The sequence below is a fragment of the Astatotilapia calliptera genome, chromosome 8 (assembly GCF_900246225.1).
Source record: "Astatotilapia calliptera chromosome 8, fAstCal1.2, whole genome shotgun sequence".
In the NCBI taxonomy this organism is placed as follows: Eukaryota; Metazoa; Chordata; class Actinopteri; order Cichliformes; family Cichlidae; genus Astatotilapia; species Astatotilapia calliptera.
The window spans coordinates 8494290-8559895 of record NC_039309.1 but is presented as its reverse complement, the minus strand read 5'-3'; the positions used below and the strand labels follow the sequence as shown (position 1 = coordinate 8559895).

The 65606-nt window shown below is 37.9% G+C and overlaps 4 protein-coding genes and 1 pseudogene across 5 annotated transcripts in view; all 5 read left to right on the top strand.

Annotated features, from left to right (window-relative positions):
• The window catches only part of LOC113028206 (5-hydroxytryptamine receptor 3A-like), a 14528-nt gene extending 11293 nt beyond the window's left edge, over nucleotides 1-3235 (top strand). For both annotated transcript variants that reach the window (XM_026178283.1, XM_026178282.1), the window contains exons 10-13: nucleotides 1939-2149; nucleotides 2229-2393; nucleotides 2480-2559; nucleotides 2779-3235. In XM_026178283.1, the coding sequence (XP_026034068.1) occupies nucleotides 1939-2149; nucleotides 2229-2393; nucleotides 2480-2559; nucleotides 2779-3006 (684 nt within the window). In that variant the 3' untranslated portion in view covers nucleotides 3007-3235. The remainder of the gene's footprint in view (nucleotides 1-1938; nucleotides 2150-2228; nucleotides 2394-2479; nucleotides 2560-2778) is intronic.
• Nucleotides 3236-13089: 9854 nt separating this feature from the next.
• LOC113028381 (5-hydroxytryptamine receptor 3A-like) lies at nucleotides 13090-24359 on the top strand (annotated as a pseudogene).
• An 11299-nt stretch (nucleotides 24360-35658) lies between these two features.
• LOC113028207 (5-hydroxytryptamine receptor 3A-like) lies at nucleotides 35659-41210 on the top strand. The gene is made up of 10 exons (XM_026178284.1): nucleotides 35659-35716; nucleotides 37055-37218; nucleotides 37652-37696; nucleotides 37833-37942; nucleotides 39459-39628; nucleotides 39741-39901; nucleotides 40054-40264; nucleotides 40360-40539; nucleotides 40632-40735; nucleotides 40971-41210. Exons 1-10 carry the CDS (start codon nucleotides 35692-35694, stop codon nucleotides 41196-41198), a joined length of 1398 nt encoding a protein of 465 aa, XP_026034069.1. The 5' UTR covers nucleotides 35659-35691; the 3' UTR covers nucleotides 41199-41210.
• A 3062-nt stretch (nucleotides 41211-44272) lies between these two features.
• Nucleotides 44273-54161, top strand: LOC113028423 (5-hydroxytryptamine receptor 3A-like). The gene is made up of 11 exons (XM_026178675.1): nucleotides 44273-44492; nucleotides 45997-46065; nucleotides 48044-48207; nucleotides 48489-48533; nucleotides 48669-48778; nucleotides 49440-49609; nucleotides 49738-49895; nucleotides 51421-51631; nucleotides 53022-53198; nucleotides 53330-53391; nucleotides 53606-54161. The coding sequence occupies exons 1-11, from the start codon at nucleotides 44453-44455 to the stop codon at nucleotides 53849-53851; spliced, it is 1452 nt and encodes a 483-aa protein (XP_026034460.1). The 5' UTR covers nucleotides 44273-44452; the 3' UTR covers nucleotides 53852-54161.
• A 4676-nt stretch (nucleotides 54162-58837) lies between these two features.
• LOC113028376 (5-hydroxytryptamine receptor 3A-like) lies at nucleotides 58838-65219 on the top strand. The gene is made up of 9 exons (XM_026178592.1): nucleotides 58838-58993; nucleotides 59494-59538; nucleotides 59684-59793; nucleotides 60654-60823; nucleotides 60948-61108; nucleotides 63495-63705; nucleotides 64396-64592; nucleotides 64759-64812; nucleotides 64983-65219. Exons 1-9 carry the CDS (start codon nucleotides 58838-58840, stop codon nucleotides 65217-65219), a joined length of 1341 nt encoding a protein of 446 aa, XP_026034377.1.
• Nucleotides 65220-65606: the final 387 nt, after the last annotated feature.

Here is a 65606-nt window from a genome sequence, read left to right as displayed (position 1 = left end):
CAGGTGATGGATGTGCTGAACCATGCTGCTGTGTTTGGCCCAGTTCAGTTGTAGGGCAATCTTTGAGTTGCCAAGTTTGCAGTGGACAATATGCTATGATGTACATCAATTAAAATAATTTTTATTCATCAGATTTATCAGCCGTATCATTTAGTTATCATAATTTGCAGTATATATTTAGGAGTGTGTAGGATCAGGTGGTCTCGTTGATTTTAACCATTGATATCAACGCGTTATCATTGTTAATGTGAGGTTTAAAGGACTTGTATTCAGCTTTAATGGAAGATAAGTCAGGTTTTACTTTTGATACTTTATACTTGGTTTTTAAATAACAGTTTTATTTGTAGTGATATTTTTCACAGTGTTGTTTATTTCCTAAAGGAGTGGTTTGAATTCCTACACCACTTGTCTCTGACAGCTAATAGCAAATATTTTTTGGTAATATATCAGATATTTATTTAACTATAGAAGTACTTTTTTGCAATTTTTCAGCCAGGAAGGAGTGCATGACGGTGAAGAAGTCCATGTAGAGTGCAGCAATAATTTGTCAAATGTCACTGCACGCCACTGCCTTATATATAGTTGTGTTCAAAATCATAGTAGTGTATGTTAAAATGTGAGTAAAGTTCGAAATCCATATATATTTTTTTAATTTCCCTTCATTTGTAACACTGCACATTATATTTTTCATCAAAACATGAAGGAAAAAAGTATCAATATTTCAATTACTTGTCTGCATTTTTTCATTACAAACTCAAATATTTACTCAAAGTGGAAAAAATGTTAAGATTTAGCCTTCCTGTGTATCACTAAACTAATATTTAGTTGTATAACCACTGTTTTTGAGAACTGGTTCACATCTGTGCTACATGGAGTCGATCAACTTCTGGCACCTGTAAACACGTACGCCAGCCCAGGATGATTTGACAACCTTCCACAATTCCTCTACATTTCTAGGTTTTGCCTCTAAAACTGCATTTTTAATGTCACTCCACAAGTTTTCTTTTGGATTAAGGTCCGGGGATTGGGCTGTGCACTACATAACCTTAATTTTGTTGGTCTGGAACCAAGATGCTGCTCACTTACTAGTGTGTTTGGGGTTGTTGTCTTGTTGAAACACCCGTTTCAAGGGCATTTTGTCTTCAGCATAAGGTAGCATGACCTCTTCAAGTATTTTGATATAAGCAAACTAATCAATGATCCCTGGTATGAGATAAATAGGCTCAACACCATAGTAAAAGAAAAAGCCCCTTAAGTTTTTTTCCACATCTCTCTGGTTTGGCTTTCTATTTTAAAGCATTGGAGATCATTTTAGCTGAGCAGCCTAGCATTTTCTGCACTTCTTTATATGTTTTCCGCTCTCCAATCAACATTTTGATTAAAGCATGCTGTTCTTCTGAACAATGTCTGGCACAACCCATCTTTCTAAGGTTTTCGGAGAATATTGCATGTGCAACATGTGCTGGCTTCATCCTTAAATAAGGGCCACATGAATGACACCTGTTTCTTCACATAATGAATGACCTCACTGGTTGGACTCCACACTGCTATTATTGTGAACACGGCCCTTTCACTTAATTATTCAATTGCACAGACTCAGGTGCATTCATATTGTGAATGTTGAGTCTGTTGGTTTCTCTGACTCTACTCACCTACTGGTAAATTATTTGCCATGTAATAAAATGATTCCTATCAAAAACACTGATCTGATTCGTCATGTTGGACTGCTATTATTTTGAACACAACTGTACATCCTGTGGTGGTGTTACAGACACCCAAAACAACATTAATAACGCTGCATGGTTTGGCACATTTACACCACCCAAAACTTCTCACTTAACTCCTTTCTCTTTACTATTTGAATACAAATTCACATAATACTTCTTTGAGTGTAAATCTGTCTATTGTGCCTAACCACCTGGGGAAACAAATTCACAGATTACCATGAAGAGGAGGTCTGTCCTCTACGTTGCCAATTTCATCCTGCCAGTGCTCTTCTTCTTGCTTCTGGACTTATCCTCCTTCCTCATCTCAGACACTGGGGGTGAGAAACTCGGCTTCAAGGTCACTGTCTTGCTTGCTGTCACAGTGATGCAGCTTCTTCTCAATGAGATTCTGCCGAGCTCTTCAGACAGTATTCCACTTATAGGTAAGGAAGCGTGTTTGACTGCACATATAGTCAATACTTATTTGTCCACAAATTTAATAATACTGTCTGCCCTCCTCAGCTGTCTACTGCATTGGAATTTTTGCTCTGATGCTGCTCAGCCTCCTGGAGGCAATTTTGGTCAAGCATCTGATTGAAAAGGAAGATGAGACGGATGGAGACCGAAGCCTGGGGGAGAACTCTGGGAACAACCAGGGCGGCCACAACTTCTACAGCTGTTTTAGAGGTGAGCTTAATCATAGCAAACATTCCACAAATCTGCATGCAGTTTTAGTTGTGTTGCATTAATCTTTATGCCTAATGTTTTTCCAGAGATTAGGAGACTCAGTCACCACGCCTCTGTTGATGAGGTATCTTCTCATGAAACACCATCTGTGTCTCTGTCCCGAAAGGTTGGGAAAAAATGCACATTTTTTTTCTCTTTTCAGAAACTCCAGGAAGGGATGTTTGCATTGCAGAGATTATCCTGTATCTTAAACTGTATATCGGAAGCAAACATTTTTTTATTAAATCAATGTAGAAACAAACCAGTGTGTCAAATGTTAAAGCTATCATGAACCTTATTGGCCTAACATCTTGTTGATTGCCTTTCTACAAAACCACTCTTTCAGGGCAGCAGCAGTATACTGACAGAGGTGTCCTTTGCTCTGGAAAAAGTCTCAGATGAGCTGCAGGAGACAAGGAAAACAATGACTTTGCTCAGCAGCAACAGGAAGTCTGGATACTGGACCAGAATGGCTAAAAAAGTCAACAAGATTTTCCTAATTTTTTATTTGACTGCAGTCACTGTGTTCTTAGCATATATGGTTTCATTGTGGAACAGTGCTGAGGGTAAGTAGGGCTAAAGTTAAAAAACCTAAAAGAACTAAAGCAAAAAAGAAAACACACAAACGTATTTCTTACTCTGTGTTATATATTTGCAGTTAATTTCTATTTGTCCGAAACAAAAACATTTTAGAAACCAGAAAAAATTTCTGAAATTGTACTCTGATCTCGAGTGTTAGGAGTGTTGTGATCAGTGTCAGGCCATAGTCAAAAAAGTAATGTATTACACATATTACCCAGAACACTTTTCTTAAAAGTAATGCAATAAATTACTCCAATTATTCTTAAAAGTAATGCAATAAATTACTCCAATTAGAAAATAATTAATTATACTGGCATTAACATTATTTTCACCTTATTCTGTAAAATAACCTGAAACAAACGTTCATAATAACCATTTAAAAGTATAAACTGAGTCTACAGTCCACCACAGCAACACAAATCCCTATCGCGACAAGGACGCACGTATGATCTTTCTCTTAGTATTTAGGTATGAACACAAAGCTGACAGTACAAGCAAAGATGAAAACCAGCACAAAAATTGTTAAAAAAAAAAAACAAAAAACCATCGCCACAGTGATTCTAGAATTCAGAGAAAAAAGTACGCATTGTTTCACGATTTATAAGATGGAGCATTAGTTGTATATTCATAGTTTATTATTTAAGTGTAGCTCCTGACCTGATGCTTCCTTGTACAGTTTGCCCTTGTTGAGTTTGAGTGTATTAGCTAGTTCCAGTTTTATTTTTCCTACTTTATTTATTCTTGTGGTATTGTGTTTAGTTCCCTTCCTGTTTCCACTCTCTGTATTTGCAGTGTATTTATAACCTTACCCTTTCTTTGATTTCTATTAGAGTATTTTGTATCAGTATACTACCCAAAGAGCTTTATTTGTCTAATTAACATAGAAAAAATCACATCATTTAGTGGTCATTAAAGTGTGTTCAGATTTATTTATTTATCACATTTAATATATTTAACTTATTGATGATGATTTATCTCATAAATTCTGGATGAAAAAGACGTCCCCACTTTTTGTTTTGTTTTTTCCAATGTCTCCAGTTCTCTTTTGTACATAAGCTGGTTTTAAAAGTTAAACAATTCTAAAAAGTTCTAAATCACTAGTTTCAGCCTATCTGAATAAAAGACTGAGTATAACATGTTCTAATATGCTAGTGCTTTCTCAATAGAGAACACAGGACATAATGTTCAAAGTGAAAATATAGCAGATTGTTATTGTTACATATTTATTACAATATTATTAGAAGAAAATTAGCCTTTTCTCTTACAATTGTAAAAGAAAAGGCTAATTTTCTTCTAACAATATTGTAATAAATATGTAACAATAACAAACAAAACATACGTATACGTAACAATTACACATCAGTCATATAAAAAGGTTCTGTTCAAAATGAATCATAGGTGTTTTCATACTGGCTTTGGCCAAACTTTCCTTGAGCAGTGTCTTTGCATGTTTTATGTACTTGTATACATGTATCCCATAGTCCTTAATTATGTGTCTGTTTCCAGTAGTATGTTTAATATACTCATCTTAAGGATATAATAAAAGGGTATGATAATATTCACTTGATAAGAAATATACACACTGTTGATGTTCTTTTACATACATAATGAATATGTTTAAAGTATACTGTACTGGAAGTTTAGGCTTTTAATAAACAATTAAACATAAATACGTGGCAATATGAAGTAATGTACTTGTGTGTGCTGTATATCCTTCATTTACATGTGCATCCTACTAGAACATTGCAGTAAACGTTAGAAACATCTTGCTGCTCCTTTCATTGTATATTTTTGTGTGTGTGTGGCACAACCAACAGATTTAGAGTAATTAGAGTGTAAATTTCCATGAAATGAGGTGCTGCAGGTAAAGGCAAGTTTTTAAACACACAAATTGCATAATTCCTCCAAACTTAACTACCTTTCGTAGCAGTACATCCTGGTTTGAATCGAGGTGATGAAGAAAACGTTCATGTTCTCCCGGCTGCTCTCCTTGGAAAGTGACAGTATCATGGAGTGAGTGAGTGTCCGCTGAGTCTATGGTAGCCTGATTGTTCTATCATGTACTAATAGAATGATGGACTCACTCATAGGACACTGGGAAAAGGTTAACACAAGTTTATTTACAGAATGTGATGCGGAAAAAACTAAACTAGAAATGCACCGTCTCTAATGCTGTGGGTTGGAGGGCAGAGGAGATGCAGGAGATGCATCTCAGACAGAAAAAAATACAGGACAGTTTTCCAAATCTTTAATGAATGTATGGTTTTATGATAAAAGGCAAACATTTTCAAATGTGACAGCTTTTACATACTGTGTTCATGGATGTATTGTAGTAGGACATGAAGAGGCTTGGTGTGACAAGAGGATGCTAAGGATAGAGGTCCACATTTAGAGGTGCAACCTGCCCACCAAGTCTATTGTTACGAAATAAAAACTGTGTGTGTGACGTATAGCAGAACTATAGATATGTAGTTTGCCTGGCAAGGCTTTCAGAACTGGGGAACGTCTTCGCAGAGACGAAGACGTACCCCTGTCGCCAAAAGAATTCAAAAGAACGGAATTTAATACTATCCAGCAGTGGTGAGCCCATAATATGTTCTGTTTGCATGTGTTTTTCATGGTTTCTTAATCACATCTTCATATATCATGACATTGTTTATCTTACAGATGGAATATGAGTTAGAATTAGAATTCATTCAGATTTACCTGCTTAGAGCCTCGTCACATGATGCTGACGTAGACACAGCACAAGTGGTTATTCATCACCATGACAAAGAAATTATACCTGAACCCCCAATTCTGCCATTAGCCACATTTGTTCACACCCTACCAAGTTGTGATCACACATATTTCCAATTTAACCTTCATAATGAAAACAAGTTGCTAACAAAAGTTGCTATAATTTAAGTTAATTTGTTTATCCGTTTTCTTCTTATTCAATTCAGGATTGTAGGCAGGCTAGTATTTAAATCCTTAAATACATCAAGGTGATGAATTCATGGATTGTAGGTGTGACGGCCAGTTGAAGGATGGGAAAGAGCCAGTCCATCTCTCCACCTAAGAAAGAGGCAAGAGAGATTAAACAAAAGGAAATAAAACCAGCCTGTCTAGAAAAGTCTATTCATTTTACAGACAAGCTGCGCTCATAAAATTTTCATACTAGCTCTCACAATGGAATTATCTTGTTATTATTAAACCACCAGCTTCTACCTGAGAAAAAAAAAAGTTATAGGCAATTAATTTAGGTAAAAATCTGATAACTGCAAAGGTAAACAGCTAAAGGTAATATGTCTATCTGCCAGGTCATTTTTATTACAACTGCTTCGTATTTTAATGTTGAAACAACACTGCACTGCTTGCCACAGGAGTCACTTTTGCTTCCAGCAGCATGCAAGGGGCTGAGTACTGTATGACAGCTGCTTATTCAGTTCTACTCCAGGCTTTTTTGGTTTTGTTTTTACTTCAGTATAATGTGCCATTAATTCATTGTAAAATGACATTCTGTAAAAATACAGTACAGTGTACTGTATAAATGTGAAGGAATTTTCTCTGTTAATTATCTACAGGTATTGTATTTCTTAAATATTGCATTGCGGTAGCAAACCCCGAAAGGAGGCAAAAGTAAGAGGGAGGCCAGCCATTGCACTGACAGGCTTCATTTTAGTGCTAAATATTAAAGCTTTTATTAAAATAACGTTTTTTTTTTTCAAAAGACTCAGTGTTTTTATTTAGAAATAATTGTTAATATCTTTGTTAACTGGATCTGCCAGATAAGTCTGGAATATTTTGCTGTCTCTTTTTGAAAATAATCATGATTTAAGTTTAATATGACTTAATCTTTCCATTCTAGCCAATAATACAGTTTTTTTATTTTATTGTTTATGATACCCCTAGTTTTAGCCGTGAGAGGCTGGTGTTCAGTCATTTTAGCATACAACTCAGAGTAGCATACATTGCATTAATTCGCATATGCATTGTACAATAATTTCACCATGTCAATAGGAGCTATCAGTTCGGCATACAGATGACAGAGAGTAAGTAAATTATGTTTATTTTAATATAGGCACATTCTTCTTTGACTTGACAGAACACTGGATAAAGCGCAGTATTCATAAATACTATATTTAGCTGCCTGCTTCTCTCTGGGCTTTAAACAGCTTTGACTGCTAGTTGGCTAATGAGCTAAAGTCAGTGTTGTAGATCAGTGTTTCCCAACCACTTGTTGTGCCGTGAGAAATGATCAGGTGTGCCGTGGAACATTACCTCATTAACTATTAATACTTATAGCAAAACCACTCACTGAGTTTGCAAAACTAAAAGCACAAACACTGCTTTGCACTCAGTTTGCCGTTTTGTAACACAGACTTTGTAAAACTGTAGGTAAAATCCACTGCAAAGCACTCTTTTTGCAGAACTGTAAACACAACTCACTGCTTTGCACTCAATTTCCAAATGATCAACACACTTCTAGCAAAACTATACACATTTATGGCTATTATTTACACTACTTTGCCAACTGTCTGGCACACTGTCACATGTGAAAACTATTTTAGATAATTAGTTCACTTTGCAATCAGCCTAAGCACTATAAATAAGCTACAGGTAAGCTGTGTGTGTGGAGTACAATGGAGGGAGAAGGAAGAGTGAGAAGTAGAGGAGGCTGAGGAAGAGGACGTGGAGGTGAAGAAGTAGGACGAAGAGGACGACAAGGACAAGGAGGAGCAAGAGGAGGACGAGTAGAAGAAGAAGAAGAAGAAATAGAATTACTGATGACATCAGAGCTACAATAGTGGACCATGTAATCAACCATGGAAAGACCCTGAGGGAAGCTGGCCAACAGGTTCAGCCTTACTTGAGCTGCTACACTGTAGCAAGATCATAAGGACATTTCAAAATGAGAATCGGTTAGTACAGTCACTTTGCACAAAGACTTGTAGCACTGCCATATGCTAATGAGAAACACAACAATACCATAGATGTAAAATTCCAGAAGATAATTTCCCCGGTGCCTTGGACTAGAGGACATTGCATGTGATGTAGATGAAATTTTGTAGCCGGATCCACAGAGACGACACAATGTAGACTGATTTGTTTTTTTTCCTCACTGAAATTACTATTTTGTTTTGACTTGGAAATAAACACTTGTGTTTGTTTTGATGTGTGTGACTAAACACCAGTACTTGAGGTTTGGATCCCTCTGTGTTTACGGACCTATGACAAAAGTATGACCTCAAACTGACATGGCCTACCTTTTGCACAGAAAAGCAAAAGCCAGATGTGGTTTTTATTCATACCATCAGTGTGTAGTTGGTGCATTGTGTGCTTATTAATGTAATGGCTTGTGTTAACTGTTTGATACAAAAATACCATTTTTATGAAGGTTTGGAGAGTTAAGCATGTTTATTAGCTTTTACAAGAAAACTACAACGTTTTGCTGATTTGGTGAAGGGTTTTGCAAAAATAGCCAATAGTTACAAAAAACGTGCTTAAGCCATCAGAAAAAACTGTAAATGGGTTGCCAACTGCTAGTAAAACTGAAGAAGACAAAGAAGAAATTACATAATAGTCATGCTGTGAGTAAGACAACGCAGCGCGTAATAACAATAGATACGTTTTTGAAAAGAAAAAGTAGCCAATCTGACCAGGGTCCTGGAGTAAATTCCGACCCTACCATGAGTAGCGGTAAGAAGAAAGCAAAAAAGGTATACCAGGGCAAACGCCAAGCCAATTCTGCTATACCTGGTCCGTGGGGGGAAATTATCAATACGTTTTTTGTGAAAAAATTTTTTTCGTGGTGTGCCGTGTGATTTTTTTTTTTTTTTTTTTTTTTTTCAAAACACTAATGTAGATAACTGGGAAAAGTTAAAAATTCATGGTTCCACTTAGGTATAGACAGGAAGGAATAGTTTTAGGACTCTAATAACTTCTACAGTAATACTTCTGTTTTACAGTTGTCTCTACTTTAGACTTTTAAAGGGTTTCAGGCAGAGTTTCACTAAACCCAGTTTTAGCCTCAGACCTGCCTGGCAGATGCAGTTTTACCTCAGCATATTTATCATTATGTCCATGTTGTAGCACATAGAAATATTTAATTAACATTTTCAAGCAGACACATTTTCTCTGCAACTATTTCTTTGTCATGGTCGTTGACCCAGCATTTTGTGTTTAATATGATTATTGTCTTCTGTTCTAGTTTATTCTGATTTTGGTATCCTGTGTCCTCCCCTTGTGGCCGGTTCGTGTCCCTGAGTTCGTGTTGTGGATTTCCTGTTTTATTTTGAAGGTCTGTGTCTGTTGCTACTGTGTTCAGCTTGTATCCTCCAGTCGTCTTTTCTATTAGGATCAGCTGTGCTTCCCTCCTCTGTGTGATTACCCGATTACCTTGTGTGTGTGTGTGTGTGTATATATAGTGGGTGTCGGTCTGTGCTTGTTGTCGGCTCGTCTGCGTTTCATGGTGTTTGGTTCTCTGTTTTCACCCTGCCCTTCACCCTGCCCTTCACCCTGTTTTGTCATTATTTTCAGGTTAGCTCTTAGTTTGCCCAGTTTAGGTTCCTTCAGTTATTTGTCATGCCTCCTTGCCTGTTTTGTCACTCCACCACTTTGTAAATAAACATCACTCATATCAACAGTCTACTGCCTGCATTTTGAGTCCTCATTCTCACAACACCTCACGGCTCGCCCCGGCAGCCGTGACAGTCTTCATTCTAACTTTTGTTGAAATGTGTTGTTTGGTATAGTAATCTGTCTTTATCTATTTTTATTTTAATGTTTTATTATGTGGTTTACTATTATATGGGGAACAAGTCAGGCTTGTGTTGAGAGGGCTGTGGTCATCCATCTGTTTTGTTCTAATAACCCAAATTTCAGGAGCGCCTTCTTTAGTTGTTCAGTTTTATAATTTTCCATTGTATAGTTGAAGTAAATGTCCATAAATAGTACAGAGAGTGTACTGTAAATCTACAGAACTTTCCATTTTACCACTTATGGAAAGGTCCGTGAACTATTCTAAAAACATCATTTTTTTATCTCTTTTTTTACAGTGTAACATATGCACCATTCTTCAAGGGGCATGCAAATACCATCTCATATCATATTGCAATTGATTCAACTGTTGTTGTATCCTTCCCTCTATAAGACATGTTTTGCTATTAATAAACCAACATTATATGCTGATGCCTAATGGAAAAGTATTATTTTAATGTCCTTTTAACCCTCTCAAGGCAGGTGTTGCCGATTTGCAACGAACAACCGGATTACCCCACATACATATTTTATGAGGTTTTTTTTTACTCAGAAGTACCACTGCAGGACTTGGTTGTGCATTAGCAACACAAAGTTTAATTTGAGCCTGAGAGGGTTAAGATATTTGCCCAGTAACCTAAGTAGAGCCAATAATGTCAGTAATTGACTAAAGTGGATGCATTTATCGTGGTGAAAGTAAATGGCAGCATGAAGGGAACTTGGAAATTGCCATGAAAGTTTTTGTGCTTGATGAGGGAAAAAAACATAGCTGTCTTGCCTTTCTTAAACATGACCCAGCTGCCTCTTCTGATGGAGCACTTAACTGTGGTCTCTCCCACTTCCCTGTTCTTTCACGTTGCTATTGTGACTGTATGAAAGCTTTTACCCACATCTTGAAATCTGTGGCTGAATAGATTTTGAAATTCTATATGTGGCTCAGGACCATCGAAATGGACACTTTTTACAACCAGTTCCAAAAGTGTTGAGACGTTGTGTAAAATGTTAATAGAATCCAAATTTGGAATTATCTCATAAATCCAACTAATGTTTTTCACAACTAAAGATAGATAATATCATGTGTTTAAACTGAGAAACTGTGCGATTTTAAGAAAAGAAAAGAAAACTATTAGGCCATTTTGAAAATGATGGCAGAAATTATTGCACAAAAAGTTGGTAGTTATACAGTGTAATGGTACAAAGAAACAGCAGGAGAAAAACTTTGCAAATTGTTAGGTTTACTGGCAAAAGGCCAGTAACAGGTTGAGCAGAGATTCAATCAGCAAGAGCGGTGTCTATAAATTGTGGAACAGAATAATGATCTGCAATGTAAAATTGTTAAGACTTTGAATATATAATCTACGCATATTTTATGATGGTACCTATCAAAAGTCCACTACATTAAAATAGGTATGGTTAACTGGGTATTAAGACATTGGCAGAGAAACATTTCCAGACACCACTGGGCTTCATTCACTATTGTTCTTACAAACAAATTAGTTTTCATAGAAAAGTCATCAACAGAAACATGATCTATGTACAATGGCCAGTTTGGTTCTTACAGCTGTGCCTATGTTAATGAATGAGACTTGTTTGACTCGGTCCACAGGCCTATGCTCTCTGCCTACCATTTGTATTTTATTCCAATTCAAACAGTAGGCAGTGATTTAATAATTGTTGATCTCTAATATGGAACATTACGTCTGCAGCATAAATAAGTATGATGATCTACCCCAGTACCCCATCTTTGTGATGTTGAAAGTTACCTGTTTAACATGAAATCCTGCTGCATAGCACAGACCTCTCAGTGCTGAAAACTATATAAATCACTTTGGCTCGCTTTAATACAGATCTTACTTGCTGTCAAATCTTGTTTATTTAGGGGTTAAGTTAGCTTGGAAGTTGTAGTGGGGTGAGCTAACTTATCTCAACTGTTTATATTTGGTTCTAGGAGCAGGCAAGTTATTTACTTGGAGGTCTTTCTTTTTACCTTTCTTTATCAGGTATGTCAAATTTTGTGTTGGTGTTTTTTCATCTTGTGTCAAATATGTTTCATGTAAGTTTGTACTTTATGTTTAATGTAAAAATAAATACGAGCCCTTTTCTACAATTACAATTACCCTGCGGGAGAGGAGCTGGAACGGGCAAGTTATTGACTTGGAGGTCTTTATTTTTATCTTTCACCGTCAGACACAACCCAAGAACACATTGGTTACATCCAGATATCTTTTTGGGAGAAATACCTTGCTATTTTACAGAGACAATAGTAAACAACAGTGATGTGCAATACTGCAGATCTTGGTAATAATTTAGCACCAGATACCAAAACTGATACTTATGCTTTTAACTTATGAAGGCAGTTTATGCAGGGTACCTTTCAGGTTTTCATGCATTTTGAAACTGGAATTTTTGGAGACCTGAAATGTAAATGTACCTGTCTCTAAAGCACAACTTATGCTGTTTAAATGCAATACACCTCACAGTCAACACAAAAAGATTTAGACATTTTTCATAACTGATGTTTGAGCAATTTTTTTTCATAAAAAAAAGCTATTTTGCACAATTCAGCAGGCTATATATGTGTGTGTGTGTGTGTGTGTGTGTGTGTGTGTGTGTGTGTGTGTGTGTGTGTGTGTGTGTGTGTGTGTTCAATACAAATACCAATGTTAGTTACGATACTATCAATATTTTAATTGATCTGCCCGCCTCTAGTAAACAACATGCTTTATCTATTACAATAGCATGGCCTCTTAATAGAAGAGTCAAGGTATTGCAGAATCCAGCAGCTAGAATTCTTTTACATCCATTGAACTTTCACTATGCTACCCCAGTACTGAAGTCACTTTATAAGTATAATATATGAAATGCACTATATAAATAAAATATCCATTGGACAGTCCTGCCCGCAGTCCAGACCTTTCACCAAGTCAAAACATTTTGTGCATCATGCAAAGAAAAGGCCTTGAAAGAGTCAAGAGTGTTAAGAAGATAGAATCTTATACTATGTCAGACAAAAATGGGACAACATTCTGCTCCCAAAAGTCCAATAACTGGAATTTTCAGTTCTTAGATTGATGGACCTTTAAGTGGGGACACTATACAGTGGTAAACATGGCCCTGTCTCAGCATTTGAGTTGCTGTCATCAAGTTCAGTTAATGGATCAAATGCACTGAAAAGGCTGTTTTGTTGGGATCAATAGAGGACAATTACTGTTGTTTTTTACATTTGCCCTGCCCTCTTTTAGGGCAGGGCAAATGTAAAAAACAACAGTGATAGAACAGCAAGCATCTCGAGAAACCAGAGGACGAGGATGCTCATTAATCTCTGAAAGCCATGATGATAGCAGGTTTCTTCTTTCTGATCTTCTTCACAGGTAAGCTGATAATTCCATCTAGCTTCATAGAGCTGACTTATGGTGCTTTTAAAATATAAGTAATCAACACTTTATTTTAACTTCATAAAAGTAAGTAGTAAGTATGTAGTTCAGTATGAAGTCTGTTTTCCTCTGAAACCAGCCATTTACCACCAAAGAACAGAAATATCCTTTTGATAAATTACACATTTTTCCGGCTCCTACTAAAACCAGATTTTTAAAAAAGAATATTAATGGATCAGGGCTTTTAAACACATTAATAAAAACAAAATGCATTTATGGGAGGAAGACAAAACAAAAAGCAAGATATTTGATTAAAAATTCAAACATGTGACAAGAAAGTAACAAGAAAAAGCACAGAATAATGGCATGGAAACACATAGGGACTTACTAGATGCTTACTGATTACACACAGAGTAATCAGTAAGTGAGCAGGGGGTAAACAATACACAGCTGAAATCAACAGACAATGGCAGGGGAGGAAATAGAACTCCATGTAAGACACCGGGGACAAATAATTATGAACATTTTTCAAAAGGATGTAAACAACCAAGACTAAATAAAGCTTATCTTAACCATGCTGTTTAAAACAAGAGATAGTGTACACTTGGGAACAAAGCAGACATGGAGACAATTAAAGCAGGGCAGACATTCACGGAAGAAAGTGTGAAAAGTCTTTGTTTTGTCTTTGTTAATCTGTCTTTGTCACTGTAATGCTGGGGTTTGTCGATCACTTTAAAATGGACGGTGTGGAGGAGGGGTTGTTTAATTGAGGTGCACAAGTGGTTCATCGAACTGACAGGCTGAAGTTAACTCTGTTCCCTCTAAATGTGCTTTTTGTTCAACAATTTAGCTGTACAGACCAAAAGTGGAATCAGCTGTCAAAGTATATCTCTACAAGATGCGATCAGTACTATTATAAGCAATTTTAAGATATGACTTAACCACCATTTATATCAGGATTAAGTCTTTTGCTAGTTATACCCAACCAGTTTATAACATAATAGGTTACTACATATAACTACACAACCACCTTAAAACTCTACAATTTCTTTGTCTCCAGCTTTGTCTTTTTCTCCCCGTATACCAGCACTGATTTAGAGCTTTTGTCTAAATGACAACATCATTCAGGACAACACTGCAACAAGAATATAAGCCTTCATTGGAGAGTATCACCATTAAATCAAGGTTGCCTTTTCATTCAGCTGCCTCTCAAACGCACATAAAACCTGAAAGAATAAACTTATGTTGAAACCAAGCACACCATTGTTTTTCTTGTGACATTACCAATAAGTTTGATGTGTCACATGGCCCTCTTCCTATTGAAAACTTCTAAATGGCAACTATGGTCACCACCCATCTTGAGGAGTTTGCCCCCTCACATATACTAATGTGCCACAAACAGGACTTTAATATCACCAACCATTCCCATTTTACTATGGTGTATCCATAGTATATCCATAGTATCCATATAAATGGCCCACCCTGTATAACGCAAATGGAAATTAAATGAATCATTAAGTGAAATACAAACTATAAAGGTCCAAAAAGAATAACTGTGTAAAGCTATATCTTCCTTGGCCTGTTCAACAGCCAGGTCTGGCTGGAGTTAAGAGAATTCATGGGGTATATTGTATATTGCAGCCAATATTTCCACTGCCTTTAGCACTGGCAAAGGTCAGTTAAAAATTGCGTACATTTGAATGAATTCAAGGTATAAATTCATCACCAGTAACACAATAGTAAACCCTATTAGAAGTATGAGTTTGGTAAGTGGGGGCATCTATAATTGTATAGAAATATATATATAATGTTATGGAGGGCCTGGCATCATCTTGTGCTTTATTTGTGTAATATTATATCATGTGATTTCGCTACAAGAAGTAGCACTGTGTATAATGAATTAAGAAATGTGATGAAGTGAAATATTCCATGAGTAGGGTTTACTTTCTTTTTTTTACCTCATCCTATAAGTTATATATTTTATAAACTCTAAAATTACAAATGTTACAACATTTAATGCAGTAGAAGTGTATGTTTTTAATCACTATTTAACGAAACATCCAGATTTCATTAATAAAGGGGAAGAAACTGACATGTTCTTGTACTCTTTTCTGCCAGGTGGAAATGCTTTCACTGTAGAGCTACACGATGATCAACAGATGCCCAATGACACCATTACTACAGGTACAGAAAGAGCACTTCAGAAGTTGTCAGGAATTATAAATATATGCATTTTAAATTAATTATCTAGCCAGTTAGCTTTTCTGTTTTACAAATGTATTCATTACTTCTTTTGACTATTTAGATTATATTATTAGATTATATTTATTGTTTATATTGTTAATTTAGTACTTTCTATAGTAAGAAACAGTATATATGTCATGAAGACAATACATGTATATGAGAAACCTGTTTGTCACACACATATATTTCAGATCATCAAGCAAATACAACATTAACATTACACAACAATAACCAGAGTAACTACAAAATGCAGTTTTTAAATGATGATTTCAGGAGGGGGGGGGGGGGGGGGGGGGGGGGTGTAAGTTATGGACAACCTACCTTTGTCCCACCCTCAGCAGCAAGAATTGCAATCAAGCGTCAAGCAATCACTGTGGGGGAATTTGGGTTCACTCTTCTTTGCTGAGTTGTTTTAATTCAACCACACTGGGGTCTGATTTAAGTCTGGATTTGCAGTATGCAACTCCAAGTCTTCATTTTATTCTTTGAGCCATTCAGAGAAGTTGGATCAAATACTTCACAGTCCAAGTCTGGTGGCTAGAAATTCTCATTTTGGGTAGAAAAGAGAATTTATGGTTCTATTGATGATGACAAATAAAGCAGCAAAGCAGCCCCAGACTGTCACACTACCACCACCATGTTTCACTGTTTGTAAGATATTGTTGGAATAGGACCAGGTTTGTTCAGAGAACCTTTTTTCCCCTTGATGCATTTCTTATTTATTCAGGTTACTGATCAGAAACAAGTAAGTGTGACAAATATGCAAAAAACTAAGAAATAAGATGGGAAATAAAGACTTTTTCATGGGATTCTACATACATACAGTTGTTATATACACTCATCATATGCAACAGTATCTATTTATTTATTCCAGGTGGAAATGCCTCTGGTTTATTGCCACAACATGTTGATCAGCAGATATCCAACGGGACCTTTAACAGAGGTACAGGTCTATTTTTAAATACATGTGCAATAATTTGCTTTCTCTGCCAATTTATTTTTGATTCATTAAGCAGACTATCTGAAAATAAACTTCAGATTCAGTCAAAGATTCACTTAAATTTTGTGAAAATAAACTCTATTTATAATTTTCCATATTTTGTTGTACATGACTATCAACAATGAAGGGTAATATGCAGAGTGGTAATGATTAAGTTGATTACTAATCCTTGCAATAATCCTTTCTGTCATCGTTGTATTTTTACTCAGTTGTATATAGTATTTGTATTTGTATTCTATTTTTATCTTATTGTATATTTATTTTATTTTATTCTACTGTATATAGTATTTTATTTTATTCTATTCTGTACAGTTGTGTACTGTATTTATTCTTATTGTATTCTAATTTTTGCCTCATAACTTTTGCACTGTCCACTTCCTGCTGTGACAAAACAAATTTCCCACGTGTGGGACTAATAAAGGTTATCTTATCTTATCTTACTAAAGCCAAGCTATTTCTTCCCCCCTAAGGACCTTGAGAAGCTGATTCATGCATTCATTACTTCGAGACTAGACTACTGTACCTCCCTTTATTTTATTTTGGTCTCCCACACTATTTTCTTAACTGTTTGCAATTAGAATAGATTGAATGCCTTTATTGTCACTATACACTTGTACAATGAAAGACAGAGCATCTCCTTCTCAGTGCAAACATGCTCGGGGGGTCTGCAGCACTACATACATATGGACAGTATTAACAGAGAAAAAATATATGAAATGTAAGAATATAGAAGCCAGTTTTAAAAAGCAATATGTAATAAACAGTGTTATGTATATACAGTTGGGTTACATAGAGGATATGAACAACCAGGTGCCAGAATGAATGATCATATTACTCCAGTTTTAACTAGCTTACACTGGCTTCCTGTGAAATTTCGTATTGATTTTAAAATTCTTTTACTCACTTATAAAATTTTAAACTGTATGGCACCTAGCTATTTAACAGGACTTCTCCATTTGTGTAACCCAAAAAAGCACTAAGATCCTCTAATCAGATGCTCTCAATGAAACCCAGGTCTAGCCTGAAAGCCAGAGGCGATCGTGCCTTTGCTATCGCTACACCTAGACTATGGAATAATCTCCCTGTTGCCATTCGTACTTCTGATACTATTCAGTCTTTTAAATCTTGCTTAAAGACTCATCTATTTACTTTGGCCTTGACTCAAGTTAGTTGATTATCATTTGGCAGGCTTCTATGTTTGTCTTGTGTTGCTGTTGTCTCACTGTTGGTTCTTGCTCTTAATTTGTGAAGCACTTTGATCGACATTGTTGTTGTTTTTACATGTGCTTTATAAATACATTTTAATTTTAATTTAACTTAAATTGTATGGATATCATCATCAGAGTGTCTTGATGCTGTTTCAGAAAAAGAAGAGAACAATAATGGAAACTGTGGTTATAACGATGTTGTAAAGTTTCTAAACTTGAACAAAGGCAATGATAACTACATTCTGACAAGGCCTGTGAAAAACTACAATACTGTTACAGAGATATCACATCTAATGAAAGTTTTTGGGATCCTAGATATGGTAAGTAGTTTCTATTTTTGCTCATGAAGCATCATTCCCTTCTGCCAAACATTAATTCTTTACTCTAGTTATTTGCTATTATTAATGCTCTATACTTATAGTTATTATTATTAGTTAATACTGTGGTGGGTTGTCTTCAGGTTTTGGTCATCTGCTTGCACTCTGAAGTTTAATGATGAGAGATATACATTGCTATGTTTTTAGAGCCCTACAAATTTTGAATTTGTATTTTATACAAGGAAAGGTATTGTGTTTTACATAAGGATGGGTATCGTTTAGGTTTTATCCGATACCAGTGCCAAACCAGTATGTTGCCGGTGCTTAAACGGTGCTCGAACCGGTGCTTAAAGAATGGAGAACACAAACTTTGTCCAAAAACCTCTCATATTTAGCTGTTTTGTGTAAAAAGATAACAATGTTAGCCTTTTCTGCAGCTATGGGGCATATATGGTATCACTCTTGGCTGGAAGCAGTGCTTAAACAATGGAAAAAACACAAACTTTGTCCAAAAACCTCTCATGTTTAGTCGTTTTCCACTTTTTCTTTGGTCATTTTAGCCTTTTTGGTCAGGGTGAAGGGAGTATCTGCCATTAAAACAACAAGACAGCCACATGTAACTATGACGGTGTTTGCTAGTTCACCTTACATGCATTAATTTAATAACGTGGTTAGCCTACTCAATGTAAATTACACACGAACAACATTAAGCTACTCCCCCAAAGAAGAACAGCTGCTGCTGCCATCATCATCCGTCATCATTTCTGCTACACTGGCAGGGCTACGGGCCAGGAGTCTCCTCTTCGGGTTCTTGGGGGATGTTGATAACTCCGGGTCCGATAACAGGCACCACACCCGCAGTATATGTGCTCGTCGTTCGTCGTCAGATTCGAGGTGTTACCTCCTTTGCACAGTATCACAGTATCACCTTAAAGCACTTGTTGCAGGCTGCTGAGTTTGCATGTTTTGCTGTGAAGTACAGCCAGACTTTTGACCGCTTCGCCTTGGGCATTTTTAATCTGTAGCTCTGCTCTAAAAGAACGTACGCACCTGGGCCCGCCTACTATCCTTGCAAAGGTAAAATGATTGGCTAGAATCCAAAGTGCATGACATCTCAGGAAAAAAAGGACCGAAATAAAGCACCAAAATGTGCGCTGCTTTTCGGTCTGGTTACTACTGTTTATGTCAGAACCGATACTGGTACTCATCCCTAGTTTTACAGCACTTTTGTTAGCTACAGTTTGCTAATTGCATCGCTGGCAAGATATAAGATCCACTATAAATAAAGAATTGTTATTTCCATCTGGAATAAAAATTATTTGGGTCTGTTTTTGGGACCTCTTCACCATTTCTGTGACCACATATGGAATACTCAGGCACCTAGTCTAATCTAGCGTCACCCTTGATTTCTTTGCACACAGAAAGAAACCGAACAGCTCTTCATTTCTTATATTTGGGTATTTTTGGTAAGTTTTTCATTAGAAATACACAATTTCAAGCTATTGTTGAAATATGGATTTCATCTGTTTTTCTTGCTTCCATCCCTCCCTTCTCTTTTACAAAACCTTGTGTAGAGATGGAAAAATGAGCACATTTCTTGGAACCCAAAGGAATTCTGTGGACTTGAATCCATAACAATTCCTACTGAACTGTTATGGATGCCAGATTTAATTATCGAAGAAATGTAAGTTTAATATTAATATGCTTAATATTTATATTCTATCCATACACTCTTAGATGTAGAATAGGAGAACAGAATAAAAATAATCCTTTAATTGTCCTACAAGGGGAAATTTGGTTGTATCAGCAGCAAAAAAAAAACAAAACACACATATACAAAAAGAACAGGACATAGGACAGAAAACGCAATTTTTACATATTTACATCATGGACAATAGTTACCAGAGCAGAGCAGAGTACAGTACAGTTGTTAAAATTAGCGTACAGATAGTGTGCAAACAGAGCAGGATAGTGAAAGATGTTTAAATAGTTACGAATATTTAGAATAATTAGAAAAGTGCAGATTGTGTATTGTACCTGTGCATTAAAAAGTAGACATGTAACTTACAATAAGTTAGTGTATATATAGGCTGAGAAAAAGTAATGTGCAGTTATAACAGGAGAAGCACTGATGTAAACATCTGTGTTTGTTGGGAGCAGTTTTGATTGTACAGTCTGACAGCTGCACGGAGGAAGGACCTGCGGAAACGCTCCTTCATGCATCTAGGATGCAGCAGTCTGTCACTGAAGGAGTTCTGCAGTTCAGCAACATTTACATGCATGGGGTGGGAGACTCTATCCATCAGAGATGTTATTTTGGCCAGAGTCCTTCTGTTTCCCACCACCTGCACTGAGTCCAGGGTGCATCCCAGAACAGAGCTGGCCTTCCTAATGAGTTTATCAACACAATTGTCTATAAAATTCTGAGCTCCACCTAGGGGGGCAGTAGTCCACAATAGATAAACAAAAACAAGAAACACAAGAACAACTATTAAAGAGAAGTGGTAAATGGCCTGTATTTGTATAGCGCTTTTACTAGTCCCCCCTAGGGACCCCAAGGCGCTTTACACAGCCAGTCATCTACCCATTCACACACACTGGTGGAGGCCTACATGCTACAACTGTAGGCACGCTACAGTTGTAGCCACAGCTGCCCTAGGGCGGACTGACAGAGACGAGGCTGCCATATCGCGCCATCGGCCCTTCTGGCCTGGTAGGTGAAGTGTCTTGCCCAAGGATACAGTGACTGAGACTGTCCGAGCCGGGCCTCGAACCGGCAACCTTCCGATTACAAGGCGAACTCCCAACTCTTGAGCCACGATCGCCCCGCGAATAAAAAAGGACTCGGTCACTTGGTCGGAATGTATTCACATTCACAGACCCACCAACAGTTATGGTGATGCTGTAACATTGTTATTTCATGGAAAAAATATGAAAACTGTGCCTACACTTTGTGTTAAAAAAGAGGGGGGAGACTGTTAGAAAAAAAATTTATTTATAAAATGTGCTGCTTGCTTTTGCTTTAATTTCATTTCTCATGGTCTATGATAGATGCTATGGAATTGCACTATACCTCGTGTAAAATTTGTTTTTCATTTTCATTCAGGACAGAGAAGGATAGGGCTACTACAAACCCTTTTCTGACGATTTATTCAAATGGCAACGTCTCATTTAGGAATGATCATGTGGTAGTAAGCACCTGTAAGATGAATGTGTACAAATTCCCCTTTGACATTCAGAGCTGCAACCTCTCCTTCAAGTCAATGACACATACTCGTGAGTTCATAACAGATTTTGTTTTTCTTGGTCTCAAGAATAGACATCATCAGATACCACGGCATATTTTTCTTCCTTACTGATGTGATTACTGCATTTTCCCACTTCAGCTCGAGAAATAAATTTGAAAACACTGGAAAATGATAAAGTGATAACAAGGTGGTCCAAAGACTTGATAGAAACACAGGATGAATGGGAGTTCCTCAACATTACAGTCAACAACCAAACCAGTGATTTGGACTCATTTCAATCTATGCTTGTTTACACTGTAAGTATTTTGAAAACATTTATCCACTTCAGCCACACAGCATCAAGCCAAACCATATTTCTAGTTTAATTCATTTGTCATGAAAACAAAGGTAATCCATTGTGTAGCTTTTTTTCCCCGGCAGCTTTCAATGCCTAGGTTTCTTCACCACATTTATGATTACTGACACCTACTTCGGTTGCCGCGTTCTTAAGCTCCAACAAAGTAATTTTTGCCCTGTTGATAAAAAAAATGGCACTGGATACTGAATGTACCAAATGTTTATTTATTGCTGATTATTACTTTAATGATTATGGGAAGAAGTATATTGTCAGAAAAGTCATTGCGTTCTAATAGTATACTGCAGCAATTCTACAAAACCAACTAGATTAGTATCAAATAAAATGATTATTATATGATTTTTTTTAATCCAAAAATATTTTAATGTTATTGAACCTCTCCCAGATGGAGAGCAAACAGCTGGCAAATAATCTCATCCTCACAGAGGATGTGATCAAACAAGGTATTGTGCCAAAACGTGATTGTCTGCCAAAACATTAGTACAGGAATGTTGTTTGTAGCTCAAGAATCAATATAATTCATCAGAGATACATTTGATATTTGTTTCACATATTATAGGCCAACAAGTCATTAAATACAGGCAATCACGTTTTGACAGATGATCGCTTTTGGGCGATAGCCTGGTTTAGCCTGGTTAAGCTTTCAAAATAAACTCAAGATGTTGGGTTAGTTGTTAAATATGCCCAAGGCTAATCTAACAACTGGTCCCACAACAAGACCAACCATATGGGAAATCATTTGGTAAAGCTCAAGCAGGGAGTTCAACCAACAAGGAGCATTGTAACAAAAAGTGGGAGTAAACTTAGAGTGAATGGCCTGCAGGGTACAATCCATTTGACTAATCTGCTGTGAAGTTGGCTTTAGTTGCTGGACCAAAGCACCGAGAACTTGGTCATACTCACCTAACATGGCCCCATGACGGGTATATGGACTGTTTCCAAGTCTGCTGGGCCTGGAGATTGGCCGGGTTGTTCTATCATGGTTACTGGTGAAATAGACTAAGAGTTGGGTTTATTTACAGAGGGGCACATTGGGGCATAGGCAAGAGATACCAAGGGGCACCAAATGGGTGCTGGCAGCCAAGGAAAGTCTGTAAGAGAAGGAAATAAAGTGTTCTGGTGCCAACGTGGCTGCAGGAGTTGGTTACATCCATTCAAGATATTTGCAATTCCTCTAGATGCTCCGCAATGCATTTCAGCAGTGTCGCATTAAGCAAGTCTCGCTTCATGTGGCTTAAATTACAATCCGGTCTATTTTTTATGGAAGCTGAAGAAGGGCAGGAAGCCAGTCATAGGGCATTGAGAATTTGGTGATTTTCAAAATAAAGGTGCTATACCCATGTATACTATACTATACTTTCTCTGGCTTTCTGAAACATTCTCAGTGTAATTTGAAGTTGTGATGAGGACAGAACAAAAGTCAGTGTCATAAGCATGAAGGTGATTTTTCTCACTCAGCGTTCTCTGCATTTGCATCTTTTCTCTGTGCACACTTGTTTTTCCTTATTTACTTTTTGTGCCTGCCTTAATAGTTAATGCAAAGTAGAAGGATGATTAACCACTTGACACATGATTTCACAGATTACCATGAAGAGGAGATCTGTCCTCTACATTGCCAATTTCATTCTGCCGATCCTCTTCTTCTTAATTCTGGACTTGGTCTCCTTCCTGATCTCAGATAGTGGGGGTGAGAAGCTCAGTTTCAAGGTGACTGTCCTGCTTGCTGTCACCGTGATGCAGCTTATACTCAATGACATTCTGCCGAGCTCTTCAAACAAGGTTCCACTTATAGGTAAAGAAGACGAGTTTATTTGATGGAAGACATTAGTTAATCACATTAACACAACCTACTCTCCTCAGCTCTCTACTGCGTTGGGGTTTTTACTCTGATGCTGCTCAGCCTCTTGCAAAGCATTTTAGTGATGCATCTGCTTGATAAAGACTCTGCTACACAAAACAACAAGACAGATGGTGACCAAAGCCTAAGTGAGTAGCACTTAAAACTTAAAATGCTGTTTTTACAGGTGAGCTTAATCATAACAGTTATTCTACTTTTGGATCTAAAAGATATCATGTATGCAAGTTTACATTTCTGGTTATGGTTTCAATTATGTTGCTTTTTGTGTTTAATATGTCATTCCAGGGATGAAGAAATGTTGTCACTGTGCACCTGTATATGATGCATCGCCTGATGAAACAGAATCTGTGACCAAAGAGGTGAGAATTAACAACCATATAAAAAAAACCATATAAAAAGTTGTCATGTTGCATGAAAGTTAAAATGTGTGTTTGCATATCAGTTAAACTATTATTCCAGTCACAATGGCAACAAACCAGTTTTTAAAAAGTACCAGCAGTCATTTCACCATACATGTACTGCAGGTAAAATATTAAACACATCACCAATTTTCTAAGTAAATCTTTTTTTAAAGGTATTATTGATATGAAATTCTTCGCAGATGTTGGTAACAACCCATCCAATCTAAACTGTAGCTGCCCACAAATAAAGTTATATATTTCCTTAGAGATATGGTTATGTGTAAATTAATACTTAATTTATTTCTGTATATAATTTGCAAGCTTGTTCATTTCCTTCTTAAAAAAATAAATCTATACTTTTACAGGATAGCAGCAGCAAATTGATGGAGGCATCCCTTAATCTCAAACAAGTCTTAAATGAACTGGAAGAGAACGGGAAAACAATGAATCTGCTTGGCAGTAAAAGGAAAGACGTGAAGTCTGGCTACTGGACTAGAATAGCTAAAAGAATCAATAAGATGTTCTTAATTTTTTATATCACAACACTCACTGTGTTTTTGGGAACTATGTTTTCATTGTGGAACAGTGAAAACTACTAGGGCTGAAGTAAAAAGCAAACAAAAAAAATGAAGTGATTAAGATCAACATGAACTTATTTTTAATGTGTTCACCCCTGCTGTTCTTTCCCATTGGTCCAAATAAAACTCGTTCTATTAAGGTGCAGGTTGATGATGGTTCACAGTAATTTACTTTAAAACCAGTCAGAAGTGTTTAAAGAGGATATTTACGGATGGAGCCCTACTCTCAAAAACTGAAAGGGATGTAACAGTGTCTGTGAAGCTGGACTTAAGAAATAACTGCTTAAAGTTTTAAAAGGATGTTTAGCACCATCTTCTGTCAGCACGGGATGTTATGTCACCAGGTCGGTCGGTTGGTTGGTTGCAGCAAATACACTTACATTAGTTTATCTTAGCTAACTAGTGACAGAATTGATAACTTGGAGGAAAATAAGGACACTAAACCTAAAAATCAGTTTAAGGGGATCAGTTTCAGGCTGCAAGAAACCAAGGATATACTGTCCACTTTGACTGTCTTTGTCTCTAGCAGTATTTGGCTCCTTGTTATTTGACTAGTTGCACTGAAAAGGGAAAATCCAGTGGTTAGCTGTAATGTAACTAACAGCTAGCAGATACTGCATGTTAGCTGCAATGTAATATCAGGTCCTTAAGCTTCTTAGTCATTATTTTTAGTTTGTATTCTGTTTTTGGTTGGTGTTAGAGTTGTTCTTTATATTTGATTCTTTTCTTTAGTTTAGTCTAGCCTCTCTAGTATTCCCTCCCATCTTATTATCTACTCTATCTCTGTCTTAGGTATTAATGTTGTGTTATTTACCTTTAATCCTGCTGGCTTGCCTTTAAAGTCTGTTTTTTTTTTTTTAGCTCCCTTTAAATAAGGTTTATAACATATTTACACAATGGGTGAAGTTAAGACAGTCTAACACGTTGTTTGTGTTGTCTGGTATGCAGTGGAATGGTGAATTAACTTCTCCACTTCTTTTAAAGATTTTCTTTAAGCTCAGTTAAACTTTGTATTCGTTCAGACAGGAACTTGAGCAATGTCTGCCTATAATGGAATATTTCATTTCATTAATTTTGACACCAATTACTGATCTATGTACATGTTTGACAAGTAATAAACAAAATGCTAATGTTCTGCCAATTCTAACTAATGAATATATTTAAAGTACAGTGTATTGGAAGTGTAGATCTTTTATGACTTGTGTCAAATATGGTAAATGGACTGGATCATAAATAGTACTTTCCTACTATACCTGAGCAATCAAAGTGCTTTATACAACTTGCCTTATTTAGGCAAAAGAGAAGGCAACTTGGGGTTAGGATATTTAGCATGGAGCAGCCCTGGATCGAACCACCAATCTTCCAACTAGTAGATGCTCTACCTCCTGCGCTACAATAGCCACGCTTGCTTATTTCTGGCAACATCAAGCATTGTAGCTCATGTTTCCTGTAAATCTATTTGCTTCCTAGATACTTTGTGTATTAGCATGAAATAATCAGTCCTGTTATCTGGTTCTAAAAATGTAAAAAATAAATAAATAAACTTCTCCTTTCTCTGTATGTTTCTTGCACAACTAACCCATCTTTCCAGCAAATTTAAAATTACCGATGAGACTGTCATGTTAAAGTGGCTAGCTTCATCTATAAAATTAACATATTTACAGACTAGTCCAAACTTTTGATGTCTATAACTAACCCCACTTCAAGGCAACTATTTAAATTGTTAAAAGTTGGCTAAGGTTTAAATCTGGGGGTGGGGACACTTGGGGGGCATTGGGCTGGAGGCTGGCTATACCCTGGACAGATATCCAATCTGACATCAATTTGTAGTATGACCTGATTAAATATCATGCATTCCCCTCCAATACTTTCCAATCATATGAAGCTGCATCACTATCATCTACAAGGGCATTTTACACCTCACACATGGCTTATGTAATGCTTCAGTTCATGAAGAACAGTCTCTGCAACACCACTGAGTCCGTAATCCTCAGATATAGTATAACCACATCCATCCTACACTCCTACTCCTACAAAGCACTTCAGCTGAGTCAAGTGCATCCTTTAAATCACATAGAGGTGGAAGAGGAAGAGGTTTCTTTATTACAAGTATCCAGAGGGAGAACTGTGGTGTTGTCTGTAAAAGAAATCTATACACCCACATATCTCTCACATGGTCTCTATCTCTCTCTCTCTCTCTCTCTCTCTCTCTCTCACACACACACACACACACACACACACACACACACACACACACACACACACACACACACACACACACACACACACACACACACACACCACCTACCATTTGTCGCTGCAGTGCTCTCCAGTCTTCCCACTGAATAAAAATCAAGGATGACAGGGTAAGGGTTCAACTTCCAGTTTTATGGTGGTCCAGAAATAGTGACAATAATCAGCTCCTACCAATGTCCACCCTCCTAGTGAGAGTGCTTTAACTTTTAACTTAAAACACACCCACTGGGAGGAGTCTTGTGACCTAGGGGTGGAGCAATACAAAAAGGAAAGGGCAAAACAACCACACACTCATGTGGGTTTTTTTTTAATTATCAGGTGACTTTTTTTTCATTATGTCTCAATACATAGCACTTTACTGTGCAAATAGGCTACACATAACTGTATGAACACAAATCAGTGTAAATACATGTGACTATGTCATTTGGATCCCTGATGACAACCAGCGTTCCAGTGTTTTTAATGAGAAAAAAATGAAAGCATGGAAATTGCTTCATTGTTTTAATGTCATGAATTTAATCTCCGACACAGCATGCGTGATATGATTTCTGAAGAAATGGAAATGGAGCAAAGACAGTCAGAAGACACCTATTATGAACCACACTCATTATATTGCAGAAGTAATCACTGAAATGAAACCATTGATTGATTTTTTGATGGTTTTCATATTGATATTTCCTTTGCCAAATATTTTGTGTGTTTCTTTTGCTTATAAAACCAATGAGTGTTCAAGGTGTCAAGAACACATACAACCATATACCACAAAATATATATATTCCTTCCTGATCTGCTCAGTTATTTTTACATTCCTGTTTACATGTAGGAATATGATAGTGAGAGTATCTCCTCATTAACATGTCAGTCACTAATAACAGTGTCAACCATTTTGGCTTCAGTCAGTCTATAGTTGTTTACACTGTAAGTATTCCTGGAAATGTCATTGTCCGTGTTCTACCTACTTCACTGTAGATGCAAAACCTAATTGCATACCTTAACATCCATTCAGCATGGTTGCACTACTCACAACTCTGAATGTACGAATGTGTACTGTTCCTATTAGGGTCAGACTACACTGTCACATAATAATTCTTTCTTTTAACATAAATGTATTTGTTTTGCTTTTTCCTAGTGCAAGGAAAACACAATTTTCATGCTTGATTTTTTTTAAAGCACTGATATCTTAATGGATAAAAATGAATGCTGACATTGGAACAGCAGTACGTAATGAACTTGAATATTTTCAGTGTCTGATCACTGATTACTGATAAAGCAACAATAAGATCACAGTTATCAACTTTCTCTTTTTGCCAAATGGGACCGAACTGCGTCTCCTGATCGAGCACTGAAATATGTTTTCTTCTCCTCACATTCATATTTTGCTGCTTTGATTGATAAATATCTGAACATCTGAAAGATGATAAAGAAATGTGTGGCTGTCTAGATATAATTCAGTTTTGTATATTCCGGTGACATAGGATCTGTTGTTTGCAAGTCTGATACAGTTTTACAACATTTACACAACCTGGACATGAATTGTGGATTCACATGCCTTTATTACCTGGATGCTCTAAAATGCTCTAAAATCATCTGTAGATTCTTATAAAGCACACCAATTCCACAAACAAGACCAGTACAATGAACATTAGTGAAATTTTATCTGTAGAAACATCTATTTAAAGACACATGCAGAAGGAAATAGACAATAAATTTAGAAAAAATGTTTTGTTTTCTTAATTCATAATCATCCATAATACCAGCACATTTTCAATTGTTTTCTATTAATGTTTTTAATTAAAAGCCAGAGTTAAAGCTCTTCTATTGTTTAGATTGGTATGTAATCAGTCTGATTCAATTACTTTTAATGATTAAATATTGATACTGTTTAAAAAAAAGTTAACTTTTATTCAAAATAGAAAGAAAATACAATAATCAACGAGATTAATGACAGGAACGTAAAAGTTTGAGCTGGAAAATAGAATATTAAGAGTTTGGTTGAATGCAGGAAAAATATTAATTCCATGGCTTTTTTTAAAAACAAAAGCTTAAACAAATTAGTGTTTAAGCTTTTGTTACCACTCTGTTAGGATAGATACAATTTGCCCCACCCTCTGTTGGGCAGGGCTATGACATCAATAGAGGAAAATAGAAAACTCTCTAGACACCACAGAGAGGGTGAAAAAGCTCTCTGGTCTCTCAAGGCTACAATGATTGCAAGTTTCTTCTTCCTGCTGTTACTTGTGGGTAAGCTGAGATTATTCTAATTAAATGGAGATGACAATTTATACCATTTAATTTACTTTATTTTTTATGAGTATAAATATATTTTTATATTTTATTTTATTTCAATCAGTAACGCTTCTTTACTTGTAATAGATTGCATTTCAGTGCAAGAACAGGTTCCTCTATAATTTCCCAGTAAATATATCTTGTTTACTAAATTAAATTCCACTTTTTTGTAATTAATAGATCAGAGATATAAAATAAAAAGAAAGAGAGAAAGAAAGATAACACATCTGGTATCTAGTAACTCAGATGGATTTAAACTTAAGTATATTAAGTATATTAAGTATATATTATAAGTATATATTAAGTATATTTAATAAAGTATATTCAATATGAAGATGTACAAAATGTTTTCAGATGGACTGCAGGCAGGCATTTTGGAACCTGGACTCTTTAGCTACAAATGTGTTGCTATAGATAAGTCTTAAATTCCCAGAGGTTTAAGATTCTTAGAATCTTTTGATGATATTATGTCCTGTAGATGATGAGACATTCAAAGTCTTCACAATTTTATATTGAGGAATATTATTCTGAAGTTGTTCTACTATTTAAAATACAGTTTTTTCGTAGATTATTGATTTTCTGCCCAGCTTTACTTCTGAGAAAATCTGCTTTGCTCAGACGGTCTTTTTACATCTAATCATGCTCACTGGCTTCCTGCTATTAACCTAATGGTTTGCAAAATGTTTCTCCAGCTAGTTCTTTTTTGTTATTTTACTTTTTCAGCCGTTTTTTCCCCATCCAGCTTTTTTCAGATGTGTTGCAATCAAACTGAACTGATAATTGTCAGTGTCAACTGTAAAATGACTTAATTTAAACATTTGTTCTCTAGCATATCGAGACTATCTCTCCACACCTTTACATATTCCATATGTACGGGGTAGGAGCCCTCTTGGTCGTGGCGTGTGGATATTTCTTTAAGACACTCCAGCACGCCCGGCTACGCCCCATAGCTTATGTATAAAACAGCTGTGCGGACGTGACACCAGTGTGTGTGTGTTTGTGTGTGTAAGTGAGAGAGAGAGAGAGAGAGTGTGTGTGTGTGTGTGTGTGTGTGTGTGTGTGTGTGTGTGTGTGTGTGTGTGTGTGTGTGAGAGAGAGAGAGAGAGAGAGAGAGAGAGAGAGAGAGAGAGAGAGAGAGAGAGAGAGAGAGAGAGAGAGAGAGAGAGAGAGAGAGAGAGAGAGAGAGAGAGAGAGAGTGAGAGAGAGAGCCTTGAGAGTGGGGTATGAATGTGCGTCCGTCAGGAGCGTGCTTCGGCATCCTCCGTGGGCGCTGCCTCTCCCCTGGTAGATTCCCCCTGTGTGCCCTGGTGTTCCCCGCTATTCCCCTGGTATCCCTTAGCTTGGTACCCCCTAGCTAGCCCTTGCTTTCCCTTGGTTGGTCCCCCTTCCCTGGCATATCGCCTCGAAAAAAAAAACAGGCTTAAGTGCCGGCCAACGCTTCATTCATTTTGACCATTCATTTTGTGAAAAAGTGAAAAATTAGTATCATTACATTACCATTCAGTTTGGGGGTTACAACAGAAAATTATATATTTATTGCTCACGGGGTATCAGATGGGATTATTTTAACAAACCATTAACATTTTGGCTGATAACTATTTTTATTCTCCTGTAACTTTACTATATAAAGAGCTAAATCCTCCAAAGTTTCAGGAGTAATGCTTCATAATAAAAAGTGTTTGTGAACTAAAAATCAGCAATGTGGGATACTGTTTGTCCGTGATTTACATAGGGGGAACAAATTGTGTCAGGATCAGCCTGATATTATTTGTATCCCACTATAACTTCGTTGTATAAAGAGCTAACATCTCAAAAATGTCAGGAGTAGTTAGTCATTATAAGAAGTGTTTGTAAACTAAAAATCAACAATGTGGGATACTGTTTGTCCGTGATTTGGACAGTCCAGCGTGTGCTCCCGACGCAGGGGAAACAAATTCTGTTGGTGATATCTAGTTTGGCACGACACCGGCTACCTTCCTGGTTAGCGTGTGGCCCCGCCCCCTTGCTTGGTAGAAGAAGTATGGCAGCCCACCGTCCCAAACATGTCTGTGAATGGCATTTTGCCTTTTTACGGTAGGCACGAGCAGTGTGGCTGTGCCTGGCTGTGTCTGATTTTTCAGCCGGCGAGTGAGTGTTCTCCAGCCTGCCGCACTGTGTCTCATTTCGAAGTTCACACCTGCTGCTCCCCTGTCTGCAGACAGCGCTTGCGACCGCTTAGCCCTGGGGCAGACCTTTGGGTTAAGTCCCCGCTTAGCCATCAGCGGGCTGGACTGCCAGCCCCCCCGTCTGTGGACGGCTGGGCGGCTCCGTGGTTGAATGGACCCTACAGGTTGCATCCCTGCCTTGGCCCTGCGTCTTGCAGCTGTACTGCTGCTGCGGGCTGTGTTCCTCTGGCGTATAGCCCACGGTTCGCCGACTCACACGCCAGTCGGACCTTGCTGTGTCTGATATGTCAGTCGCTGAGTGGGTGTTCTCCAGCACGCAGCGCTGGCTCTCCATCTAGTGGGTTTCCCCTGTATCGTGGGTCACATGGCCAGCAGGTGCCCGCTCAGTGAGTTGACACCTCCCGTCTGTCCGTTAGTGTCTCATCAGGCCCCCTCTGCTGGCCCCCTGTCTATAGACTCTGCAGAGTGGCTGCTATGCACTGGTGATGAACCTTGGGTTGCTCCTCACTTGGGCCCTTAGTGGCCTGAGCCACCAGCACCTCCCCTATCGTGGTTGGTGCAGGTCAGCTGCTCTACTCCTGGGACAGGCCTAATCCACTGAGTGGCCGAGATGCTTCGACAGGCTCTTTCTCCCTGGCACTGTGTCACAGTGGCTTGGTAGGCTGTGTTGCCCTGGTGTTTGCCCACGTTCGCCGGCTTCCACGCCAGTCGCACCTCGCTGCGGCGAGTGGCATTCTACAGCCTAGTGTGTTGCCCGCAGTACACGGTTCACACGGCCAGCAGGGCTCCTGTCATTGATCGAGTGGGGCGGCTTCTCGGCTCTGACTGCAAGTTAAGCCGCTGCTGCTGCTGCTGCTGCAGCTGCAACTGCAGGCTGTGTTCCTCTGGCGTATTGCCCACGCTTTGCCAGTTTATGCGCCAGCTGGACCTCGCTGTGTCTGATGCTCAGCGAGTGAGTGTTCTCCAGCCCACAGCGCCTGGCTCCCTGCAGGCGGTTCACCCGTTGCGTGTTAGCCAGGCCTCGCTGTGTCTGATAAGTCAGCCAGCGAGTGTGTTGTGCCGCTTGGCCCTGGGGCGACCTGTGGGTCGCGTCCCTGGCTTGGAGCTCCTCTCCAGCGGCTGCACTACAGCTGCTTGCTGTGTTCCCCTGGCGTGTAAGCCAGCGAATGCAGCAATAGTCGGGCCTCGCTATGTCTGATACGTCAGCCAGCAAATGTGTGTTCTCCAGCCTCCTTGGCCAGTCTCTGTCTGGCATATAGGCTGCTGCGACTGCAGGCTGTGTTCTCCTGGCATGTTGCCGCATTTGCCGGCTTGCCCGCCGGTCGATCCTCGCTGTGTCTGATGCCTTAGCAAGCGAGTGAGTGTCCCCCAGCCTGCGATGCTGGCTCCCTGTTGGTGCTTTGCCTGTGTGTCACGGACTTACACAGCCAGCACGGGGACGCCCAGTAACTGGGACTTTGTGTATGATCTCGAGTGTCTCATTGCGAGTTCACTCTTGAGGCTCCTCTGTCTACAGACAAGCACGTGGTGACGGTGCTGGGGGTGGACCTTCGGGTCATCGCCTTGCTCAGCCCTCCACTTATGCCGGCTAGGCTGCCAGCCCCCCCCTCCCTGTCTGTGAACAGCTCGGGGTGGCTTCGGCTTTGAGGATGGACGGGTCACATCCAAAGCTTGACCTGCAGTTGCTGGCTGTGTTCCCCTGGCGTGTTGTCCGCTTCGCCGGCTTACACGCCAGTCGGACCTCGTTGTGGCGAGTGAGAGTTCTCCAGCCTGTAGCGCCGACTCTCTGTCTGGCATTGCCCGCATGTCTTAGACCTATGCGACCAGCGGGCTGCTACTTGGCAGCTCGGTGTGCTGCGTTCCCTGCCGGTCTGCCTCGCGGTTCCCGGGCTGACCTTGAGCGGCCAATCACTTGCGGTCCTGTGTCCTGCATGACCGGTTCAGAGCAGTCTAGCGTCTGCAGACTGCTGCCTCCACCCCCTGGCTCGGCCTTCGCATTGCGAAGCCCTGACCAGGGTGGTGTCTCTCTTGGTGCGTTGTCACTGACTCCCGGCACCTTCACTCTCGGTGGTGCACTGTCTCCTCGCGGGGTGTCTTAGAGAGTTACCCCGTACATATGGAATATGTAATGGTGTGGAGAGATAGTCTCGATATGCTAGAGAACGTATGGTTACGGTGTAACCTTGGTTCTCTTAGTGAGAGACTATCTCTCCACCGTGAGGCCGCTCGGAGATGCGTTCTGATCATCACCGGTGTCACGTCCACACAGCTGTTTTATACGTAAGCTGTGGGGCGTAGCCGGGCGTGCTGGAGTGTCTTAAAGAAATATCCACACACCACGACCAAGGGGGCTCGTACTCCGTACATATGGAATATGTAACGGTGTGGAGAGATAGTCTCCCACTAAGAGAACCAAGGTTACACTGTAACCGTACGATATATTTTCCTGTGATATCTAACATCCATTAGTGTCATAATCCCTGAGTCTTAAACCCGAGTTTTTCAGTTTTGTGGTTCAAGGTTTGCTTTGGGCTTCGTGAAAGGATTTTATCAAAGTTGTTGTTTATGATTTTATTCTTGTGCTTTTATGTCTCTGATATTTTTGCCTTTACTTCTTTGCTCATAATGTTTCCTTATATTTGTTAGTTCTCTTTCATGACCCCATTCTGTTCCTCCAGTCTTAACTCTGTGGTTGTTTTTGGACACCAAGACACCAAAATCAAACAGATTTTGGTGTCTTGGTTTCTTGTGCTTTTCATTTCATTTCATTTCCTTTGTCTCATTTTCACCAATTTGTTTCCCACCTGTTTTACCTTGTGTAAATATTCTCTCCTCTTGCCCTTTTCCGTGTCATCTCACTTTGCTGTGTGCTCCCCTGCTCTGTGTTTCTTGGTTCCATTATTCCTAGTTTTTAATTTTCATATCTCGCTCTGTGTGTGTTTTTGGACTTCCTTTGTTTGTCATTGTTCAGCAATTGAATTGAGTTCATACTGTTTCCAGAGTTTTGTGTTTGGTTCAGCATCCTGCCTGCCACACAGTTATTCATAGGGATGGGTATTGATAAGATTTTAACGATTCCGATTCCATTTTCGATTCTGTTTAACGATTCGATTCTTTATCGATTCTCTTATCGATTCTTTTTTTTTTTTAAAAAAAAGGAGAACACTAAGGTCGATTAGCTCAGAGCTTTGTTTTATATCTTCTCTTTGAACAAGATAGAAATTTAGGAGTAACATGGCCTTACAAACCCAACAGTGAGATCTTGAGAGATCCAGCCTACGGCTCTTCAATGGGGTGTCACAGGGTCCCCAGGAAAAAAAATTGTAAATGTAAAATAATAAAATAAATATTCTTGTGAGACATATCACATATTGACGGGGTCGGGTTATGTTAAAAAGTATAAATTGTTATACTTTGTTCATTGGTTCAAAGGTACCCCACACTTCTTTTTTTGTTTGCTTGTTTGTTCTGGTGTATTTTTCATTTGAACTGTTACTCTGCCAGAGTACTCATATTTACAAGATGGCATTGAACGCCCCATTGGTGTATCAGGAAAACTATTTTGTACGTATGTTCCTTGAAGGGGATTGAAGTCGTTCTTTTTTCCACCGCAGCGAAGGGCTAGGAGTAGGAGAGGAGCTGCTGTATGTTTTTGTTATCGAATCGATCTGATTGTGAAATAAAGCATATGCAGTGAGAAAGCAACTCCAGGAGTCATCCCTGCCTTAAAGCTGCAACATTCTTCTGTAGCAATAACAAAGTATAACATAAATTGTTCTGTGGCAATTACACAAGAATATCCAGTAATGTCCCTGCCCACAATTAAACACATTCACTTACCAAAAATCGGGGGCATCTGCTGTGGCAAATGGGTGCAAGCCTTTGACCACAAACTTAGTCACTGCTCGGTGACATTAGTCTATCCTGGCCTGAAAGGAGACGCTACCGGTAGACTGCAGCGAGAACTGCCAGCATCTGAGCCAGACTCTGTCTGTCTCTCTCATCATGGTCACCTACATGTACAGTAATGGCAGGTCTTGTAATAAGGCAGATCGCGCTAACATAATATGCACTGTTAGTTGATTATTTACCTGCCGCATTAACGGGAGAGGACGTGTAAACGTCACCGCTGCTGCTGGGTTGAGAGTCACGAGTCCGGAGCGGAATTAAAAACGCGTGTCATCGCGTGTTTTGTGAGCAAATGCTTTTGCATATTCGTAGTGTTTCCTCCCTTAAATGAAATATCTACTTTGCAAGTTGCCCTGTTGTCATCGGTTCTCATAAAGTATAATCAAACTTTTGAGCGTTTGAGCCGCTTAGGCGCCGTGTTTCCTGCCAGGTAAATGACGCTCCGCAACGTGGTGACGTCATTCGGGGCGACTGGAATCGATAAGGGAATCGTTTGCAAAAATGGCAAATGATTCCAAGGAATTGAAACAGTGGGAACCGGTTCTCAACAAGAACCGGTTTTCGATACCCATCCCTAGTTATTCATGACACTGCATTTTTAAATAAAACCTCAAATTAATTCTAACCACATATTAAAGTAAAGCAAGTCATATTAACACATTTTTTATTTTTAAAAATTAGTACACTCATTGTCAGCTGAAAATGCATCCAGTTCAGAGCTACAGGAAGATCAACAGATGACCAGTGAGACCACTATAAGAGGTACATAGCGTCTCTCTCTCTCTCGCTCTCTCTCTCTCTCTCTCTCTCTTAAAGTCTTTTGCCACCTCTTATTTCCAGTCTCTCAGTTTTTCTCTCCTTGGGAGTCGTTTTCATTCCAGCACTTCCACCTAACCATTTTCTTAAGCCTATGACAGAGGATAACACAGTTTGACTGACATAAAATAGTATTTTTGCACCAACAAAGCAATTCTCAAAGAGCTATTAGTCAAAAACCTCATCCGAACATGAGCACACAAACAGTATCTCAAGTTCATGGCTTTAAGAAACAAAAAACAATCCAACAAAGATCTGATACAGGGCTAAGAGATGGATCTGGCCCTTCAGCCCCACCTGCCATTCACCAAAGCCTCAACAGAAATGGTCTCAGTGGAATGGAGGCTGTCAAGAGGCTCAGGGTGAAAAGGCTGAGGTATGTCAAATTACACAAGAACTGATAATCAGTCGCAACAAGTTTTGTAGACTGAAGAATCCAAAATTTGTACTTTTGGATTGAAACCTTTGTCTATATGTATAGAGGAGCTCAGCAGAGAGGTACCACAGCCAACTGTGAAACATGATGGAGGTTTTGTTATGATGTGGGGCTTCACTCAAGCCAGTGGGGTTCGGGAGCCAGTCAAAACTGTTTGAAGTATGAATGCAGAAAAGTACTGTCAGATTTTGATCAGGTATACAGGAGCAGCTGATCAGCATCTTTATTTATTTATTTTTTTTAGCTTGGCAACCACACTGCTAATGCAGTAAAAGAATAAAATGGATACAAAAGCACAGAATGGAAAACTAACAGTCAAAGATAGACCTCGAAATTAATTAAATAATGTGAAATCATTATGACAGATAATAGAACAAAAGGCCACTAACATCCAAAGAAGAGCTTTGAATGTCCTTAGTGAAGATTAGAAAACTACTACTGAAGACTACTTTAAGAAATTACAAGAAAGTTTGCCTAAGAGAGCTCAGACTATGTTGGATAATATTGTTTTTTATACGAAGTGTTGAATTTCAAGCTGGAATTCTATAAATGAAGTTTTTGCTTCATATACAGTAATTACATGTATGCTTGCTAACCTTTCAATTAATCTCTTCACTTTTAATAGCAAAATATAAAGAAAATAAAGATGACTGAAGGCGTTTCCACAGTACTGTACATGCCAACAAGTGATGTCGTCTGTTTTTGTTGTTTGTTTGTTTTTTGTTTTCTTGACACAGTTATCCAGACCTGCAATAAATTGAAAATCTGAAATGAAAGCACAGAAGCTGCTTTATTGTTTTCATATCATAACATCAATGTCAAGAATGTCTTTTTATGTGTCCTTTTAGATAATGAAGTGGAAGTGGAGAAACTCTGCAATTTTCAGGCTATTGTACAGCACCTGGATCTAAGTAAAGACAGTATTAAGTACACTGTGAGCCGGCCCATTATAAACAACAGTCATCATACAGATGTTGTGCTTGACATGAAACTCTACGCTATTCTGGATATGGTAAGTTGTTCAAGCTACTTGTGTATGTTTGTGTGTTTTAGTTTGAATAAATGATAATGGACATTTTTGTTACCAAATAGTTTGTTTCTTTCGATAATAAAATAATGTCAAAAGTCTGCTCAACTGGTGCATATTTGTCTGCTTCATATGCATAATTTCAGTTTTCCATGTCATGTATTCTCTCAGTTTGGTATTCTCTTAATTATGGAGATCCATAAGCTTCATCTATGAATACATCAATGTCTGTCTTTTTGTGGCCTTCTATGCTTCTGTTAGTTGTCTAAGACCATTTAAGACTTCCCAGATGTTGGGTTTTTCTTGTCTATTGGAGGCTGCATACTGTTGATCTTACCCAGGTCTTTCTAGGATTACTGTGGCACAAGTCAGGCTCAACCATTTGAGCTTGAACACTGCTTGATTTCTTTGTTCACAGAGAGAAATTGACCAGACCTTAATTTCTTACATTTGGGTTTATTTGGTGAGTTTTCTCTTTCAAATACATCAATTTTCACAGTATTGTTGAAATTGAAATTGCTTGAAATTACGTGTTTTCATCTTTTGTCTTTTTCTCCTTGTTTGTATCTCTTTCCTCTTATTTGTATCCCTCTGACTAGTCATGGAAAAACGAGTACACTAAGTGGGATCCAGATCAATTCTGTGGAATTAAACAAATAACAATTCCTACTGAATATTTGTGGATGCCAGATATAACTATTTCAGAGATGTAAGTTTAACATATATGCACATAAACTCACACAGACCATACAGTCACTAGCAATAAGGCATTAAGCTACAGCTAAAAAAAAACAAACTCAAAGCTGAACATTTATAATTCATTATTAGAAACGTATATGCTGCTCTTCAAAATCTTAACATCATTAATTTTTTTTATCCTTGAAGATATTGTATAATTCATTAAATATGTTGCAAATTGAGCAGCAAGCCCTTCAAGTCCATGTGGTCATGTTGAGCCCTCCAAGACATTAATAAAGACTATATCTATGTTGACCATCCCATTAAAAAAGAATAGCAACTAAATGCTGTCCTGGATAATTGTTTTGTCATGGCGCAATCAGCTCAAACCAAGCAGGATTCATGAGGTACATGAGGTGGCTTTGAAACATGAAATGATAACCTTCCTTTTCCAAGATCCATTTTGTCCAGCACATATCTATATGGATGCACCTGAATATTCAGTTATTTGGATATCCCTCTGTCATTTAGATAATCTCGCAGTGATATTCCTGCACTTGTTCATCCTTGTGTTGCTAAAGTTTTAGTGTTTTAGTTTTAGTTTTAGTGCTAAATCCTTTGCAACCCCCCCCCCCCCCCCCCCCCCAAAAAAAACAAAAAAACAAACAAACCTATGGACAGATTGCTTGCCCACTGCTCTATTTCTTTTTACACACCTAAAACAACACATCCAAAAGATATTGTGTTAGATCTGCCTTTTCCTACAGACCAGTGGCTACTTTTTCAATGATGAAGAGTTACACATCCTGCACAGAGAGGAATGCAAGTTAGAGTAGCTCCTTTACATGAAAAAAGAAAGACCATGTCTGAATCAAGGAAGAGGCCTATGGGTACATCTTTCACCATCTTAAAGCTATTTCCCAACTTTCTCTGAATGGTACTCATGGCTTATCCAGTAACTACAGATTAAATCCTTAGTTTTTCTTATACTACGAAAATGGGTCAGTTCTTAATGGGGTACATTCTCCATAGTAACAGATGCTGTATTCTCCAGAGCAGAGATGAAAAGGTATGATTTGCTCTTGAGGGCAACAAAGGGCAAAACTTCTGTGGTCCATGTGTGGGTATTACCAGTTGGACTCTGTGTGGAACAGCCCTAGGGTTCATTTTTGTCCCACGCAGGCATGTTTGTGTGGGTCATTCGTATTGATCCTGGTGGTCTGAGCTTGATGAGGTGTGGATAAAGGCGTGTCTGAGGACAATTGGGAGGGAAGAGATCATTGGTTACCAAACTTTGTCAGAATTTCTAGTCCATCATTTCTAGCTGAAATTATTAAGTAATTTAACACAAACTCTTGTGTAAGTCGCCACTTGATGTTGCAGGTTTTATCTGGATTCTAACATAAGTAATTAAGACATGGTGGCTTAATGCATTAATCCTCCTCAGCTGGAGAGTAAGATTTGAGTAGGATTCTGTCTACCTATTTGTCATAACTGATGCTGCTTTTTTGAGTGGCTATAACTGATTGTAATTTTCTGTCTTACAGGACAGAGAGAGACAAAGCCTCTCCGAGTCCTTATCTCTCCATTGAAAGCGGTGGTTTGGTTGAATACAGAAATGACCAGGTGATCGTAAGCACCTGCAAGCTGCACGTGTACAAATTCCCTTTTGATGTTCAGAGGTGTAACCTCTCCTTTAAGTCTATCATGCACTCTGGTGAGCCCATAGCATATATGCGTGCCGTTCATGAAGTTATAAACCCAAACCATCAGATACAAAAATATATATTTCTTTCTTGCTGATCTTTTATTTTTATGTTTCACTTCAGATGAAGAAATAAAGTTACAATTCAACGAAACCAATAATACGGTCACAGAATGGTCTCGAAATGTGATGCAGACACAATACGAGTGGCTGTTTATCAACATGTCAGTTACCACCAAAACTGTCAATGAATTTGACTTCAACCAACTTATGATTGTTTACACTGTGAGTATTTCTGGGAGCAGCTGCACAGAAATGGGGAAAAAAGCATTAATCAATTTCGCTGCTTTTTCATTACTTTCCTTTTTGTGACCATAATACATGTCCAATATAGAGTAGGAGTAGGATGATTAACCACCTCACATGCAAATTGACAGATTACCATGAAGAGGAGGTCTGTCCTCTACATTGCCAATTTCTTGCTGCCAGTCTTCTTCTTCTTGGTTCTGGACTTAGCCTCCTTCCTGATATTAGACAGTGGAGGTGAGAAGCTCGGCTTCAAGATCACTGTCCTGCTCGCTGTCACAGTGATGCAGCTTCTTCTCAATGAGATTCTGCCCAGCTCTTCAGACAGTATTCCACTTATAGGTAAAGAAGAGCATATTTGACTTCATGCAGTGAATTAATCAAGCTATCAAGTCATTAAGTGATTTGTCCACTTTCATGCTGGATGCCCTCCTTAGCTGTCTATTGCATTGGGGTTTTTGCTCTGATGCTGCTCAGCCTCCTGGAGACAATTTTGGTGATGCATCTGATTGAGAAAGACTCGCCAGCCCAGGATAATGAGACAGATGGAAACCAAAGCCTGGTGGAGTGCTGTGAGGAGAAACAGGACATATCCAACTTTCACAGCTGTTTTAGAGGTGTGCTTAATTGTAGCAGTCGTTGTCTGTCACCTATCTATGTAATTCTAGCTGTGTTGCATTGTTCTTCCCGTCTATTTTTTTTATTCCAGACATGAAGAGATGTAGTCATTGTGCATCTGTTCATGATGTATCTGTGGATGAAAGACCAACTGTGTCTACATCAATCAACAGTCTGCCACCACTGACTATAAAGGTTGGAGTTAAATTGGACTTTTAAGTGTTTTTCAAGTGAAATATAAAAACTGATGAAAGACATCATGTTGCATGAGAGAGAGATTATCCTAAACCCTAACATGGGTGTTGAAAGTAAACACTTTCACTAAATCAATGTGAAAACAAATCAGTGTGTGAAATGTAGCAGCAACTAGACTATAAATGGCTGTATATGTAATGTTATTGATTACATTTCAACAAAACTATTTTTTCAGGGTTGTAGCTGCAACCTGATGAAGATGTTCTTTCCACTGGAAAAAGTCTCGGGTGACCTGCGGGAGACTAGGAAAACCGTGACTCTGCACAGTACCAACAAGAAGTCCGGCTACTGGACCAATATAGTAAAACATATCAACAGGGTTTTTGTCATTTTTTATTTGACAACAGTGACTGTGTTTTTGGCAATTATGATTTTATTGTGGAACAGTGCTGAAGATGAGTAGGCCGAAAGTTACTTTACTTTAAATCATTAGCATGAGGATTAACTTTACTTAACTAAAAGTTTCTGTTCCTTTATTAAGTCCAAGTCTAAAGTATGCATTTAGACTAGGGGTCGGTTTTGATTATCGATTTATCGATTAAAATCGATTCTGGCTTGGATAACGTGATATCATTCATTAAAATCCTGAATCGATTTTTTAATATAAATATATTTTATTCTCATGTTAAACCTCACAAAATTTCAACAACCACCAAACAGCTAAAACAGTAAATGAGAGCAGGTACACGGATTCTGCACAAAGACGTAAAACAAAGCGCGGACCGTGGATCAGAATCAGTGAGATGTCGCCTTTCTCACCCGACAGCACGGACACGGTCGGGGCTGAAAGCCGACAGCTCGCTGATTCTGATGTTTCGACCGGTCCGTGCTCTGTGTTTAGCGCTAGATTCTAAAGCTGTTAGTTTTATCTCTCTCCAAACAATATTGACCGAACCAGCAGCAAAAGAAGACCCAAACTAGGCTTCACATAAACATCGTCATGAACTCCCTCTTACTTTTGCTGTTTTGCTTCCACCAGGATAAAATCACACTTCATGCACAGCGCTCTCTCTCTCTCTCTCTTTGTACTTCAAGAACAGTTTCCCGTCTAAAAATCTGTTTTCTGCATTATTCGCTTGCTTGTTATGCACTAGTCTGCCGTTGTTTACAGCGCTGTCCGCCGCTGTTTTTTTCCTTTTACTTTCTTCTGAAAAGAAAGCCTAATTTCTCCTGTTCAATAGGCCACTGAACAAATTTAATCTTTTTAAATTTATGCAAAATTGCAAAATGCTTAGCTGTGTCCCTGACGCTGCTTCACTTCAGCAGCATCAGGTAATGTTCATATGTTGATTAACGTTTTTCTTTGGTTTTTGATCTACGGCAGAATATTTTTATAAAATCCGAGGCCTGGAAAATCGCCTTCATGTTTTTCTGTGTTTTATCCTCATCTACTTTGACACAAAGGCTTCTGCTGTGATGCTCACACCTTTGATAAAGTCTTGAAAGTGTCAGCTTTCTTATTATAGATGTAAAAATATGGAGATGTACCGATGCATGATCTGAATTATAATATTTCTGACTGTCTGAGGCAATCTCAAATCTAAACTAATCAAATTGAATCAAATCGTGGATCGAATTGATTCGATTCGGACCTTGTGAATCGGAATTGAATCGATTCTAGAAATCAGTGACGATACCCAGCCCTAATTTAGACCCCTTTTCCTACACTTTATAACATTTGTACTGTGTGATGGACCTCATATTTCGGTCCACTTTGAACTCACATTTATTCACTGTAACTTTAGTTCACATCACATTATATGCATGGCAATATAAAGCAATGCAGTTCATGAGTGTTGTATATCTTTCATTTACATCTGTATCCTGTTGGAATAAACATTAAAAAGCTTTTTATTTTTTTCTTATGTATATCTTTGTGTGTTTGTGTGTTTGTTGCACAACCAACTGACTCTTTGAATTATAAAGTGCACTCCATGTAAAGGTAATGATCATGGAAGTTTGTTTCCCATTTCCGCTCAGCATTTCTATAACTTCTTCTATGATTATATTGGAATCACAAATATAAGTTGAAGAATTTGCAGATGGGACTAGTCTAGGGTCAAACCCTAGACCAGTTCTTTTTTATTTTATTTATATTTTACATTTGAGCCACCTCCTTAAACTTTTTATTAGTATGCTTCACCTAACAAACTAAAAAAGGTATCTTACCTCAGTGAATGTTTAATTATCATCAAAGATTGGATGTTTAACTTCATTAAACTTTGAATGTGGCAAAAATGTCAATAGGCTAAGGAAGCCAGTCCCTTCAATTGCAAAAAAAACATATAGTTAAGCTTTTCCCAGCTTCCCTTCAGCTGGTCCAAAATAGATTAATCTGGCTGCTAAAAAAAAAAAAAAAGAAAGCCTGGTTGTTGCATTTCGGTCCATTAACTTTCAAATCAGGACCAGGAGTTTAACCCCTATTCCTATTTCCTTTTAATGACTAAATGACTGACAATTAACAAAAATTTTTTTTACCTCTAATTCAGGTCAAGAAGTCTTCATTAAAGGGTTTCCAACAGCTTCCAACAAGTGTGCAATCAGTTTAGCAGAAAAAAAAAATGTCAGTTTCAAATGTTGAAAAACATAATTTGCTCATTTGTTATGTAGATCAACTACTCAGCACAGCTAAGAGGGGAAAAATGGATGTACAAACTTCACAAAAATCTTGCTGTGTTCTTTTTATGTGTGATTGTGAGTATGTTGGGGTTGCTGTGGCTCAGGATGTAGAGCAGATCACCTACTAGTTGGAAAGATGGTGGTTTGACCCCTGTCTGCTCCAGTCTGCATGCCAAACATCCTTGGACAAGATAGAAATCACTTACATATGAAAAGCATTTTTAAAAAAGTGCTTATATGAAAGGATGAATGAGGCAAGTTGTATAAAAAAGTGCATTAAGCTCTATGAGTAGAAACGTGCTAAAGAACCAGTCAATTTGTGTTTGTGTGTTTCAAGGTAACTGTATTTATACCCATAGGCAAGGTAAATTTGCTTTACAGAAAAATGATAGCATTTGGCATCCCTTCAAAAACACACATACCTAAAAGAAAAATATAAACCTCACTGTAGAACATATATAGTAATTTAAACGTTTTGAATCAAAAACAAAAGCAGTTCTTATTTAATTCAGTGACAGCAACAGGGACAAAGCTGTTTTTATAACGCTTTGTCCTGCAGCTTGGAAAAAGAAACCTCCGTCCTGTGGAAAGAAGCTGAAATTCACCCCTTAGAGGATGGGGACCATATTTAAGGATTGTTAAAGCCATCCTCTGTACCTGTTTGGAGTACAGGGAGGCTAAAAAACACTGTGGCTCACAAGACATGGGTGGTTTGTCATGAAAGAAGCTACAACAACGGCTCTGCTGGGTCTCAGTTACACTTTTTTTTAATTTTTTATCTTTAAAATGTAAAAAAAAAAGTTTCAGTGTTTGCTACAGGCAGTACTGTTCACTGACTTTGTAACAGCAAAAGTTGGCAGTTGCTGCTGTTTTGACTGTTGATGGTGATTACTCTCTAAGGATGGATGTGGTAGGCACACAGTTGGTGATTACATTTGCCCTCCCCCCTTTCCAGTATGTGGCAGTGACATTAGCAGAACAGGAAGCCTCTCCAGACAGCACATAGAGCATGACAGGGCTCATTGATCTCTCACAGCTATGATGATTGTATCTCTCTTCTTTCTCCTCATCCTCAAAGGTAAGTTTCACTATTTCTGTACAATGCATGCAGCTTATCATTTAATTCAATTAAGAAACACTGTTTTTGCTTTGACCAGTAAAATCTTTTTCAGTGTAAGACAATGGCTTATGTTAGCATCTAGTAGCTACCAGCTGACAACCGTTAATTAAATGCTTCAATTTACTAAATCTGTTGTGTTGTGAGCTTCATTCTTTAACACAATTTTAATTGGTTATTAGGAGGATCGGGACAACATAATGATGAGGTGGTAACATTTAGATACTCAGCTTTACCAAGAAAGTTTTATTCTTTTCTTTTTTTCTCCATAGAAACATTTATTTAGTTTGAATAGAAGCTCTCCTGCTTAATCTGCTTGATATGAAACTCATATATAAAACCTACTGTCCAAATAATCTTCCTACTTTTCTCAAACAATTATAAAACACAAAAAACATTGTGGAAAAAATTAAAACTAATTAAAAACAACCTGGCCATGGTTGAAGAACCCAGAAACTGAGAAGGAGATCACAAAACATGTTATTTCAGTCTTTATTATCACAAAAAGAAAACAGGAGAATCTGTGACTGGAGATGAGCTGGGACGGTGCAGGCTGGACAGAACACTTGGGTTGGTACAGAGGAACATTTAGAGTTAATCTTTGCAGTAATTGGAAACCAGAAGTGAGACTCAGGGAAGCCAAGCAAGGATTTATCGATGTTGCCAGGTCTCATATTGTTTGAAACCTAGCCAAAAGTATGTATTTTGTTACATTCTTGCATGTTTTCCCCCATTTGTACCTTCTTGTTTTTTTGTGAGCCCTTTTGTGTATATCCTTTGCACATTTAGGCATGTCGGGCCTATCCAGCATTTTTTACTTACCACCAGTTAGCTGACAGCTGAACTGTTCTCTTTACTTGAGTCTCCAGTACATCCAGCTGCACATCCGATGGTGCAATGTAAAACTAAACTTCAGTCTTTGTCTGACGGTTTTGGGTGCCAAGTGAGCTTTAGCAACAGCCTTATGGTCAAACAGTGATTAGTACAGAAGCTTTATAATAGAAATAGGAGATAATAGGAGAGAGGAAATGCTGAGTGGAATAGAGTCTAGCTCTTCTACGGCTGAGTTGTTTCAGAACCAAGCTATGAGCAGAGGTCAGATTAACTAACTTTTAAATAAATAAATAAATAAATGAATAAACAAAAGTCAGCTCACCACTGCTGAATATAAATAGATCCACATAACACCAAATTTCTACCATTCATCGTGTAACTGGTATGCCCACTGGAGGGCAGGCTCATGTTGCTATTCCAGTCTGGATCCAGCTCAGGCATGCAAAAAACACTGCGGGAACAATAAGAGGGTAAATCTTGAGGTGATTTTTTTTTTAAACATTTAATAGCCCATACCTCTTGTGAAGATTATCTGTGGAAATTTAAAATAAATAGTGTTAAAAGATGACATAATATATACTGCAACACAGTAGTTGTTGAAAAAAAAAACAGGGGTACTATTTTCTTTCAGGTGGAAATACCTCCACTTTAGAGCTACAAGATGATGCTCAACTGATGCCCAATGAGACCATGACCAGAGGTAAGTAAAACTAACTTTGAGATCACAGAAGTTATAGATGTGTGCATTTATATTTTTCTCTTGTAGGCTGATCACCCGCAGGAGGCACCATATAGGTCAGGTGCAATAAGTGTTCAGTGGCAGTGCAGGGCACTTGTTTGTTGTTAGTTCCTGGAACATGAAACATCAGCACTCTTGTGAGAAAGGAGCCTGACCTAACGAAAAGGTTGAGAGACGGTGACTAGATATAGTCAGGCTCACCTCAGTACACAACTTCGGCTCTGGGAGCAATCTGGAGCTGTCTAGTTTATGTTTCCAATGTGGAGTTGCCCTTGGTGAGAGGTATGTTTGTTTGCTGCCAGTATGTTGGGGTTTTCCCCAGGGGTTATGGAATAACCAAAGTTAGTCAGAGGACTAACCAAGAAGACTAACTTACTCTATGGACTAACCATAGTTGGTCCATAGACTAGTCCAATGTTTCCCAACCACTGTGCCGCGGTACAGAGGTGTGCCAAGAGAAATGATCAGGTTTGCTGTGGAAGATTATCTGGTTTCGCCTGATTGGTACTCTAAGCGACCGGCATGAGTAACGGGCAGAACAATTATATTATCTTCCTCTAGAGGGCAGTATAACGTCTTGCTCCAATTAAATGGGTTGCCAACTTACAGTAAAACGGAAAAAGACAAGGTAGAAATTACATAATAGTCATCCTGTGAGTGAGATGACAGCGCGTAATATCAATAGATAAATATTTGAAAAGAAAAAGTAGTCAGTCTGACCTGGGTCCTGGAGATAATTCCGACCCAGATGAAGGTCCTAGCATGGGTAGTGGTTTGAAGAAAGCAAAAAAGATATACTGGGGACAAGCCAAGACAATTCCACTATACCTGGTGCACGTGGAAAAATTATCAATATGCTTTTTGTAACATTTTTGTTTGGTGGGGTGCCGTGTGATTTTTCTAATGTGAAATATGTGCCATGGCTCCAAAAGTGTAGGAAACACTGGACTAGTCCATATTTACCTTATGGACTAACTAAACCATAGTTAGTCCATCTATGAATATGAGGTTACCCTATTAGGACTAACCTATCAGATCAACTTAGTCTATGGACTAAACATGTTTGAGCATAAGGGTGTTCCTAAGTTCACAGGTTGCTGATTGATTTAGTAATAATGTCATCAGTCCAGCAACCACATTTCTTGGACTTGGTTAGAGAGACAAGCTGAGCTGTCAAACAGTCACCACCTGGTGTTCAGTTGGATCAGGTGGGGAAGGATGCAGGAGACTCCAAACTTATTATGAGGGTCACAAGACTCCAAGACTCACAACACTTTGATCCCAATCCAACAGAGACATCGTCTGTGATTGTCCAATGTTCACAATTCCATTGCTGAAGCAGCTGTAAGAAGCTGCAGCTGTAAGATGGTACTAATAGCAGGCGGACGGGGGGCAGCTCTGACAGTAGCTGTGGGGGGAATATGGTGAGGCCATGAAACAAGACTTTTGTTCAGCGCAATTTAACGCAATTTAATTATTATGCCAGGGTTTTGTTGTGTATAGTATGGAGTTCCTGATATTAATTTTAACATTAATAAGAAATAGATTATTAATGAACCCTTTCTGAATGTCTGTATAGATCTTTATATTTCAAATAATGGAATTAGAGAACTGATGAGACACATCCTGCAACCCAAGCCTTTTAGTGGCCACAAGAATCAGGATATCGGCTTTCATTTGTGAGTCAGTGCTTTTAATAGATTGATAAAAGGTTTCTGAAGCAGTCAATATCTACCCACAGAGATTACTGTGTTTGTCATGTTTAATACGACGTATGTTCAGCAGATCTGAAGAGAACATATATCAATTTTAAAGCCTGGATAATCACCAGGACACTGCAGTTCTTATTGAAAAGCATAATTGAGTGTGTTCAAGTTTCCTTTTTTTTTTATGCATTCCTCTCATTGCCTCACTAATACAAAATCTAATCTCATTTCAGATAAAAAAGTAGAAATTGATGAACTTTGCATTTTCCTGGCTGTTGCAAACCACCTGAACTTGACTAAAGACAATAATAAGTACACCATGAGCCGGCCAGTTAGACACCACACTCACCCTTTGACAGTAGTGCTTGAAATGAAAATCTATGCCATCTTAGATATGGTAAGTTGTACTTCTTTAGAGTTTTTTTTAATGATTTTTTTTTTCTTTAATTAACGTATTAATTTGACAAATGACATTTATTAAAAATAAATGTCGTGTGTGTATTTTCCATGCAGCCATTTAACAGTTAAATGGGCAGCCGGAAAGCTTTGCATACATGTTGTATTGTATTTGGGACCACTGCGGTACAATTAAAAGAAAAGTATTTTCATGAGCAATAACTTATATTTGTATGTATATTGTATTTTATTAAGCTTGACTTGTGACTTCTTTGCTGACAGAGGGAAATTGACCAGACTTTAATTTCTTACATTTGGGTTTCTTTGGTCAGTATTCTCTTCTTTTAAAATACACAATATTTTACTGAAATGTGGAAATTCAAATTATTTATTTGAAAACGTGTCTATTTGCCCTCTTTCTGTATTTCTCCTCTTATATATCTGGTACATCTTCATGGGTAGAAATGGAAAAATGAGTACATTTGGTGGGACCCATATCAGTTCTGTGGACTGAAATACATAACTGTCCCTACCGGATATTTGTGGATACCAGACATAACAATTGAAGAGATGTAAGTGTAATATATTTGCACATGCACTCACACTGACAGATCCACATGCAGTAATGAGAGAACATTCATTTATTTTTAAAAATGTCAACAAAGCTAAAACATTATTGATTCACTTGTATAAAACATAAAATAATACACTACTGCTCCAAACTCAAAAAAGCCTATCCATTTATTCATTAAGGTGCATACTGAATCTAGAATATGGACAATACCAGATTGTATAAAAACTATTATTTGAAATATTTATTTGGTCCAAACTAATAGCTTGTGTCTTATGTAGATATGCTTAAGCCTGTTCTTTGGCCTACTTGCATGCTGTACGTGCAAACTGACAAAAATAACAACTTTTCAAAATGGTATATGTTACCCTGACACCTCTTTCGGCAATTCATTTAGCCTATAGTTTAAAGTGATTAACTCACAACTCCTTATCCAGATCTAAGTACCAGTCAGTGACACCCTGGCAACCAGAAAAAAAATTGTGTATTGTTCTATTGATCTAGTTTGTGTTTGTTGGGTTTTTTTATTACATCTTTAGATTTGCCTCCTGGAGCTTTACATTGTAAACTGCATCTCACACCACAATGTTACTTGTTTTTCATGGTCTGTAAAATGGTAAACTACAAGTGATCTCACTTGTCCCATATTTGCTTTCTTACAGGACAGAGAAGGACAAAGCTACTCCGAGTCCCTATCTCAGCATTAGCTCAGCTGGCTGGGTTGAATTCAGAAATGACCAGGTTGTGCTAAGCACCTGCAAAATGCATGTTTACAAATTTCCCTTCGATATTCAGAGCTGCAACCTTTCGTTCAAGTCTATCCTGCACACTGGTGAGTCCATAACATTTTTTGTTTAGGTGAACTCACACCATCAGATATCATATAGGTACAATATACATTATATACAACATATTTCTTCATGTTTGAGTTGGTCACAGTTATTTTTATATTCATTTCAGATGAAGATATACAGTTACACTACCAGGAAAACAACACTTTGATCACACGGTTGTCTCGGGAAGTGATGCACACACAGTACGAGTGGCTGTTCATCAACATGATAGTCACCAACAAAACCAACCGCTTGAACTTCAACCAAACTTCTGTTGTTTATACTGTAAGTATTTTTTCAAGCAGAGACACATCAATGGAAACTGTCCCGTTTGCCTATGTTACAGGCCTTCAACTGGGTCTGTTTTACACAGAAGAATTAGCTCAAATACATCTCATAGTTCCAACTAAAAACCAGTGCATTTGGTATGTAGGCTCTTCTTCATCTGTTTAAGAATTTTACACCATCCTTTTCTGTTTATTTACACATTCTTCTATATTTTCTTGATAGATTTGTCTTGTAGCAAAAACCACAGGTTCACATCTTAACCCTACTTGCTGACCTTATTTTTGTATGCCTCAATATACAATTATAATCACCTTATATCTATCACGATTTGTGAGGGCAGATCATGTGGAGAGAATGAGGTGTGGACCAAAGCGCAGACAAGCAGAGATGGAGGTGGATTTTTTTTTTTAAAGCAAGTCTTTATTGTCGGCTGCACAAAACACTGCAAAACAAAAGGCCACGGGGAGCTGAGATAAACTAAGAAAAACCTAAACTGGAAAAGCTAAATATGAAACTTCAAACACAAAACCTGAAATATAGAACTAGAAAAACCTGAAACGTGGAAACACGGAGGGAAGAATAGCAGACAAAATGCAGAGGAAATGCAGAGGGAGATACACAGAGGAGGAGGAACAAAAGACAACATAGACCATGTATACACACAGAGGGTAAAGAGGAAATACACGAACATAGAAACAAGGATGACTAGAAGTAACGCAGAGGACACAAGGAAGGCACAGAAACAAAAGCTAAAGACTAGAAATCAGCGAAACACTAAAGGATGTTCCCAGGACAGCTGAGAGATCTCTTCAGCATGTCATGAGGCTCCGCCTGGACCCCTCCAAGTAGGCTCTACCCAACAAACCTCACCTAGGAGGCATCAATCAAACACCCTGTTCGGATTCCCAAATCACCCCAACTTGCTCCATTGAGGAGCAAGTTGTTAGTCAGTCTGTTAGTCTGTCTGTAAGGCTGAGCCTAGTAACCCTTCATATGAAGCTCATTTCCCCACACGTACCCAAAATCTTCTTATATCAGTCACCAGAGCTAGTTAACGTAAACGAAGATAAGAACAAGGACCAACAAGTAAATCAACAGCTTCCCCACAAGAAACTTTAAGATGTGGTTGAATGTAGTTTTCAAGTCCACAAAATATAGACTATCCAGTACAAATGGAGGTGTTTCTTTGTCATGAATAACTGATTAATTATCCCTAGGTAAATATGGAAAAACTGCTTTTTTGATGTAATTGAATAATTCGGTTCAGATTGAAAAAAAAAAAAAAAAAAAACCTGCTTCTCAGTAGTTATTTTAAACATTTAGACACTATAGTATATCGTTTAATATGCACAATTTTGTTAAATTTCCCCTTCTGGTAATCTTAACATTCACTACTCTTAGTCTGGTCATGGTAAAACCTTAATCCACAAAGAGCTAGTTTATACAGGGTAAACATGTTACAGTCAAAAATATAAGAGGATAACCAATATATCTGATTAACCAATTGAACATAATTTCACAGATTACCATGAAGAGGAGGTCTATCCTGTACATTGTGAATTTCATTCTGCCAGTCCTCTTCTTCTTGTGTCTGGACTTGGCATCATTCCTCATCTCAGATACTGGGGGTGAGAAGCTCAGCTTCAAAGTCACCGTCCTGCTGGCTGTTACAGTGATGCAGCTTATCCTCAATGACATTCTGCCCTGTTCTTCAAACAAGGTTCCACTTATAGGTAAAGAAATGTATTTAACTGCACATAGTTACAGCAGTTGTATATTCATGCCACAGTTAATTATAAGGATTTACATATCAGAAGATCATCTGGTCCTGACCAGTTAGTAAAATTAAGTTAATAGAACCCCAGATGAACAGCAACACATGACATATTTCACTGTCATTATTTATCTGCTCAACTAGGAAACTAAGCCAGTAGCTTGTAGTCCCCCCTTTAGCAGCCAGAACTTAAAGTAATCGTTTTCTCTCTGACTTTATCAGTCTCTCACATCATTTTGGTGGAATTCTGGCTGATTTACTTACATCATTGCTTTAGTTCATTAATTTATGCATAGTTCTCCTAAGGTCTTGCCACAGCATTTCAATCAGGTTGAGGTTTTTGACTGGAACATTGTAGCACTGATTCTTTTTCACCCATTCTGTTGTAGAAATGCTTGGGATCATTGTCCTGTTATCATTCAGTTTCAGACAAGATCAAACTGTCAAACAGATAATCTCATATTTGACTCTATAATACTTTGGTATACAGAGGAATTCATGGTGGACTCAAGGACTACAAGGTGCCTTGGTCTTGTGGCTGCAAAACAAGCCTGAATCATCATTCCTCAACTGTGTTTGACAGTTGACACTAACATGCTCTGTTTGTTCATTTTCCAAATGTAGTGCTGTGCATTATGTTTAGTATCTCCACTATGATTATACTGGCCCAAGGACGGTGTTCCAGAAGTCTTGCGGTTTCTTTAGATGCAACAGGCTTTCGCTTGGCAACCATTCTAAGCTTGTTTGGTCTTTTTCTGACTGTACTCCCATGAACTCATGCTAACTGAGGCCTGTGACTGAGTCTGAGATGTAATTCTTGGGTGTTTTGGCAGTTTCTCTGAGCGCTACATTGTCTGACCTCGAGATGAATTGGGACATCCACTCCTGGCAACACTGGCAATTATCTTAAATGTTTCCAATTGTAACTAACATTTCTTACTTTAGAAAGTTGGACTTTAAAAAGTTTTTTCCCAGACTGATGGGCAGCAGCAATTGCTTCTTGTCTGTATTTACCCTCAATCAGTCGTGGCAGATGACTGCCCCTCCCTGGTTTCCTCCTGTTACAAAATACATTTTTCCTTCCCACTGTCACCAAGTGCTTGCTCATACGGGGTTATCTGATTGTTCGGGTGTCCTCTGTAATATTGTAGGGTATTTACCTTACTTTGCAACGTAGTGCAACATGTCATGCATTATTGTTCATCTGAACCATTTACCTAATTTTAGCACCTGGTAAGAACCACATTACATTTTATTACCCTCTGTATGTAAAACCTTAGAAGAAACCATGTACTTTCTTTTTACAATGACTGTATATCCACATTAATGACACAGCCTGCTCTCCTCAGCTGTCTACTGCATTGGGATATTTGCTCTGATGCTGCTCAGCCTCCTGGAGACAATTTTGGTGATGCATCTGATTGAGAAAGACTCTGCAGCTCAAGATAACGAGACTAGTAGAGACCAAAGCACAGATGTGAACTGTGGTGACAAATCCAATCCACACAGAAACCTTGAAATTTCAGGTATATTTTGGATGTATAGTTATGGTTTATATACTCAAAGACACATTAATAATGGTTCATTGTACAACTAATTATTTATATAAATTTAAATTGTGTTGCCTTTATCTTTATGCCTAATATGTTTTTTCCAGATAGTCACTGTGCATCTGTCTGTGATGCACCTGCTGAAGAAATGCAATCGGTGATCAAAGAGGTGAGGATTATATTACACTTTTAAAGGATTTTTAAATTATTATTTTTTTAAGTGTAAAAAAATCTTAACAGACATTGTGTTTGCATGGAAGAGATTATTCTTAACATTTTTGTATATCTGGAATGATCTCTTTTGTTCCAAATGGAGTGGGGAAAAAAACATCTGCAAATATGCACTGCTAATGTTAATTATCTTTCTCCAAAACCGCTTTCAGGGGAGCAGAAGTAAACTGACGGACGTGTCCTTTGCTGTGGAAAAAGTTTCAGATGAACCAGGGGCAACTGAGAAACCAATGAATCGACTCAGCAGTAACAGGAAGGAAGAAATGAAGTCAGGCTATTGGACCAGAGTGGTTAAAATCATTAACAGGGCTTTCTTGATTTTTTATGTCTCAGCAGTCACTCTGTTTTTAGGGGTTATGTTTATAATGTGGAACAGTTCTGAAGATGATGATGGGTAGAAGAAAAACCCTCTCAATAAATAAATTGCTAGTTTAAAAACAAAGTTAAACATTTTGAAATCATTATGCACCGTCTGTTTTCACACCTGTAGTTTCCATGTATTCAAACCAAAGAAGACAGAACAGTCATTGATGCAATGTAGGCTGGTGAGAGTTCATACTGGCATGTTACAAAGTAATCCAAAGATGTAAACGTGGAGTCTGATCCACACTGATAATGTAGTTATGTTTAGTTATCTATTATGCATCATCAAATTTAAAATGACCCACTGTAGAAAATACTGACTATTAAAGCATTATTACAAAACAAGTCTGTTTAAGCTTCTAAAGTTCAAACTGGTTGCAAGTTTGTTATATTTATTAATTGCTTTTTACAGTTAAAGTTAAAATGTACCAACTAGATTAATATGATATATTATTTTAAAATATATATTTTTTTTAAACTGTAAGTTGTTGTTTTTTTTTAACATGTTGTACCGAAAGCTGATATGTACACATTGGGTCGAACCCAGTCTGACCTCAATGATTATTTTGGTCATTGGAATTTTGACTGGTACTCCTCTATATTGTACTTTCATTTTCTTTGAATTCATTTAAAATGTGTATTTATTTTGATGAGAATTTTAGTAAAGTGACATCTGTTGCTGTATGTGTATGTGTATGCATATTTTTATGTGATAATGGCTTTTCTTGCTGGGTTAAGGTTAATTATATGATTGGAAAAATGATTTAGCCAAATATTGAAAATGAGAATTTAGCCATATACAGTACTTCTTGTGGATGAGATTGCCTTGGCTTCAAAGTTACACTGTGAGAAAACCTGGAGTCATTTTTGCCCAGGACATCCTTTAAAGTTTTGCTTTCTAACTAACTGTTTTCTTTCATCTCTGCCATATCAATGAAATTAGAAACATTCAATCTCAGAATGATACTAGTTCAACCTAGTTCATCCATGAATCACTTCTAGACCACACTGTCATAATTCTGTATTATTTGAATATTCTAGAAACTCCCTGAAAAGCCTTGGATTTTCAATCAGTTTCTTTTTCTTGCTGTAGCAAGTGTACTAACATGGACTAGAAAAGAGAGATCATATTTCCCTCTATTTCTGTTTACTCGGTTAGGTTAAGGTTAAATCCAGAAATGACACACTCTCCATTGTTATCAAAAGGATAAAACTTTCGGTTTTCAACCAGACTATTTCTGGTTACATAACATATATCTTCTGATGTAACTTGGACAGAGTCATCAAGACATCAGACACCCTCAGCCAGCCTGTGATGATGAGGCCCCTGGCTTGTGTCCAATTCATCTTCCAGGCTTCCAGACCTTGGAAAGCTTCCAAACCCTGCTCATCCTGATGCCACTTTTCCCATAAACTTGCTTGTGCTGCAACTAGGGCGATCGTGGCTCAAGAGTTGGGAGTTCGTCTTGTAATCGGAAGGTTGCCGGTTCGAGCCCCGGCTCGGACAGTCTCGGTCGTTGTGTCCTTGGGCAAGACACTTCACCCGTTGCCTACTGGTGGTGGTCAGAGGGCCCGGTGGCGCCAGTGTTCGGCAGCCTCGCCTCTGTCAGTGCGCCCCAGGGTGGCTGTGGCTACAACGTAGCTGCCATCACCAGTGTGTGAATGTGTGTGTGGATGTGTGGATGACAGGTTGTGTAAAGCGCTTTGGGGTCCTTAGGGACTAGAAATGCGCTATACAAATACAGGCCATTTTAACTACAATTCAACCTGGTTGACTGCCCCATGTCTTCCACTTTTAGCTGGTTCTGACCTCAATGCCTGCTGCAGAGACTTTGTTGTTGCTGGAGTCCCTGTATAGCATCACTTGCTTGGCAGGGTGACCGTGAATTCTTCCAAAACACAAGGTGAAGGGAAGTTTTCAGCTTGTTCTTGCTGCGATAAAGTTCAATGCTGCTGAGACAATCTGTGCAGGTAGTGCCTAATCCTCCTCTCAAATCCTTAACATGGGTCAGTGGAAACTCAAAGACCTGCAGTGGCCAGAGGAGCTGAGTTGTATTTAGGTCTGGATTAGGTGACCCTGAAACACCTTTAGTTATTCTGGTTTTTAGTTTTCACTGCTTTTCACTTTCCATGTCTTTATATGTCACTGCAATAAATCATCTCTACTCTCTCCATAGTATGTACTTTGTCTTTCTCTCCGTGCTAAAGCCACTGCTGAATTTGCACACATGGACTATGACAATAATTATTATTACAGTGGTGTTACATTCAGTGGTGAACTGAAGGGCTGCCCCAAGACCGAGTATACGATAAGTAAAGATTATTTTAAAATGTAAATCATGTAACTGACACTTTTCAGTCCTAGAAAAAAATTATTAAGACTATTTAAAAGGGTACACCGAAGAGTGTCAAGAAAGCAGGATTACTGAGCATGCATCAGTTTATAGTAGTAAACAAACAAAGTGACTGTAAAGAGTGATTGGCCAGTTGTATGGAGATGAGATTGTAGCCAAGCATTTTACTTCTCCTTCTTTCTTTTCCATCCACCTTTATTGCAGACAGAGGAGAAGCTTTAACTATTATGTTGGACTGTTAAAAGTGGAAGTCCACCTTTAAATTTATTACTTTGTGTTTTCCAGTTATGACCTTTAAGACCACGCTGGTGCAGGGCACTCTAACTACAACAAGGTAATTGGGAATAGATGCAAACAATGATAAACAAATATCAAGTGGAGGGAAATGAATTCGCTTTTTAATCTTTTTGAGTTTGCCCCCTTCAAATCTTCCTCTGCTGGAAGATGAAGCTAAAGTTTCTAAAAAAGTCCTTCACCACATCTAGCTTTTAGCAAAGCTGATGAGGAAGTGGATGGCTGCCCACATGCATTGAAGAGATTGTATGTAAGTGTGAAATGTAGTCCACACGTCTTAAGTGGAATTTATACAGCACCAGTACAAAACAATGATTATCACATTTTATTAATTTCTACTAATAAATATTGATTTTGCTTTGATTTTGCTCTGTTTATTTACTTTCACATTCAGGCAGTTTTTTTTTTTCACTGACTTTGTAACAGCACCATTGGTGTTACTGGTTGCCAATATGCTGCAGCCATTATGCTCTTACAATTGATGTGGACATGGATGTGCAGTAAGTCTTTACATTTGCCCCGCCCTCTTCCAGTGAGGACAGTGAGATTAGTGCAGCATGTGCAGACAACATAGAGAGGTTAACACACTCACAGCCATGAGAATTGTGGGTTTCTTTTTTCTACTCCTCCTCAAAGGTAAGCTGAGACGTTATTGTGTACTGCATGTGTGTTAAATTTATAGAAAGACTGTTTGTTTTTACTTATTATAAATATTTTAGTCTAGGATAGATGCTTGCTTCTCTAAGCATCTTGTAGGCATCTCTGTGATGTATCCAGTTGGAATAATTTACTGACAATATTTACACAAAGGCCTATGATTAACCTTCATGCCAAGTTTTGGTTGCTAAATTCCTGCTCAAACAAACTATTACTTTTAAAAGAATATTATATATAAGATTTGCCAAGTGGGTAAATGGTATAAACTGAGCAATTAGCTGATCTGGGCTGGCAGTAAAAGAGGCAGCCCAGATCAGTCACGAGTGCAGCTTTTCTTTGTGGCTTGCATAAACTGACAATATGGTTGATATTTGTAACTATTGTCATCTTACTGTCCTTCCTGGATGATAAAATACGCAAAGTAGGAAATTTTGCTTTTCATTTTTGTATTAAAAAACTCATTTCTTTCAGGTGGAAATGCCTCCAGTTTAGAGAGACAAGATTATGGTACAGAACAAACACTTCAAAACTTTTTTGCTCTGTGTTTGCCCTGTGATGAGCTCGCAACCTCTCCAAGCTGTGCCCTATACCCTGCCAGCCCCATAGTGACAATGAATTGTACAAGTGGATAAGAACATAGTTAGATGTTATTAACAGATGATGAAATATGAATAATCTAATAGATGTGTATTGTTTGTTTATATGTTTATTTTTTGCCAGATGGAAATGCTTCCAGTCCTGAGCTACAAGAAATTGGAATGCCATGTAAGAATCTAATTATATAAATATTGTGTAATCATTAAACTTTCCCATTTCTTTAGCCAGGCAGTGTTTTTGTTGTGGATAATTTTCCTGACTAAATAAAGAAAAAATAGTAGGTACACATGTACTTGTGAGCATTTTAAATGGATTTGATGCCATAAAATATAGCTGCTCCTCCCAAGGTAAATATACTAACAGATAAATACATTAAACCAACACTTACCAAATACCATATACTGAAAAATGTGGAAAATAACATCCCATATGTTCTTCTTTCAGTTAATTACTTGGCAGAGATAAAGAATCCTGAAGATATTCTGATCTTTGAACGAATGCGAAGTATGAAACAAAACCTGCAAAACTTCTTCTTTTTCTTTTTCTTCTTCTTGTCTTTCTTCTCAATCTGTCTAATATTGTAGACTGTGAGTATACGTGGAGACTGAACCAGGTTATTGTTTTAATTCTGGGTTGAGTGTTTATGCCTGTATTGAGTCAATAACAACTTGCTGAAACTTATGCGTTTAGAAAACTTATTTTTAAATGAAGACTGTTTTTAAATTTAATTGTCTGCTCAGATCTTCACATTTACAATAATTTCATTAGAGAATTGATTACATATACATGCTCAATTCAGGCCTTTTTGTGACCACAAGCCCCTAGATCCTGGGTTACATTTGTGATCCCATGCTTTTCATGGCTTGTTAAAAGGTTCCTGAAGCAGTCTATACGTACCCACAGAAGTGTTGTTCTGTTGTTCATTGACACCATTAGCTCATAAGCATTAACATGGATAAACATGAAGTTTGAAGTCTCGATAACCACCAGATCACTGAAGTGCTTTTTGAAAGCAAATTTAATTAGCATGGAAGAGTGGAAGGTGGAATTTGTTTTTTCTTTTTCTTGCAGGAATTTACTCTCTAATGCATTATATGTGTATTCATTTCAGATAGACAAATGGACACAGATGAAAGTTGCAGTTCTCAGGCTGTTGTAAACTACCTGAACCTAACCCAAGACAGTCACAAATACACTCTGAGCCGGCCTGTTAAATGCCACAATCATCTTACATGGATATTTGTTGAAATGAAAATTTTTGCCATCCTAGATGTGGTAAGTTATTTTTACTGTTTTGTTTATTTTTAATGACTGCTCTTGTTTTTAATGTTATTTCCTCTGTAGCTGATTAAAAGGATCATAGCAAACCATCTTTTTCAGCTACATTCACGGAGCTGGAAATTTTTTAAATACTGCATTTCAGTCTGGACAATTTAAGTCAATTAATTACTGTCATTTCCATCTGTATGTGACCGACCCCCCCCCCCCCCCCCCCCCCCCCCTCTCTGACTACATGGAAAGTTGTTGATTAAGTCAGAAAAGACATGGAACGGGGGGTTGTGGTGGACTCTGGTTTCACAGTGGTTTGCGGATGAGTGTCTTTTGTCCTGTCTTCCTTCCCTCACCCCCAATCAGTCGTGGCAGTTAGCTACAGCTATATAAATAAAATTGAACTGAATTAACCGTATGCCATTAGCCATCAGATGCTGTGAGATGGCACTGAGAAAAGCTCAGCTTCTCCCTGAAGTAACACTGCTCAATTTCTTTGCTCACAGAGAGAAACTGATCAGACCTTCATTTCTTACATTTGGGTTTATTTGGTGAGCCTATTCTTAAAAATACATAATTTCTCACTCTATTGGTGAAATTAAAAGTATTATTTTTAAAATGACATTTTCATCTTTTCCTCGCTTTTTTTCCCCTCTGCTTGTACCTCGTCTCTCTTTTTCTCATTCCTCTGTGCAGAGATGGGACAATGAGCACATTTGGTGGGATCCAAATGAGTTCTGTGGACTTGATCATATATTAGTTCCAACCAAGCTTTTGTGGATGCCGGATCTAACTATTGAAGAAATGTAAGTTTAATAAACACTCACTGATTCACAAACAGTCACTACCAAAGAAATTTATTGTTTAGAAATGACAAAAGCCTGAGACATTTAGATTAATTTGCAGGGAAAACATACATTTTCATCAAGCTGTAACCTTTCAGTCATCAAATAGCTAATGGAATAGAAAATATAGCTAATGAAAAGGTTAGAAAAAAACAATCTTTACCTGAGACATTAATTTTGTCTTTGAAACTTTGAATCACCATACAAAAAACAAAGAGGGAATATGATGCAATGATCACAGTGCATCCATTGTCTTGAATGTGGTGATTTTGTCAGACATCACTGCTTTGCAGACAAAACTGTTTAAGTCCTCTTTGTTCAAAGTTTTTACCGGTAGCATCCTTCTTATTATTAATAATAATATTATTAACTATCCACTATCTCACCTTGTAAGCCTCTTGAAATCTCTCTCAAATGTAGAAGTGATATTTTTCAGGTCATTTTCTTCTGTAATATTCTCTTCTGTGCTGTATCTGCTGTATGCAGCAGCCTTCAGACAGTGTAACTGCTGATTTTAAAAAATATCAAAATGTGTTCGAACTTCAGAAATTAGACTTTGGTCACCCTAGTTTATTTTTAGTTCATAGCAGTTTAAAGCAGCGCAGTGAGTAACTAAGATGTGGCTAGATGAATCTTCCATTTAAGCTCCTCCCACCAGTAGCTAGTTAGCTGTTTTATGCTATAGATACTAAAAAAATACCATTCTTATACATGAGAGTTTTTTGTTTACATAGTAGGTGTACTTAGCTTGTTACAGTCCGTAACAGATAATATACTATTTTTAGTTACCATAATCTAATTTGTTCTCATTGGTTACTCAGGACAGAGAAGGACAAAGCCTCTCCAAGTCCTTATCTCAACATTAGGAATTACGGTTGGGTTGAATTTAGGAATGATCAGGTAGTGCTAAGCACCTGCAAGATGCACGTGTACAAATTCCCCTTTGACATTCAGAGCTGCAACCTCTCCGTGAAGTCTATCATGCACTCTGGTGAGCCCATAACATTTTGTTTGCATGTGTTTTCAATGGTCTGATGAGCACACAGCATCAGAAACCACAACATGTATTCCTTCCTTGTTGGACTGCTCACAGTTATTTTTATATTTCACTACAGATAAAGAAATTCTGTTATTCTACCAGGAAAACAGTACTTTGATCTCAGAGTGGTCTCGTGAGGTGATGCACACACAGTACGAGTGGCTGTTCATCAACATGTCAGTCACCAACAAAACTGTTAACCATTTTGGCTTCAACCAAACTACGATTATTTACACTGTAAGTATTGCTAAAAGCAGAATAAAAAAGTTGTTTTTCAATCGGGTACATTGCATACTTTAGCCACACTATGATGACTCATGTTTCTACAGCAAATAAAGGATATCACTATCCATGCTGCTGCGGTTTAGTAAGTTGTAGAGCAATGCAGTGTGCTTGTTGCCAAGTTAGTTGGTTCAAATTAGCAATGATATATTTCAGATAAATACACTTTATTAAGGGGGGGCACACTCTGGCGACAGTGGGAAGGAAAAACTCCCTTTTAACAAGAGGAAACCTCCGGCAGAACCAGGCTCAGGGAGGGGCGGGGCCATCTGCTGCGACCGGTTGGGGTGAGAGAAGGAAGACAGGATAAAAGGCATGCTGTGGAAGAGAGACAGAGATTAAAAACAAGTAGTATTCAGTGCAGAGAGGTCTATTAACACATAGTGAGTGAGAAAGGTGACTGAAGAAGAAATACTCAATGCATCACAGGAATCCCACAGCCACCTACACCTATTGCAGCATTATAGGGATGATTCAGGGTCACCTGATCCAGCCCTAACTATATGCTTTATCGAAAAGAGAAGTTTTAAGCCTAATCTTAAAAGTAGAGATAGTGTCTGTCTCCTGAATCCAAACTGGAAGCTGGTTCCACAGAAGAGGGGCCTGAAAACTGAAGTTCTCCCCTGAGTTCTCCCCATGTTTGCATGGGTTCTCTCTGAGTACTCAGGCTTCCTCAGTCCAAAGACATGTAGTTAGTGGGGATAGGTTAATTTGAAACTCTAAATTGCCCATAGGTGTGAATTCGGGTGTGAATGTGAGAGCGAATAGTTGTCTGAGTCTATGTGTCAGCCCTGTGACAGCTGGGATTGGCTCCAGCCTCCCCGCAACCCTGAAAAAAATAAGTGGAGGAGAATGGATGAATGGATGGATAGTCACTTTATTAATATACATAAATTACTCATATATATACTTCATTTGTAAAAGAGAGTGTAGGTGTACAGAAATGTTCCTTTAAATGTAGCATAACAATGGTGACAGGAATAATGCTAAGATCTTTGCAAGTCAAAGTTACATACCGATCAAACGGCATTGATTCTCAGAGAAAGCAGACATTGTTAACTACCAAGTAAAATAACTGAATGTACAGCACAAAATAGATGGATGGAAGGCCTCAGGGCAAATAATCTGCAGGTGATCTCTACAAACTACAAGTTGCATCAATCAACAAAAATATATAGCCAGTCCAGACTGAGGCAGCGGCGGCATGTATATGACTCCTATAACGGTATAGGGAACAGCTGTGCAAGGGAGGGATGCTCAGATAGAAGATGCTATTTATAATTTATAAATTATTGTACTATTCTTAGTTAGCGTATTGTCTGTCTTGTCTTAATGTTGGTTTAAAATGGAGCACTGTAACAAAAAATAATTTCCCCCAGGGATCAATAAAGTATTCTGATTCTGATTCTGATTCTGATTCTAAATAAATATAATACAGAAAAGGGCCATCAGATTAATACATAATGCAGGGTACAGGGATCATACAAATAGACTATTTTTCAAAATGCAAGCTATTAAATTCCAAGACTTAGTGGAGTTTAAAACAGTGCAAATAATATATAAAGTAAGAAATAAAATGCTTCCAAAAGAAATCTGTAAATTGATTATAGATAGAGAAGGTGAGTATAACTTAAGAGGGAAATGGAATTTAAAAATACAAAGTGTTAGAACAACTTTAAAAAGTTTGTCTATCTCTATAGCAGGAGTTAAATTATGGAACAGTCTAACAGAAGAAATGAAAGAAAGTAACAACATAAACCAGTTTAAAATGAAATATCAAAAACACATTTTTAACAAATATAAGAATGAAGAAAACAGGGTTAACCCAGGGCGGTAATGTTGCTCGTAATAGTGTTTTAGTTTGTTTGTCTCATAATTTGTCAATCTGCAAACCGTCAGTCCTCATTTATATGAAAGTAACTATTCTGTGGTGGGGCTTGTTTATTTGTTTTGTTTATTTGTTTATTTGTTTGTTTTGTTTTTGTCTTTGCTTTACTTTTGCTTCATATGTTGTTTGCTTAATTTAAGGCTAAAAGAAAATTAAATCAATGAGAGGTAAAATTTGAGGGGGTAGGGACTAATACGTGTATACTTCTGAATACTCCTTTTCAAACAAAAGAATGGAATGATATTTTGTAATGATTGTGAAGTCACATGTTTGAAATAAAAATGAACTGAACTGAATATAATATTCTTTTTGCTACTGCACATTGTCACATAATCTTTGTTTATTGCAGCAAAAAAAATGTTTGATATTGTTACTTGTCTTTCTGTGGCTATCTTGTTAGCATATGTATAGTTAGCTCTATCCAACATAACCACCTGACATAAAATTTGGCAGATTACCATGAAGAGGAGATCTGTACTCTACATTGCCAATTTCTTGCTGCCAGTCCTCTTCTTCTTGTTTCTGGACTTGGCTTCTTTCCTGATCTCCGACAGTGGTGGCGAAAAACTCGGCTTTAAGATCACTGTCCTGCTCGCTGTCACAGTGATGCAACTTATTCTCAATGAGATTCTGCCCTGCTCTTCAAACAAGGTTCCACTTATAGGTAATGCAGCTGAATCTATCCTTTGTTTGACTGTGCATAGTGCACCAGTTTTACTGCAGAGTTGAGATCTTTTAACACTGAGCTATTTGTTTTAAAACACAATTAATTTTAATAATGACCAAAGCAACCAAAGATGTACTGATCCACCCGCAAAACACTTCAAGCTGCTCATCTCACTGTAACAACAAGTAACTTTGCTGACTCAACACATTATGTGTCCTTGTGATTACTGGGATTCTGGCCTTCACTCTGTGCTCCAGTCTAATTTCACTTCAGTTAAGTTCTGCTGTATCACATCAAAATACCAGTACACAGCCAATACAGTTAGTGCTTTGAGCAGTCCAATCATGTCAATTATACATCCCCTGGCATTTCACATAAAGGAAACAAACTTACCAGTATATGAGTGTTTTTGTTATTTTTCAGGGCTAATTGTTGTGCAAACCTTAATAAGTCATATCTGTATGATTTTAATACTCTACTCTCAAAATGTTGCACTCTGAAAAGGAAAAGAATAAAATACAAATTAAAAAACTGCAAAATTCATACAATGTTTCTTTAGTAGATACCAATAGCAGTTTTTAACTTTAAAAAATGGTTATGTGCTGCTGTAGACTGTTGGTTAATCTGGCTTACAGACTCAATAATTATTTACTTCTCCATCTTATTGATGCTGTCTGCTCTCCTCAGCAATCTACTGTATTGGAATTTTTGCTCTCATGCTGCTCAGCCTACTGGAGACAATGTTGGTGATGTATCTGATTGAGAAAGACTCAACAGCCCAACACAATGAGACAAATGAGGACCAAAGCCTGACTGAGAGATGTGGGGAAAAACAGCGCAAATCCAACTTTCAGTGCTCTTTTAGAGGTATGCTGTCCCATAGTATCATATAAGCTTATCATACAAACCTCTATTACCCTTGCAGGCTTGTATGTGTAGGTACGGTTTACAAGCTCAGACTGTTTCAGAGCTTACTATATACTGATTGTTTGTATCATTCTAATGATGTGGCGTTCTGTATGTCCTTTAGACATGACAAAATTCATTCACTGTGCATCTGTCTATGATGCAGCTACTGATGAAGCACCACCTGTGACCAAAGAGGTTAGATTAAAGTACAACAGCTATTATAAGCATGGAAGAAATATATCCCTATACTGAATGAGAAAAAAATTACATTATAAGGCAAAAAATGTTTATTGCATGTAGCAGCAACTAATAGACCATATATGGCCTAAAACCTTGTTAATTGCCTTTCTACAAAACCACATTAGGGTAGCACCAACAAACTGATGGAGGTGTCATTTGATATGGAAAAGATCTCAGATGAGCTGGAGAAGATTGAGAAAACTGTGAATCTGCTCAACAGCAACGAGAGCAAAGAGGAGAAATCCGGCTACTGGACCAGAATGGTTAAAGTCATCAACAGGGTTTTCTTAATTTGCTATATCATAGCAGTTACTGTATTTATAGGAACTATGTTTTCATTGTGGAGAACTGCTGAAGACTAGTATCTCTAAAGTCCAATGAAATAACAACAATAATAATAATAATAATTAATAATAATAATAATAATAATAATAATAATAATAATAATAATAATAATAATAATAATTAATAATAATAATAATAATAAATATTGCCGATTACATGTACTTATGTGTGGTCTTTGTTCACACCTGTAGTTCATTTCCTTTTGATTAAACCAAGGAATAGGCCAGTTAGGTCAATTTTGTCTCATCTGATGCATCTAATATTTACTGACCTGTTATACATTACTGTATGTATTACACTCTTTTGATGTGAAATGCTCAGTTTATTCTTCAAGTACACAATGAATTATTTAAAGTCTATTGTTTTGTAAGTGTAGCTGACAAATCGAGTTAAAAGCTCATCTG

Coding starts and splice junctions, on each gene's coding strand:
- LOC113028207 (XM_026178284.1), top strand. CDS start 35,692: ATGACCAGTGAGACCACTATAAGAG. Junction 37,697..37,832: donor CTTACATTTGGGTTTATTTG/GTGAGTTTTCTC, acceptor CCCTCTGACTAG/TCATGGAAAAACGAGTACAC. Junction 39,629..39,740: donor TAAGTCTATCATGCACTCTG/GTGAGCCCATAG, acceptor GTTTCACTTCAG/ATGAAGAAATAAAGTTACAA.
- LOC113028423 (XM_026178675.1), top strand. CDS start 44,453: ATGATGATTGTATCTCTCTTCTTTCTCCTCATCCTCAAAG. Junction 49,610..49,737: donor CAAGTCTATCCTGCACACTG/GTGAGTCCATAA, acceptor TATTCATTTCAG/ATGAAGATATACAGTTACAC. Junction 53,199..53,329: donor CAGAAACCTTGAAATTTCAG/GTATATTTTGGA, acceptor TGTTTTTTCCAG/ATAGTCACTGTGCATCTGTC.
- LOC113028376 (XM_026178592.1), top strand. CDS start 58,838: ATGGACACAGATGAAAGTTGCAGTTCTCAGGCTGTTGTAAACTACCTG. Junction 60,824..60,947: donor GAAGTCTATCATGCACTCTG/GTGAGCCCATAA, acceptor ATTTCACTACAG/ATAAAGAAATTCTGTTATTC. Junction 64,813..64,982: donor CACCACCTGTGACCAAAGAG/GTTAGATTAAAG, acceptor AAACCACATTAG/GGTAGCACCAACAAACTGAT.